At 49.0% G+C, this 71,092-nt stretch overlaps 1 protein-coding gene across 1 annotated transcript; it reads left to right on the top strand.

Moving 5' to 3' along the window:
- The first annotated feature begins 12,288 nt into the window (after positions 1–12,288).
- On the top strand, positions 12,289–43,912 carry LGI2 (leucine rich repeat LGI family member 2). Its single transcript, XM_043572860.1, has 8 exons — positions 12,289–12,491; positions 14,397–14,468; positions 16,002–16,073; positions 18,441–18,512; positions 23,397–23,468; positions 24,393–24,562; positions 31,017–31,181; positions 38,602–43,912. The coding sequence occupies exons 1-8, from the start codon at positions 12,289–12,291 to the stop codon at positions 39,417–39,419; spliced, it is 1,644 nt and encodes a 547-aa protein (XP_043428795.1). The 3' UTR covers positions 39,420–43,912.
- The last annotated feature ends 27,180 nt before the right edge of the window (positions 43,913–71,092 follow it).

The raw sequence follows: 71,092 nt of genomic DNA on the forward strand, positions 1-71,092 counted from the left end.
GAAGTGGGTCAGCAGCCAGGACAGAATGTGCCGCCCCGCCATGTGGGCAGCCCCTCCAGGCACGCACCACAGGGGCCACAACTTTGGTACACAGACACTTTCCCAACTGGACACATCTTATTAAAAAGGGAATCACGGGCACTTGATCTCCTAGGCTGGAGAACGGCCATCTGGACCAACTACTTACTCTCCCCGAAGGCGTCAGCCTTCATCAAACCAAAGGGGCAGCGCTCAGCCCATGACCTTCTCAGTCTCAGCACTGGACGCTGTCTCCTTTAACCTTCTTCAGCCCACCCCGTACATGCAGCTCTTTTCACTGCTTCTACCTTCCTGCTCAATCTTCCCGAAAGCCCACAGCATCATAAGGCGAACAGCTCTGGGGGCTTGGGGTCTTGGGACATGAGACCCAGAGGCGTCAGCTGATTTCCAATGCCCAGCAATTGGTTCAGGGCAGAGCCAGACCCCAGGCTCTTCTCTCTGTTTAGAGTCCCCTCCGTCTCCTCTCTATTCTGCCCTTGGCCGTCTCCTTCCTTCACTGGATTTGGTCTCAGTTATAGCTCCTTAAGGGGTGACTAAAGTTCCATCCGCAGCCCATTCTTGTTCAGACAGGGACTCCCTGTTCCATGGAGAGTTTGGTAAATTGGACTTGAATCTCCAGCCCCTGAGAGGCCAGAGAGCTGCCCATGATCACTGTAATTTCCCAGGGCTTGTGTTGTCAAGGTGCCTCTGCCTTGGGTCCCTGCTCTAAGCACAGAGTCTCTGTGTCACGCAGCACGGCCCTGATGTGAAAGCCTCTTTTGTTGGCTTTCACCAAAAAACCCCACACGCGTCACGAAGCTTGTGTGTTTGGGGTAGTTTTTTCCAAAGACCAGAGGGTCATGAGGAAGGGCTCCTAGCTAACAGGACCTTCCTCATCTCTCCGTCTCCATCCTTTCTCCTCTCTTCTGTTTCTCTAGCCCACTTTAACCCCCAGAAGAACGTATTCTGCTCCTCTCCCCCTACAAGCCATTTAGCCAACTTTTGGAGTCTCACGCTCATGCTATTTTTCCAAGCAGACCCATTGTTCTCCTTGGCAAACCCACCGGTGCCCACCTCCTAACTAACACAGCAGTGCTCTCTTCTATGTCTCCCTCCCCACCCGCTTCCTGACCTCACTGCCTTCTCAGCATTTCACGTGCAAATTTCCAGCTGGCTCCTGGACAAGTCCTCCAAGGTGTTCCGGCTCTAGACCCTTTGTTCTTCTCCCTCAGAACCCTCCTCCTTCCCTCCTCACCCTGCAGGGTGTTTTCCATGGCCAACAGTGCCTTTCGCCTCAAATTTGCCCATGCTGGTGTAGGATTGGGAATGGGCTTTCAAGTCAGATGACCCGGTTCTGAATCCTGAGTCTGCCGCCGCCTCTGCAACTTTAGGAAAATTACTTAAGCTCTCTGGGCCGCACACGCTCCTTCTGTGTATTGGAGACACGAACACCTCCTTGATGGAGATGTTTCAAGTCTTAAGTGAGGTAAACTTATATGAAGTGCTTGGTACGAATAAGCATTAGGAAAGTGCTAGCTATTATTCTTGCTGTTTGTGACCAATGGCTTTGCTCATTCTATTTTCACGGGCAGAACATCCCTCTCTTTGTATCTGTCTGTTCAGATCCTACCCTTTCGTCGCGGCCCAGCTCCAGGGATAGCGGCCCTGGAAGGCCCGTCCCGGGAGCCTTGCAAGTTAGAAGACATCACTCCCTCGTCTGTGCATTTATGGCCCTCTGTGTTATTAACTCCTGTTAAGCAGTGAAAGTCTAAGAAGAAATCACTGTGAGTAGCCTCTTGGGTCCAGAAAGATCTGAAGATCTCCTAGAGCAATTTATACGGAATTCTTCTGTTTTTGTTAACCGATCAAACCCAAGTGTCATATTTCAATAACAATCGTCATATGATTTCTTTCATTTCTTCAGTTACTTATCTGTTGCTTAAGGGCCAGCTCTTTGAGGGCAGGGCTTAAGTGTCAGCACACTTTGCAGCCTTAATCCTTCATCCAGACTTTGCCGTCTTTCCGCAGCTCAACAGAGATAGTTTGAAAAGTGCTCCATAGAGGTTTCCTGAATCAACCCGCAAAGTATGAAGAAATGGGATCCGCTAAGCAGGGATATCAGCTCCCGCCAGGTAGTACATTTCCAGGGAGAAATCACTGCTAATATTCTCTTGGGTCCAGAAAGGCTTAGAGATCTTTAACTGCTTTGTACCACATTCCCCTTAGTTCACGTCAACCGTCGAAGCCCAAATGTCTCTTTCGCTATTTTTAGCGGACCCGGAGAGTCACGGCTCAGATGTCTCTTCCAGCCGTCAGGTCCTTTGGGATCCTCTTCAGATTGCAAGGCAGGTCACTCTTCTCTCCGGAGACGCCTGGATTTGACTGAGCAAGACGGTGGCCCAAGGGTTTGACGCTTCAGCCTACGCGAGACTCCTGTAACAGGCCGGCTCTGTTTCGGAGCGTCCAGCAGGGCTGGCTGAAATTTGTGGGGTCTGCATCACTGTCTAATAGCTCTCCTGCCCCAGCCTATTCCTCATCTTTTCTCTTACAGGCCTTCCTCCCCACAAAAAGTCTTCGTACTTTCTTTCAACCCCAGCTCAATTTCCGCTTTGCCAAGATTCCGAATAGCACACCACTGCAGACCAGCGTCCCAAGAATGCTTGGAAGACTGACCTCATTTTCTAGGAGCCGTGAACATTTGTGGCACGTGAGGAAATACGGAATACTGAGCTGAGCTGATAGCACCAATCTCAGCCTTTGGAAGCCTTGTCCAGTGGCCCTGACCATATACTGGAAAGGACAGTGACAGTCCTTTGGTTTTTATGGGGAGAACCAGCTGTAATTACATTATCCAAAGCACTCCAGTAAAATCGATCGGAGAGCCTGCCGTTCTCGTGGAAAATTTTCTGACTTCCCAAATGAGTCCAAAAACAAGACATTATTGATGATGAATCCTATTCTTCCTCTCATAAATAGTGCTGTCTTGGAGTGGGAACCCCAGGGAACCCAAGGGAACTGCAGATCGGGGAAGGGCAGCCAGGGGCAGTGTTTCTGGCTGGCCGTGTTTTGGTCTGAAGGCTCCACCATGAGCCCTGCTCTCCAAGGGTGACTATGTCTGTTCCTCCCTCTGCCCCTGTCATCCTTCAGCAACTCTCTCAAGGATCCCGGGGATTCTTGCCTCCTTTGTAGCCAGGCCTCCTTTGTAGCAAGGGGACTTTTGCAGAGGACCTTCATTCTGCCAGTCGCCCTTTTGCACTCAGCTGGTTCTTCTGGGATTATTTGGAAAGATTCATCTTCAAGGTCACGTATGCCTAGGTGGGTAGACCCACTCTTGAAGGCTTGAGGAATGGTCATATTTAACACTGTTTTTGGACAATAGTCCAACATGAGAGATAAGCCTTCATCGATGGACACTTAGGTGTCTCCATATGTTGGCTATTGTGAATAATATTGCAGTGAATGTGGGCTTGCAGATATTTCTTTGAGATTCTGATTCCATTTCCTCTGAATATGTACCCACTCGTGGGACTCCTGGATCCTACGGTGGTTCTAAGTTTTTGAGGGAGCTCCATACTGTTTTCCATCATGGCTGTACCACTTTATATTTCCACCAACAGTGGATAAGGGAAAAGAAGGATCCGTTTTCAGATAACTTGGGCAAGATAGAGGAGAGGAATGACACAGCTTCTGCTTTCTAGAATCTTCTGGAAAGCATTGATATGTTGCTTTCCAACTCACCCCAAACCCTGGCCTCAACTGCCCCCAGCAGAATTGGGATGCAGTAGGACAATTCTGTCCACGGCAGTTTTTGACACGTGGACAGTGGCTGCCTTGTCGATGCCTCAGTTTCTCCCTCTGAAAATGTCTTCTGTTCCAGGGCTATCAGGCGGCTGCAATGGAGCTGATGGACGTGAAAAGACCTTGTTAACTGTGAAACCTCCATATAGACCTCAGGCTTCATCATTGCACCCTGCAGAGCCACTTTCCCTCTCTTGCTGGGGAGGGTGAATATCCCACAGGGATGCTTGAGATAGAAACCCTTCCAGGACTCTGTTTTAGGCGAGCCTTTGTTTGACATGAACCAAGATGGCCCACTGAGGACAAACTCAGGGTTTACAACTGCCCTCTTCCTGAAATAAGGGCTCTTGGGTGTGAGCATTCAGACCAGTAGGCACACCCCTTTCACTTCCTTAAGTGATGGATCACCCACTCTCCTATCGAATTAGCAGTCTTTAGGAGCCACATAAAGTCTAAGCTCTAACGTCTTCCATAGTGCTGGCTCTGGCCTTTTCCTGGTTTAAGGGGAGTACGAGGGGAGGGAAGAAGGCTTGGAGTTACCACCCTCTTGCCCCTGGCTAGGCTCCTGAGATTCTGCCCTGTCCCCTGGGCGGGGGGGGGGGGGGGGGGGGGGGGGGGGGGGCTGCTAATCCGCATGCACAAGATGTTGACCTCCATTTGCCGCATGCACAGGGCAGGCCAATGGGAGCAGTATCCACAGCTGGACCACAGCTGCCTGGTCTACCATTGTATTCCCAGAGTCTAGCATGGTGCCCCGCTCCATGGGAGCCACACAGTAAATATCCACCGACCAACTAGTCTTCCCAGCTTTCAGACAAATGCACGGATTCTGTTTCTTGGGGCTATGGAAAGAGAGTGTTGGGGAAGAACCAAGACACTTGGTTCTAGCAGGTTGTTTTTTTTTTTTTAGACATTTTATTTATTTAAAAAATTTGTTTTAACATTTATTTATTTATTAGAGACAGAGAGAGACAGAGCATGAGCAGGGGAGGGGCAGAGAGAGAGGCAGACACAGAATCCGAAGCAGGCTCCAGGCTCTGAGGCATCAGCACAAAGCCTGATGCGGGGCTCGAACTCACAAAGGGCGAGATCATGACCTGAGCTGAAGTCGGACGCTTAGCCGACTGAGCTACCCAGGCGCCCTGGTACTAGCAGGTTTTTGACATAGAAATGTCTTATTTTGGGGGGTACATTTTCAGCTTCTTGAGGAGAATATGTCAATACCCATAGCCATATCTGTAGCTACAGGAATTTGTGGTTCTCAGTGAACAGGTAGAGTCCAACTGGCTAACTGCTTAATTTACTGACTTGTATTACTTATAAGAGTTTTCACATTCATTATTTCACTATTCAAGCAACCCCAGGGTGATGTGCATTGTCCTCTCCCATTTACAGGGAGGAAATCAAAGCCCTTAGAAGATGGCCTCACAAAATCTCATTGGTGATAAATGGTGACGATGGGGTTCACATCAGCCTCTCCAACAACACTTGTATGATGCCTGCACTGCATCAGTGTTTCTTAGCACAACATTCTGAAGACTGCGGGCAAGGGAGGCATGGGGAGGGGGGCTCTGAAGGTAATTTCTGGACACTTTTCTTCAGAACAACTTTTCCAGGAAGACACAGGTGGTCTGTGAGGAGGAGACCCATAGCCAGGCCTGTAAGGTAGCAGGGGAAGCTTTAGTCCATTAAAAGCATTTTTTAACATTTTTATTTATTTTTGAGAGACGGAATCAGAGGGCAAGTCGGGGAGGGGCAGAGAGAGGGAGACACGGAATCCAAAGCAGGCTCCAGGCTCTGAGCTGTCAGCACGGAGCCCGACATGGGGCTCAAACCCATGAACCATGAGATCATGACCTGAGTCGAAGTCGGATGCTCATCTGACTGAGCCACCCAGGCACCCCTCCATTTTCTGATTTCTCCTGTCTCAAATTTCCCCTTTGATGTTTAGCTTATGCCCAAGAGCTGTGTTCAAACACAAAGGTCCCTGGGATTGGCAGTCCAATGAATAAACGGCCACTGGGATTGACTGTGGATGCATTTCAGATACTTCCTTCAGAACCCATTTTGATGTGGGCCAGGGTTGGTTGAGCAGAGAGGCATAAGACCACAGAATAACTGAGATGCTGTAGAGCGGAAAAATTATAAGCCCCAAATATCTTTAATTTTGCCTTGATTAAAATTAAGTCGAGATCAGAGGCCACAGGCTTCAACAGCAGGAGTCTTGAAAGGATGTATCTTCTGAGAATACAAAACATTGAGTTAACTATTGTTTATAGATAACAGTAGAGCTTAGAGGATATTTACAGACCCATTATTACGCATTTTGGTTAAGTCTGTACTCATTTGGTAGCTTGTTCTCTTAAAGTAGAATTTCTAAGTCTGTTTGGTAAGAAGAGCAAAGAGATTTCCCATAAAATTATCATATTGACTTATAAATTTGAGATTGCAAAAGTTTGTTATACAGAAAACTGTCCTTGTCTTAGGGGATTGACTTCATTCACGGACCCACTGTCTGTGACTCACAGATGTACTTCTAATCAGCTCAATCCAACTGAAAGATGGGCACAGGCTCCTGGAACTAGGAACATAACTCAAGGCAGTTTGTCTTGTAAACATAAATAAAGAGATGTATTAGTCAGCATTCTCCAGAGAAACAGAACCAATAAGATACATGTGAGAAGATTTATTATAGGAATGGGCTGACACAGGGTTGGAGGCTGGAGAGTCCCATGATCTGCTGTCTCGAAGCTGGAGACCTAGGAAAACTGTTAGTTTAATTCAGCATAGTCTGAAGGCCGGAGACTTGGGGGTGGGGAACCGGGGAGTGGGGAGGGGGGCATGGGCACACTGGTGTGAATCCCAGTTTGAGCCCACAAGCCTGAGACACAGAGGAGACAACGTCTGAATTCACCCTTCCCCCCCCTTTTTGTTTTATTCAGGCCCCCAACTGATTAGACAATGCCCACCTGCCTTGGCGAGGGTGATCTTTACCCAGTCAACCAGTCCTCATGCTAATTTCTTCCTGAAACACCTTCACAGAGACATACCCAGAAATAATAGTTCACCAATTATTTGAGCATCTCGTGGCCCATTCACGTTAGCACGTAAAGTTAGCCATCACGAGTGACTCTTGTAGAATAGAACGACTTGTGAGATAAAGTTACTTCAACTGATTACCTTTTTTAAGAAAGCACATTTCGCAATGAGAAAAAGAAAACAGATGATGAAGATAAAAGCATATAATAATGACGAAGAAAACAAAGATGGAGTAGTGAAAATTGACAAAGGCGTAATTTGGTTCCTTGAGAAAACTAATAAAATAGACAAAATTCTGCCAGTATCGATCAGGAAGAAAAAATGACCCCCAAAGTGCAGAAATTAAACATTTTCCTCGAAAAGGGAAAGAAAAGGGACACCGCAAAGTTTGGGAGTGAGGGAAAAGGGCCTTGAGGCCACACCTGGGGACCCTGAGTTTTACCTGCTTCACAGTTTCATCTAAGAGTGGGTGCGTGTTGCCCTACATCTGAATGGAGTAGTTAAGACTCATTTGATTGCAATAGAGCAAAACCCATACCTTGACTAGTTAGGCAGATAGGGGATTTATGGTCCCACGTCACTGAAGAGCTGAATGGGATGGCTTGATCCAAGGCCCAAACGATGCCCTCGAGATCTCTCTCCCAGGTGGACGCCTTTCTCAGGATATGCAGGTTCTCAGGCTCACATGACCACAACTCCTAGGCCAGTGGGAAAGCAAGACTACTTCTCAGGATTTCAAGCAAAAGCCCTGACTGCTCCAGCTGGGGGACGTGTTTATCGCTAAGCCAGTCACTGAGGTTGGGAGAATGGAATGCTAGGGAAAGCTCTAGTCTTGAGAGGTGCAAAGGGAAATGGAAGTATTCATCAAGGAAGCCACATGGGTTGAACGGTGAGGAGTCATTCCCTTCAATGCAAAACTGTGACCTGTTGTCATGAGAAGGGGCAAGCTGATGCTGGGTGAGCAATATCCCAGACGTGTCAGTACCCAGGTGGTGGAGAGGAGGTGGCGAGGGTCACCGGAAACCGCGGCCAGGGTCTTGAGGCCCTTCCAGCTGACTTAGGAAACAGCATGAGATACCCACAGGTAGCCCTTCGAGAACATGACTGAATTCAAGAGGCCAATCTGGGCGCAAATTTGGAATGAATTCCGGACTTGTAACACCCAATGAGTTTATGAAGAAGGGAAATGACAGAAGGCAGAAATGGCATGTGCGTTTTGACCAGCAGCCAACCACAAGATTGGCATATTGGGGTGATGTGGTCAAGGAGGGATTGGCAGACTCTTTGATTAAAAAAAAAAATAGACAAGCCTTTAAAAACATGTTTTTACTCCAGGGAATCTAATGTGTAACCACTCAAACCAAGTGCTTTTGAGGTTTGGATGAATGATTTCCTTCAGTTGTCACAGCAAGCCTCAGAGCCAGAAGTGTTTGACATCAGTGAAGCCTTCCTAAAGCTTACAGGTCTGGTAAGAAGACCAGCTGGGGTGGGGGTGAAGTTTGGTTGGAAATAGGGGAGGGGGATTAGAAGCGTGGTGAGGTCTCTGAGATTCCCGCAAGATTTACAGTTTGGCTTAGGATTTGAAGATTATCTGGGGTCTAAAAATAGATCCCCGAACTGCAATATTCTTAGATTCACGCTCTTCTGTAGGCTTTCCGGTGGTCCTTGCTGATCGTACCTGAGGGATATTTTCTCTTTAATGTCTGTATGTCCAAAATGTCACTCATTCACTCATTCATTCATTCAATCAGCTGACATTACACTGAGGGCTTACTGAGGTAGAATCGACGTTCGATCCCATCCACCGCCAGCCCCCCGCCCCCATCATTTCCGTGCCATCCCCACTGGTCACTGAGCTGCCAGCTCAGCCACATGTGAGTGCCTCCTGGACATTTCGGGGTCAACATCTCCAATACCAAGCTGCTGACATCACTCTCCTGGCCAAACTCTCTTCTCGGCTTTCTCACCTCAAGAAATGGTGCCTCCATCCACTACTGGCTTAGGCTAAAACCTAGGAAGCATTCTTGGCCTTTCTCCCACTTCATGCCTCACTCCAACCCAGCACCCAGTGGGCTCGCAATCGATATTGACCAAATGAACGGACAGGTGGTCAAATGAGAAGGGGAATGAATGAACAATGCTCTGAGCGGCCTACACTTGACATTCCAGCCGGCACCATTTCAGCCGCTGTAGGAATGCCTGCTCGCGTCGTGGAGACACGGATGGAGTGAGTGTCCACCTGAACAAAGGTTTTGACATTTTGAAAAACTCTTGCTATTTCCTGGAAACAGATTGTGCCTCTTCTGATTATCTATTAAGATTTTTATTTAACGGCTGAAGATCTTGGAACGAAACCAAAGTCATCTGCATTCCTTTTTTTATCTTAATTTATAAACTGCACCTTATAGTATACAGGCTCTCACTTGGTGTCTGTAACGGAGCTGAAACAAATTCCAATCCTGCCAGCTATGCTACCCGAATCTTCTCTCTGCACTCTTCCTACCAGGAACTTTCTAGTTTTCCAGGTGAGGGGAGAGGAAGGACAGTAATAATGATGATATGTCACATTCACTTAGGAAAGAGAGGGGAAGGTCTCACTGCCCCCATTTTATAGATGAAGAAATAGAGGCTGGAGACGGGAGCGACATGACCAAAAGGCTCGCTTACGAGTGGTGAAGCAGGCCTAGAATCTGTATTTCGGGACTTGCTCATGCCCAGAGTCTTTCCAGGACATTAGGGAAGGGTGTCTCCACCTTGGCACCAGCAGCAGTTTGGTCTGAATCATTCTTTGTTGTGCATTGCAGGATGTTTAGTAGTATCTCTGGCCTCCGCTCATTACATATCCACCCCACTGTGACAACCCAAAATGTCTCCAGACATTGCCAAGTGTCACCGCTGGTTGAGAACCCCTGTGCTAGACTGTGTTCACTAAAACAGAGGCACGAAAGTTAGGAAAATTCACCTCCTTTTACAGGCCCTCTTTGCTCCCATCTCTCCCCTCCAGTCCCAGGGTTTCGCTGAGATTTGCCCTGCCCACAGTATCACATTGACCTCTGAACAAACACCCAGGACCTTCTGTGTGGCATAGGGTGCTTCACATTCTTGATCACAATTAACTTCCCCAAGTGGATACAACCAGCTCCCAATTTACAGGTGAAGAAATCGAGGCTTAGAGAAAGTGTAAGTTGCCCACGGTTATACAGTTGGAGAGTGGCAGGCTGGGATGCTAACCCAAACCTGTCTAGTTCTGGGAACAGAGGGTTGACCTTCTCTACCCTTCCTCCTCCCTCCACTCCACACAGCTGAGAACCAAAGTTTCTTTCCTGGGGCAGCAGGAAGTCACTGCACTACAAAAGCCTCCCCACTCCTCTCCATAAAGCAGTAGTCCGTGCCTCCCAGGGCTGACGTCTTGCAGGTATGCAGGACACACGTCCATGGTTGTGGGTCCATGTGCCTGTTGCCTTCCCTAGAGGTCTGTGTCCTCAGCCCCTAGCACTGGGCCTTGCTGAGCAAAGCGTCTGTAATGCCTTCCAATATGGCAATGAGGGCCTGACGCAGCAGCCCTTTCTGGAGGAGGATCCTCCTGGCTGGGTCCTGTGTGACCTTGAACAAGAGAAGAACATCTCTGAACTCGGTTTTCCCATCTGTAAGTGGGAAAGACCCACTTCTCAGAGTAGATGTGGGAATTCAGTGATGATGAATGTAGACTGATTGACATGGATGCTGGTGCTGGATAGTGCCCTTCAATGGAATGTCCAGCTCCTTCCATGAAGTTATCTATAACAAACTTGCTTTCAATTCCTGAACCTCTTTTGGTGAGTCTGTAACCCCCGTGTTCCATGTGGAGTTACTTCTTTAGGGCTATCCACCCAGCATGACTTCAAGCTCCCTGAGGATCCCTACGGCCTGTCCTCTTGTCCCCTTCCACAGTGGCCAGCCCAGTTTGTGCTCAAAATGTTTGCTGAGGAATCAATAACTGACGATTCCAACAGTAATAACCTTTTGCATTGGGTGCTGCCTTTTCTGGATATATCTGAACATACGAAACTATGTTCCTTGGTTAGTAGCCTGGTGATGGTGCCCTTGATTCCCTACCCTGAGCAGTCTGGGCGATTATTTTGAACCATTATTTTGGTTCTGCTTTAGCCATTTTATCTCCCCAGGTCACATCACCTTGTGGTAAGATTCAAGCTCAGCGTATCAAACGTGCTGAGTAGAAGAGGGGCTCAGTAGAGCCTGGGTCCCAGTCCCCATCCTGGCTCTGAATCCCATCCCTGCCCAGCCATTTACTCCACCACCAGCCATTTACTGATGTTTCCCGGGTCTCAGTTTCCTCATCAGTGAATTGGGGATATGAATGGGACCAGCCTCAAACAGGGGATGAAATGCACAGTGCCTAGGATGTGTCAGGCCCCCAATCTCTACTCATCTCTGTCCTTTAATTGGGGTGGTTGCGGTGCCAGTGAGCAAGCACGCTGAGCGAGGGAAAACTTTGGGAGGCATGTATCTGTGCAGCAAGCAGGAGGCAGGCCGCCGAGCAGCAAGGGGCGTGCACTGCTGTAGCAGCTTTTCTGCTCTACGTGCCTTCCCCAGGGAAAGGTGGCGGGCTTCAGTCCCCCGCCCCCCCCCCCCCCCCCCCCCCCCCATGCTGCGGGAACGCGCACCCGACCCAGTGCCCCCGCCGCGAAAGACTAGCAAAATCATCCCGGCCGAACTCCATGGTAGCATTCACTTCATTTCTTCTCTTAAAAATTAATAAAGGCTGCTCAAAATTCTGTGCTCTTCAAAGCACCCAGCAATGAAACCAGTTCCCCAGGTCCTAGGGTTTTTTTTTTTTTTTTTTTTTTTTGGCCTCACACTTTGTCCCAGCTGAAAGAAGCCCAGTGCCTCCCCCAAATCATTTGGAGCCCTAGGAGGGACAGCAGCGGGGGGTGGGGGGGGATGTGAGCCCCCGCCGCTCAGTCGGGCCCCCGGGGGAGGAGAGGGGGGGCCGTCTCCGGCCAGGGCGGCCCCTCCCCCAAGGTCACCCAACTTTTCCCCGGGCCCGCGGCTCCCGGGGAGGGTCGGGAGGGTCCGGGCGGGGCGCGGCGGGGGCGGGCACCCGCCCCGCATTATTCATTGGCCAGAGCGGGCTGCGGGCGCGAGTGCTGATGTCAGGCGGGCGCGAGTGCGGCGGGCGCAGCGGCGGCGGCCGCCCAGCGAGCCCGGGCTCGGGTGGGGGGGCGCGAGTGGGGGTGGCGGCCAGCATGCTGCTCGGCTGCGGCTCGGCCTCCACACCCGCGGCGCCCTCGTCCTCGCCAGCAGCGGCGGCGGCGGAGCAGCGAGCGGCGCCCGCGTCTGCAGCGGCGCGGGGTCCGAGCGCGCGGCGCGGCGGCGGCGGCGGCGGCGGCGGCGGTGGGCGCCGGGGCGGGGAGCGGGCGGCGGGGACCCGGCATGGCGCTGCGGCGGGGCGGCGGCGGCGGCGGCGGGGCGCCGGGGCTGCTGCTGCTGCTGAGCGCCGCGTGCCTGATCCCGCCGGGCGCGCAGGTGAGGCGGCTGGCGCGCTGCCCCGCCACTTGCAGCTGTACCAAGGAGTCCATCATCTGCGTGGGCTCTTCCTGGGTGCCCAGGATCGTGCCGGGCGACATCAGCTCCCTGTGAGTGAGTGGGACCCCTCCAGTCCCCGCCCCACCCTGCGCCCGCCGCCGCCGGGGAGTTGCCTCCGGCGCTGGGACAGCGCGACCCCGACCCCGCTTCCCGGCCTCTTTCTCCGCGCTTGGGTGGGGGCGCGCTGTGGGACGTGGGTGGAGTCTCGGGCCCAGGGGAGGGTGGAGGGAGCCCGAGACCCGGAGCCTGGGAGTCCAGCCCAGCCCCCTGTGGCAGTGTTTCTTAAAGTGTGGCCCGCGGGCCAGCCGCATCAGACCCACCTGGGGGAGCTCGTGCCAATGCAGATTTCCGGGCCCGCGTTGAATGAAGCAGGGTCTCAGGAGTGGAGCCTTGGCTCCACTTGGAGTCTGCATGTGGCGTCCCAGGTGATTCTGGGGTGCGTTAAAGTTTGAGAGCATGTGGAGGGGGGAGGGGTGGTTGTGTAGGGGCAGGAATGTGCCCCCGAGCCTGACTGGAGTGAGTGTAAACAGGGGAGCGATGAGGCCTCACTGTCCCACTTCGCGCCTGGGGCGGTGGTTTACACCGTGGCCTCCTCCCGACCAGTCCACACCGCAGGTCCGGAGGGACCCGAGCAAAGGCATGCAGCCTCAGGAAGTGGGGGCCACCTCATGAGGCCTGGAAGAGGGGAGCACTGCGCTGGGCAGAGCCTAGGACGCCCAGGCCAGTGGCCAAGTGCCGGAAGATTTCTTGCCCTGAGTTCACAAGGGCTTCTTGCCCCCTCTCCCTAGCACACATTAACTTGGCCGCTTTTTCAGCGTTGGAGGAATTAACGGGAAGGGCCCCACCTTATTTCTTCACCTGCTAAGTGATGCCTCCAACCTGCCCTCACACAGCCCCACAAGCCCCGCAGCCAGGTCCCATTGACAGTGGAAGGGGCTGTTGGGCTGTATCTTTACTGCTGGGAAAGGTTTCCTGCGGAAAGAACTTCCTCCTTCCAGGCCAAGGTGCTGGGGTGATGCCCACCCAAACACAAAAGGCAGGGAGTCCCGGGGGGGAAGTTCTTCATGTCCTTCTTACTACACTCCCCTGCCTCCCACCCCAGGCAAGGTGCAGGGCCGGAGGGATTCCCATTTGCATTTACGGAAACTCCGGAGGGTCTGGCCAGCAGGAACCGAGAGCCTTTTTGATTCCTAATGTTGCTGAGTCGAGTGACAGGGAGGATTCCAGAAATTAGAATTCCCCTTGTTAAATGCTTTAGAACGGCAGCTGCTTAATTGCTCTGCATGTTAACTGAAGTAATGTTGAAATAATGTATTGAGGTCCTGCTGTGGCCAGAAAGGATAGGGGGACCTGGTGGCACAAACAGTCAAGCCGCTTGCCCCCGCCTTGACCATTATGTCTGGCAGATGGCATTGCCTCCTACCGCGCATTCCAGTTCAGGTGTCTCTTGGGTTTTTCCCCCAAGGCTTTCACAGTGCATTTAACCAGAGGTGCTCTGAGTGTCTTTCAGAGATGTGTTCCCAAGGGGAGTGCTTAAACCTTCCCCGGAGTTTCCCCGGCCAACATTAATGCTGTGTCTACACAAACAGAATCCTGGGCAGAGGTGAAGTAATTATCCATTTTCAGCCAGGGCCTCCTGTAGTTCAGAGAAGGAAGGGAGGGGATTGATTAAACTTGCTGAGATAATGTCTGTGGAAGGAGCTAGACTGATGGTAAAGGCTTCTATTATTCAGACTAGTTTTCATATTGATCCAGTTCGTTGGAAAATGGCTTGACTCTTCTCGTTTCTACCCCTGAGAAGCCCCCCCCCCCCCCGGTTGACGATTTTAAGCCTCATTTTTGAGTGGAGGAGTTTGAAATACAGGTGGAGAATATGGCCGGTTGCCCATCCTGCGATCACCTCTTTCACTTCTGAAAGAGACCTAGGCCTTGTTTTGCTTCTCTTTTGCCCGCAGGAGCCTGGTAAATGGAACGTTTTCCGAAATCAAGGACCGAATGTTTTCCCACCTGCCTTCCCTGCAGCTGCTGTGAGTATGGGATGTTCTCTCTGAAAAATGGGGCCCCCGGAGGTATAGACCTGGGAGGAACCATCCCTGCCCCTTTGGTATCAGTCCTTCCTTAAATACCCCCAATAAACTCTCAGTGTTAGCTTCCCCTGTGGTGTCCCACCTGACTGAATCTCAGGCTCTTTGCTCAGTGTCTCCTTTTGGCCCATGTTTTCCTCCAGGACTTATCATAGATCCCAACACCCGTGTTTGGCAACAGGAGACGTGATGACATTGAATGATGACCCAAATTTCACCTAAATGAAGCGTTTTCCAAACACCTCACTTTAAAAGAAAACCTGCCTTTTACACTCTCGCTGTTGGCTCTGGAAATAGAAGTATTTTTCATTGACTGAGGATATAAACTATCAGGCAGCATACTACCCATTTATATGGAAAATGTTATCTGATCATCTGATCAGCCCTACAAAGAGAGTATTTTTAGCTCCCCATTTGACAGACGAGGAAATTAAGGCTCAGAGGAGTTAAGTAACTTGTCCAAAATCCCAGCCGCTTTCTAACCCACACTCGTAACTGCTCTGTATCCAGCCACTCTTGGCGAGAGCTCATGTCATGCCTGGCATCCCAGTCCCGTTATTGTTTGCTGATGAAAAGAAATGTCCAAAAAGCAGTTTTCAAAAACAAGTCAGTGATAGGCAAAGTCATGAGCACATAGCTCGTTCTGTTTATTCTGTTTCTTAAATTTGAGAGGATGTTAAAATCAAGCAACGTATTCCAGAAAACATGTGAGGGATGGATCACTTCTCATCCTAAATGAAGTTAACGTGGATAGTTCTGTTCTTGAAATATTATGGACCTGCTTCTGACCTCGTACTTAACATTTTAAAAGCTGTCACTTCTTGGAAATTGTGGTTCCATTAAAATATACTTTCCATATGCGGGAGACACAATTTCAGGCATTTCACCAAATAGACTCAAGTGGTGACGATACAGATTCTATGAACTTTTACCAAAGAAGCTTATGTGGTGACTAATAGGAAACTATGTGCTGATAAAGAGACTTCTGAAGATTTCTTAAACTTTTTTTTTTATCATTTCTCATGGGAATGTATAATATGGTAGAAAGGAGTTTTAGTTTTTTCAGTTTTAATTTTTGTGGTCTCAGCTGTGTGACTTTGGTCAAGTCACTTCTCTGGGCACACATTTCTCCGAAAACAGAGTTGGGTTAGGTCCTTTTAGATCTCTGATTCCATGGTGGCTCGGCATGGCAAAGCATTGGCTGGCCGTTTAGTTGTGCTGAGCGTTGGCATGTTTTGAGAGAATTTACTGAGACCCACAGGGGAGGGGGGGGTGGAGCAGTGGGGTGACCCAAAAATCTAGCCAAAATTGCCTGCCGGCATCTGCGAGTCGGGCTGTGCACCTACGGAGCCAGGCTTGGGCTGCAAAGAGCCCGTTTTTGCCGTGGATCAGAATGTGGCGAAAGAAACAGAAAGGGGCTTCACTGTGTGGTTCCAGGTATAAATCTCTGCATTGAAATCTGTCCTGTGTTTTCAGATTGCTGAATTCTAACTCATTTACAGCCATCCGGGATGATGCTTTTGCTGGACTGTTTCATCTCGAATACCTGTAAGTGTTGAGCTTTGTCTGTTTGCTGAGCGTTGGGTATGCCCATCGAATCATTCTATTGCTGTCCAAGCAGGAACAGCATCTCTTAGAGAGCTTAGGGGCGGACAAAATGGAGGACACCCCACTCTCTTTTCAGCCCTGACCTTTATAGTTTACTTGTGTATAAACATGCTGGGACAGGAGGAGGTTGGAGACAAAGCGGGTGAAAGCAAACAAAGGAGGAAAGATATTCACTCATTCTCTGCTGACATTTAATTTGGCATGGACTAAGCACAATTGGAAATTGCGTTGGATATTTTTACCTCTCATAACTAGGCATGGATTTGCTGATCGGCCAGAAATAAAGCTGAAGGCTTCTGAGGGTTACTTATTTTTAAATAAAGTCTCCCTATATGGGGATGTAACTTCACGTTTTGAATTTGGCTATCCTATTTCCCTTTCGCAGTATCTCCCATGAGCTGCTGATGAGAGTCTAATTGTATTTTTTTCTTCTTTAAAAGAAGAGGTTTTGTTTTCTTTTTGGACGTGCAGGTTGTTCCCCCTAGCAGAGAGCTTTGCCCTTGTTGCGATTTTGTTTCCCGGTTTCTTTTCTGATTTGCCTTTCCCCCCTTTCATGTCTTTTCGCCTTTTAAATGCTTCCGTCCTTGCCTTTTGTAACTTTGTAATAATATTAGTCCTGCTATCAGATGGGATTTCCTTATTTAGCATTCAGAGGGATTCTTAAAGGCTGGTCTCCGCTTTCTTATCTGAGGTTAACAGGTAGATGTTTGAATTCTAAACGCATCGTGGGTCTGAGAAAACTCTGCTGATTTTATGTCCTTAGGAAAGGTGTCTCTGAAGGAATTCTTTCTCCAGAATACACATGATATGTAAACTTTCATAGCAGCCTGATCGTATACAGAATATGGAAAGCGGGTTATGACTGAAGTGCTAAGCCTAACTATGTTCTGTCAAAGCACTTGAACAGCTGATGGGGGTAGCACATGTAAAGCTATCAGTTTTCTCTTGTGAGCAGTTCATCTTACTGCCAAGGTTACTGAGGGGGAAGTCCGCTTATCAGCCTATACCGAATTCTCGTACTCAAGAGACCCCTGATTTAAAACAAATAAGACATCAAATAAAGGTCAGTATAAGAATCAAGAACTATTTTACCAACTAATGGCATCGTGTTGCAAAGCCTCTCCCTTGGACCATCTCATCAAAGACCCTCTTAGATTTGATGTAATGGGATGCCATAAACTGAAATTTAGTTCTCTGTGGTCCTAGGGAATAGTCACAGTGCATTCGCTTTATGTATTTCCCATGAAGACTTCAAAGCACAGTCAGGGTTATTATTGCAAGGGCCTGTGTGCAAGCCCTAAGCCATTTTCGCACAGAGCAAGAAGTTTGGCCCATCCTCAACTTCATTATGTTTCCTATTTCCTAGTGGCTTAGAGATCTTGAGAGAATTCCTGCCTTGCTACCCATTTGTTCAGAGATTAGGCTGTATGGGACATGCTGAACTCGAGTTTGCCGGAAGCCGAGCTTACTGGAATTCTCCCCCAGCAAAAATTTTAACGCAGAGACGTAAGACAATGGGCTCCCCTCAGGAGACAGCGATATTAACAAGAGTGTTAATAGCCAGGCGCTATGTAAACTCTAAGAGGGTTTGAGTGGGGAGAATGTCTGGACGCTTTCCAGCCTTGCAGAGATGGAAGAATTCCTCGCCTTTGTATTGGGCTTTTTTCTCGCCTTTCCCCCCAAGATGTCTCCCCCCACCCCCCCAGCCGTGTTGCCAGCTCTGAATGTGAGGACTTCCATGCTGCTTCTGGAACGAGCTCAGGACACACACTTGTGTGGACGCATTCTTGCACACAAACCTGGCTCCCACTTGGAATCTGGTGTAGCTGACCTAATCCTTCAGAGAAGGATTGCTTTATTTATTTATTTATCTATCTATCTATCTATCTATCTATCTATTTATTTATTTATAAAACATGAATGTTTTATTTACTTTTATTTATTTATTTGTGTTTTTCAGAGATGAATGTTTTAAATTCATGAGTGCTTTTAGAATTTGTTTTGGGGGCAGCTGGGTGGTGCAGTCAGTTAAGCATCCGACTTCGGCTCAGGTCACGCTCTCTTGGTTCACGAGTTCGAGCCCCACGTCCAGCTCTGTGCTGCTAGCCTGGAGCCTGCTTCAGATTCTGTGTCTCCCTCTCTCTCCGCCCCTCCCCCCTCCCCCCTCACACATTCTTTCTCACTCTAGAATAAATAAACATTAAAAAAGTAATAAAAGTGAGCATACTCCACTTAATTCATTTTGAATGTCGTTTAGAGATATTAAGTGGAGAAAATTTGGTGGAATGATACTGCTGTTCTCTTTAGGTTCATTGAAGGGAACAAGATAGAAACCATTTCAAGAAATGCCTTTCGTGGCCTTCGTGACCTGACTCACCTGTAAGTCCTATGAAACGTGTTGCGAGATGCTTGTTCTTTCTTGACTGTTTTGTCCGTATGGTAACATTCTCTCAAGGAAACTAAGTTCCAGGTTGCCCGAAGTGTTTTGTATTGTTGATCAGACAGCAGTCCGGTGTGGTTACTCATGCACTCAGCTTGATTATCTTTTCCGTTACCCCGAATTGCCGTTATGGGCCACATGACAGCATGTGAAACAAGGCACCGCGAGGGCCCTCTGTCCAGTGATGAAGAAGGTAGGAAGGGCACTATCACGTATAACACACCTGCTGTGTGCCTGCGTGCCTAGTGAGCCTTCTCTTCGTTACCTTTGTGAATCTCCATTTTACAGATTTGGGAACTGAGGCTTCAGTTAACTCATTGAAGAATGTTGAATGCAGGATCAAAATTTGGACGAAACGGAATAGAGACGATTTTGTGGTTCCTCTAATTTGAATGCAAATAGCTTTTTCTTTTATGTTGGGTTAATCTGCAGCTTAAGCTAAGCTCTCTGGCTTCTTTAATAGCTTTCTGGAGGAAAAAAAGTTAAACACAAATTGATTTGAATTGCCATATCAGAATGAGGCAAGTACACATACTGGGCATATTTAGAAAACTGGAAAAAAATTGCAGCTGTGTTCATGAAAATGTAAAAATAGTCATTTTCTTGGTAAGAACCATTTACTGGCCAGGAATCAGGTCCTGTGTGCATGATAGATACTTTGTGATTGAGTAAGATAACATGTCTCATCTCTGTGATAAAAAGAAAATTGGGAGAATAGGAAGATTCTGAATAGGGGTGTTGGGCAGGGGTGATAGTGCCTTCAGCAGGTGCAACCCTGACTGAAACACATCGAAAGAGATAATCATTTACATCAGGCCCTGATACAGGCAAAGGTGTCCGTCAGCAGGCTCGACGAGCACTTGATTCTGGAATCCTACCAAGCAGAAGCCCTGTCTGAGTTAAATAAAGCTCCTAAAGTAAGCAGATAAGGGAGGAGTACGGGAGGTCCAAACGTCTGGATCGGCACCACCGATCCTGGAGAGTGTCAGCCTCATGTTGTCACTATTGCCCCAGGTTTTCCTTCTTTCTGTAAAAGCCTCATTTTGTTGTTGTTGCTGTTGTTTTGTTTTGTTTTCAGATGGAACCCAGACACCAAATCCCCACATTCCTGTAGAGGTTCAGGTCATGGGTTTGGAGTCACATAGACTTGGGTCCAAATCTCAAGGCCACCATTTATTAACGTTGCCTAGCCTTTGTGGAGCACAGTTTCTTCATCCTGGAGGCGGGGTGATTATACTGACCCCACGGGATTGCTGCATAGAGTGGGTTAATGCTCGCTTGCAAAGCATCCAGCCCAGTAGCCGTAGTAAACGTGCAAAGTATGCTTGGAGCTGCCGTCATTATCATGGTCAACAGCAACAGCACGGCCCCCCTCCACTCATTAAGAAGTCTCCATTTTCTCCATGGACTGCTGAGTACCCTTGGCAGTTTGAGTGGCCAGACAGGGTCTGCTAAGAAGACAGCTGTGGGTGTCTGGAGAGGAACAGCCGTGACCACATTGATCTGGTTCCCAGAAGTCAGGAATGAGAGGCTTTGCTTTCGAGCAGAAGCTCTGGCCAGATCATGAACGTAAGCCAAAAGCCACGTGACTGAGTTAGCCCAGGTGTCAGCTTTCCTTTGACCCATTGACTACGGGTCGTTGGTCTGAAAACAGGCGTGACCATGCAGCAATGTGCACGTGTATTTGCAGATCTTGGCACAGGTTTGCTCAGAGATGCACGGACTTCTGTGCGGGTAGATGGGTGTACATGCTGCATGTGCACGTAACTGTGCACACGCACTGGTTATTTGTGCACGCAACCACATGTGTATATAATGTGTGCATGTGTGTTGAGAGGCACCTTCTATTCTGTGTGACGAAGAGCCCTTTGCTTGGGTCCGGCATACTTCTGTTGCATTCAGGTGCCCGTCCCAGTGCATGCTCCCATTCTACAGTCAAGCGTATGGAGCCTGGCACTCCCCAGCTCTCCAACCTCATGTCCTTAAATGTCCTCAGAACACTGATCTCTCCGTGGACCCCGGCGTACACCCAGCCCGTCCCATTCCTGGGCTTTTGCTCACATCCTGTCCATTGCCTAGGATGTTGTATTTTCTACCTTAGACCTCCTGTAATCTGCTCTTCCTTCAGAGTCCAGATTAAGTTCTCTCTCCCCCATGGAGCCGTTCTTGATCTCCCCTCTGTAACCTCCCTCTTGGTTGCACCCACCCAACCCTGTAAGTAGCCTTGGCCGTACTGGTTGGTACTGTTTCGTGATGTCAGTTTTATCTCCCCAGCTGCATCGAAAGCTCCCTGAGGACAGGGCCCACGCAGATCTTTCCTTAGCCCTGCTCTTCCCCCAGCGTCTAGCACAGGGCTGAAAGCTAGCAGCACATCCCGTGTGATTCCCTGGTTGATCAATGGGTTCCTTACCGAGCTGGATTTTCCACGTATACTCTGCTTCTGGGCAAGTCAGGTGACTTCTGAAGCTGACTCCGTAGGTTGGAGACGTAGATAGGAGTTAAAGCATTTAATACATTATTGAAAGAATGGACCAGTCCTCCCACCTGCCCCCAGTTTTTGTCAACTTCCAAGCAAGGAGGTTTGCACACCGCTTCTCCAAAGCTCACTCCTATGCTCAAGGAAGTCACTAGATGGAATTTGCTTAGGTATCTGGTTTGTATCTTTTTATGAGTTTTTCCAGCACCTACAGACTCACATTCTTGTTCTCAAGAAACATAGATCAGGTTTCAAAGCATTGAAGAAGCAGTATCAATCTGTAACTAAGATCTAGGACATTTATTTTCCAGCAGTCCTGCAAAGCCCAGGGGACAGGTTGCTGTTAAGTAGTTTCAGAGATGAAGTAAGTGCCATAAATTTGTAGGCAAAATGAAATGGAAAGGGAGATGGTATGCACTTAGTGTGAGTGGAGTGGATAGTCCATCTAAATAATTTGGCTTTCTGAAATGGAATGCTTGGAAAGGTTGCTAAACATTCTACATTTTTGGGCTTCGAACTTGCCATATATTCTTATCACTTGGGTACAGTACATTTCAATTAGCTAAAAATGTCTAGCTAAATAATTCACCTTTAATTAGCTAAAAGAATTTTTGGGGCTTTCCAGAAAAAGTGACCATCAGCCAGTAAAAAAGCAAAACAAGCACCTTTTTTTTTTTTAATTTCAGAAAGCTACTGCCCGACAATGTTCAGCCTGATTACCTATTCAGCCTATTTTCCAACATCTTTAGAAATGTACCCCTAAATCATGTAGGAAAGAAAGGTAAAATAATACATGAAATTGCATTTTAATCCATTTGTGGTTACGTAGGCAGGAAGGGACATAATTGTGAAATGTTCAGGTTTCCCCATATTCTCTTGGTATATTGCAGCAAGAATGTTTGGGTTACACATGGGCTCGAAGCTTTCTCTGCGAGCCGCTGGGTCACTGTGATGCACACAAGGCTAATTTCATATATATGTTTTAAAGGGGTTGGTGCTGAATCGCGGACGTGTTTATCATGTATATGTCTTGCTGTTTGCACTCACGTGAATAAAAGAAAACAAAAGTAGGCATCAGTCTCTTGGCTGACTCACGTTAGAGCACGATGCCCTGGGGAGAAGCGCAGGCTCGATGTACATCTTTTCAACACCCAGCATCTTTCTACGTCAACAGCCCAGCACCACAGACATTCATCTTCAGCAGGATGATGACAGGGCACTGCATGATCCTGAATCATCAGAAAAAGCGTTGATGGTAGTCGTTCTTCCTGGAGATGAGGAACAGACTAGGACATTTTAGATCTTCAAAACTAAGAGCAATGCAAAATGCTTGCTGGTCACCCTTCGCTAATGAGAAAAGAAACCGATCACAGTCGGTTGCTCCCTAAACACTGTGGTCCATTGAAATTTTATATTATCATGGGGTTAGAGCTGAGAGTCTTTGTGCAAAAGAGTATTTACTGAATCCTTTCTTAGACTCACAAGTAATAGAATTTGCGTAGATGGACTGCAAGGAAACTTCTTGGACAAGACTGTACATCTTTTCTTTGATCATTCTCACCTCAGTGCTTCGTTCATTCATTCACTCACTCACTCAGTAAAGGCTTCCTGAGTACCCACTATGTGCCAGGCACTGCTTGGATGCCGTGATACAGATGTGGACAAACACAATCTCTGCCCTCGTGTTGCTTATGTCTGGGGAGGATACACAGCCAATAAACAGAGAATTAAAATACGTGGTATGCGAAGCGACAGTCGTGCGGTGAAGGTCAACCAAGCAGGGAAGGGAGCTGGTAGAGGTCAGGGAAGTGGTGATCAGTGAGGACAGACCTAAAAGAGATGATGGCGTGATCTGTGTGGGTACCCACAGGAAGATCGTTCAGGCAGATGAATCACAAGTTCAGGGGCCTCGGGGTGGGAGAGTGTCTTATCCATTTGAATAGCAAAGGGGCCAGCGTGGGTGTTCGAGTAGTCAGAGATCCAGTCTCATAGTTAAGTGGGAGTGGGGGTAACTATAGACAATAGTCTTGCATGACATCAAAGGGACTTTGGCTTTTATTCTGAGAAATATAAGATGCCATCCAACGTTTGACAAATGTATATAAAGAGCTTCTTTTAAAAACAAAGCAAAAAGTACATTGTACTCCAGCATCTATCATGCTGTCTTTGTCTCACAAAACTTATTTCTTTATCTCAGTATCAATGAGCAAAGCCAGAAATTGAGCCATGTTGTGCTGAAGAGGTTTAGCGAGAGCTCTGTTTTAAAGCATTAGCTTTGTTTAAGGGGCTTTGGAGTGACAGGGCCTGAGGATAATAACCACATTAACATATGATTTTCTTATTCTAGTTCTCTGGCCAATAACCACATAAAAGCACTCCCAAGGGATGTCTTCAGTGATTTAGACTCTCTGATTGAACTGTAAGTAAGGAAAATGCTTGTGTCCAAGTTAATCACGTGTCATTGTGTCCAAGTTAATCATGTCTTTAATGCCCCCTCTCCCCCTCACTGAATTTCTTTTATGTTGCAGTCAGAAATTCATGACAGGGGCGCCCATTTGACTCTTCATAGAGGCTCACGTCCTGCATGTGGTCATGAGCTCAAGCCCCTGAAAGGAGCGTGGAGTCCGTTTGGGATTCTCTCTTCCTCTGTCTCTCTGTCCCTCCCCCATGCATTTTCCCTCTGTCTCTGTCTCTCTCTCTCTCTCTCTCAAAATAAATAAACATTTAAAAAAAAGAAATCAGTGACAAAGAGTGCATGGTGGGAAACAATATATAGTTGGTATTGTGTTAGGGCTTGCCATGTTGGAATACACTTAGTAGCGTTAGGTCATTGGCAAATTAAGCTCACCGGGTGTGAGGTTTCCTTTTTCAAGGTAGTGTATCCCTCTGCTGTATCTTCTAGTGTTTGGCACTTCTTACCAGACATTGTTCCACAAGATCTTAATGTTTCAATTGTGTTCGTGAACGCTACCTTCCTGTAATGTCCTGGCTTTGTGAGAGTCTGCATCTGTGGGGGGAGGGGGGAACGTTCTTCTGTCTACCCTCCCCCATTTCCAGCCTAGCATGATGACCGTTTCAGGAGAGTTTGGAGAAATAGTGGTATGTCAGCTCCGAGAGCTCTCTGTAAGCTACAGTTAAAATCATGGGCACTGAAGATCATTAAGTAAAGTCAGTGATGCGCACAAGAAATAGGATGCATTAAATACAACATTCTTTTAATTTCTCTTTTTTTGGGGGGGGGGTATGAAATAGATCAGGATGTTAAATCATCGTATTCCTGCTGAAGCATTTCAGGCATGTCCATTTCTCCAGGTATGTGTTTGTGTTTTGTTTTGGTTTTTAGAGACTTAAGGGGCAATAAATTTGAATGTGACTGCAAAGCCAAGTGGTTGTATCTGTGGTTGAAGATGACGAATTCCACGGTGTCTGACGTCCTGTGCATCGGTCCCCCCGAATATCAGGAAAAAACGCTAAATGATGTGCCGAGCTTCGACTACGAATGCACAACCACAGGTATTCAGAACCGCTCTCGTGAAAGACTCTTACTGAGAGGAATCCCTTTGTGTTTCGTTTCTATCATCCACAGGAACCAGAGAAAAGCGGGTGTAAACGTTTTCTATCCAAATTATTTTAGGTGACATTTAAGCGTTCTAAAGGAAATGAACTGATGGGGTCAGGAAAACATCTCAACAGTTCAGGAGGATTTTTTGTTAAGTGCCCTGGCTTGAATTGTGATTCTTTACAAAATTCAAATTTCTCTGAAGGTTTGTTTTTTTTTTTTTTTTTTTTTTTAAGGGCCAAAGTATGAACTGGCAAGTTGGGCCTAAGAACGTTTGCAAATGAGGTTTCACGGAAAGTCCGTGCAGAGAGGGCCACGTTCCTGCTGTCTTGATTGACTGTTTTCACTGTTCCCTTGATTGAATAATAGGAAGTTTACTGAACGTGCAGCTAATAAATATGAGACTTTACAGTCCATACATTGCTTTTGTAGTTCCCTGCGAAAAAGAGGTAACTGGCTGAGTTATAACCAATGGCAAAATGGAAATAGACGTGAACAAGTAGTTATCTAAAGAAAAAACTCACATTGAGGAAAAATGTAAAGGAAGTTTGATTTTGCATTTTTCCAGGACCTGCCTCAGGGTTTCCATTTATCCATTTTACAGGTTATGAGATAAAATTAAAAGACTAACTGCCTCCAGTGTCACACCTTGTAGAGAGCAGGTGAGTGCCTCCGTATGAAAGGCTTAGGTGGAGTTTTCTCCAGCTTCTGAAGCCCGATTATAAAGGAAAACAGATCAATCCACAGTATGAAACCTGCTTACCAAACTTATAAAAATAAACATTTAGGCTGAGAGTTGATATCTACAAAGCCTCGAGGCATGTCAGTGGGAACAGCAGGAATGAGAACTCAGAAAATAGTTACAGAAACTCAGAGGCAAAAAAAAAAAAACCCTCCAAGAACAAAATGTGACATTTAGGCCAGCCCTACTGCTGCCCTCCAAACAAATAAACAAACAAGAACTCCTAAAGTAAAAACTGTTTCCAGATATCTCTGTAAATAAGGAACTTTACAAGTTCACGTGTTTTTGAAAGAAAACCGCCAAGTCTTGTGGGATGCCCTTGTCTTCCGTCATTGAACAGGAGCCTATTCAGCTGTGTAATTGGCAGGTGCCCTTTGCCAGCTGAGGCCACTAGCAGGTTATTTATTATATCGTAGAGCAGTGCAATAAATCAGAGGTCATAGTCAATGACATTTGCACCAAAAGGTGGCATTCAAGGCCATTTGGTGTGAAATGCCAAACTGCAGCTCACCGGGGCTCCTTTTCGCCTCTTCTCCAGTTTTTCTGGCGAGTTCTCTGAACGCCCAGGTGAAGTGAGCAGCTTTCCCATTGTTCTCTTCACACCTGCCTGAAAACTCTGCCAGTCTCTGGGAGGAATGACATGGGTATCGAGGATCTGGGGACAGGGAATAATTTATATGAGAGAACATCATTTCTGACCTTAGAGCCTTGGGGACGGTTATGGAAATGATCTGGGCTCTGAGAATTGTCATAGGAATAGACGGGGCTTGGAACCAAGGTATCCAGGTCTGGGAACTGGTCCTAAACCCAGAACCCATGATGCAGCATGAGCCCCCTAACACATTTTAGGGCATCCTCTCTCATAATATATATTTGCCTTTGCTAAGAAGCTTCCTACTAAGATTTAGATAGTCGGCAGTCCTCCCTGGTAACAGGGAAGTGATGATTCTATCTTTGCTACTGTCTTATCCCTTTGAGACTCATGAACAAATTAGCTTTTGCTCATAGTTTTCTCCATCAAGAAAAAATGGCGGAACCAAGTTGTGGCCACCCCCAGGGATAGTCCCTGCCTTGCGCCTTGTAAGAACTAAGTCAATACATTCTGAGGTGTTTTGTTTTGTTTTGTTTGGGGTTTCTTTGGTTCCTATCTCCTGCTCATATCAAGGCTCATTCTTTGGTGCTTTATTCAAGGCTGGAAGGGAAATGTGCAAGGATGATGGCAGATGGAAAGCCAAATCTGAGAGTCCTGGTACTATTATGGCATCCTCACTGCATTTTAGGGAAGAAGCACATCGTCTGAGGGCATTGCTTTTTCTCTTAGCTCAGATTTTCAGGAAAGGAGTAAATTCTTCAGGGGAGGAAGGAGAGGAAGATACTGTTACCATTGTGTTCTGGCACCTGGGTGTAATGAACATGGCAGAACCACCGCCGGGCTGTTTCAGCTTCTAGATTAATCACGGTCTTTCCATAACCCTCTGCTTCAAGTCTATTTTTAACCGCCTCAAAAATCCCTGTTACCTATTCATGATTCCCCATGTTAGGAGGATAATTCACTAAATTCCTTGGAGTGAATTTTGCATCCTAATTGTCCTGTTAGCTTCCCTATTTCTGGGCTGATGAAAAGCAAAGAGAAATAATGCATTAATGTGCAGTTTCTCTCCCAATAGGATCAGCATCATGTATAATTTATTTTCTGCAAGGGCTATAAATAGCTATGTAAAAATCTGTTGATTCCAGTGGGAGCAAGGCCTAAATTGTGAGAATCCCACTGACATCATGAACTCAATCCAATGTGAATGGGAGTGGCAGCACGTTTTGCGGAGAATGCCATTAAGACTTTACCACCGGCAAATTGATGTCATGTCAGTATGTGTATTGTTGGAGAGCTTTGCATAACGAATGTGCTTTTGCCGTTCATGAAAGACGAATTAAAATGGGGATGGGAGAAGATCTTAAAATTCCTCGAGCCCGCCCTCCACCCCTACACATAGTCATCAATCATTTTCTTTCAGACATTTCTTCCTTTTCCTTCCTCCTCCTCTTCTGCCTCCTCCTCCTTTTTTTGGGGGGGGGGGTGTTGCGTAGGTAAGGGGGAGAAGGGCTCTCCTATTAAGAATTAGATTTATAATTGCAATGATTTAACAGTCTGCGTGGTGCCAGATAGTCGGCATATAGAAAATATTATGAAACCAATGTTTTGGGAAAACAAGTGAAAATAGAACCGTTAAAAAGCTAGATTTGTAAAATGCTGTCTAATTTTGGCGGCTCTCTTTCTCTCTGGGATTTTTTTAATGAAAAACGGAAGCTTTTGGGTCTGCCCTTTGAACAGCCTGCGTTTTTCAGCGAATGCTGGTGTTTCTGAGCCTCGGGGGTGCAGGTGGGGGACGCGGGTTACGGGCAGGGCAGGAGTGTTTGGAGCCTTCGGGGCTTACGTTAGCAGAAGGCGGCCGAGAAGCTGGATGTGTCTGCCTCGTAATGGAGAGCATGGCACGGTATTCTTGGAGCCCTTTTCTGGAGCAGATGGTAACTGCTGCCACTTCCCATTTTCCAGTCATCTACAGGTTGAGTTTTGTGTGCCTTTCCTGTTTGCTGCAGCGATGCTGCTATCTGGGGCGGGGGTGGCGGGTGGGGGGGTGGGGGGGTGGGGTTGACAAAGGGGTGGGGCTAGCAGCCATTGTCATTCTTCCTGCGGGTTCCAGGGTCACTGTTACACAGTATGTGAGGCGCCCCACAGCTACTATGTAAAACTCCCCAGGGCTCACTCTGTAGGAGGCTCCGTGCTCACACTTAGGCTCTCTTAGTCTCTACAGCAACTTCATGAAATAGGTGTTACCTCCTTTTACTGATGCGGACCCTGAGGCTCGGGTTTCTTGCTCCAGGTCACAGAGCTACAAAGACAGGCAAGAACCTAAAGCCTCAGTTCGTCCGGATGCTCCACTCCGGATGAGGGCATCCACTGCTGACACTTGTCCCCGCTCTCCGTCGGCCGCTTCTTGCCGTCAGGGTGCAAAGGCGGCCTCCTTTCTGATTCTGCCCCTTCTCCCTGCACCTGTGTGCATCACACGATGACCCCCGACTTCTTCCCCACACAGTTTTCAGAACAGGCCATGGGGCGGGCAAGGCCAGCCCTCCCACACTTCTAAGCCAGGGAAGCATTTATTATGCACCTCCCTTCACTCAGAATGGGGATAGGGACACCTCCAAAAGTTAATAGGTATTGCGCACTCACTTTGTGGTACGCAGAACTCTAAGTGAGTATGAATGATAACATACAATGAGGAGGTTAAATAACTTCCCCAAGGTCACTCAGCAAGGCCGTGGAGTCACAGCTCTGCCATGTTATCTTAGACGCCATTAAAATGGACACTTCCTCAAGATACAGCCCAGTGGGGGCTAGGACAGAGGAGGTAGACTGTCCTTTCCCAGACCTCGATTCCGTGTTGACGAAGCACCTACTATGTGCCGAGCCCTGAGATGGGCCTTTCTACCGACACTATCAGTGTGTCCCTGCCATCAAGCTTGGCAGGTAAGAATCCCTGCCCCCGTATTGCACATAAGGAAACTGAGGCCTTGTAGGGGCAAGCACACAGCCCAGAGTCTCAAATGCGGGAAGTGGATTCAGGGGGTCTGACTCCAAGCCCTCGTCCCTGTGCCTCCTGCTGCCCTCGCTGCCTCAGCCCTGCCCCCGTCTCCCCCGCCCCTGTTACCTGCTCTTCTCAGCCCTGCTCCACTCTTCCCACCTCAACACTCGCTCAGCTCAGCGTCTCTCCCTTCCTCTCCTGCCTCTGCCTCGTCTGCACTTCCTGCCTTTGCTCACTGTTGAGTGGCCTACCCCCTTACAGCCTTTCTCATTTGACCTCTTTCAAGAGGCTTCCGAGTCAGAGTTATTTCTGAAGTGGCTGCCGTAGGCTTGTGCCGTGGGAGGTTCCCGGGAGGGTCGGTCCCAGGCCTGACCTCACAAAGCCCTTGGCTCAGGAGGCACAGGACACTGGCTGTGTGGCCACGGCCAGGCGCCTGCCCTCTCTGAGCTTCAGCGCCTGGCCTTGTAAAATGGCCCGGGGCTGTAAGATCTTCCCCATTTCTCCAAATCCAACGCCGAAGTCGCTATGCTGGAGATTCAGTCATCGTGGAGAATAAGATTTAAACGGCAGTGCCTAATATGAATCCAGTGAGTTAGGAAAGAGTCCTGGGTATTGGCGCCGGGAAGGCTTTGCAGAAGAGTTGGGGCTTGTGCAGGCGGGGCTAAGGATGGGTGGGGAGGAGATGGTCAACGCACGCCAGGGTTTTCTCATAGGAAAGACTTCCCTTAGCCAGACGTCCACCATCTTTTTACCAGGGTGCATTTAGCCTGCCAGGAAGCAGCGCACATTGAAACATCTCTAGCAGAAGAAATCACTTACCTTAAACTTTATTAGTGTTTTGGTGTTTGTTTTTAAATTTCTTCTTCGTTTCTTCTCTGGCTTCCCCACACGCTCACTGTCCTTGTGTCCTGGGGCAAACTCACCCCGTTCCTTGGGAAACTTGTACATCCTTACCAAGATAACACAATGAGTCAGTGGTAGCTCAGGGGAGCAGAAGGGATGAGGAGTGTTAGCGCTAAATGTAAGAATAGAACACGTGGTCAAAGAGGACAGTTCCGTGTGGCTTGAAAATCTAACAGATCTGTAGTAATTGCTCGTTGAGCTGCAGAACACTGTCCGGATCTCAGGCATGGCCACTTCTTACGGCGCCGAGTCCAGTAACTGGTGAACACACTGCTTAACTTCCCTGCACTGTGGGCTTTGTAAATTTCTGACACTGTATCAGAGCCTTTGGTGTGGTTTCCGAAACTGCAGTGTGCCCTTCGGGCAGTTTACTTTAAAAAAAATTTTTTTAATGTTTATTTTATTTTTGAGAGAGAGCAACAGAGCATGAGCAGGGGAGGGGCATAGAGAGAGGGAGACACAGAATCTGAAGCAGGCTCCAGGCTCTGAGCTGTCAGCACAACCCACTGCGGGGCTCGAACTCATGAACCATGAGATCATGACTGAGCAGAAGTCAGACACTTAACCGACTGAGCCGCCCAGGAGGCCCTGGGGAGTTTACTTTTGGTTTTGAACCTGGAGTGGGGGTGTTTCCCCCCAGGAGTAAGGCAGAGCGTGGGAATATAACAGGGTTATACACAATCGCCTTGGCAGGTAAGCTTGAAAAACTCCACACAAACAAAATGAAACCGGTTTTTTGCTACCAGGCCGGTCCAAGAAGGCTTAGAAAGACAGCATTTCCCAAACCGGTGTGACCACTGCAGCTCTCTTCCCGGAGTAATTTGCATGATCATTTCTGGAATGTTGCTATGGGGGGGGGGGGGGTCTTTTGTGGTTTTGAAAGCCAGGTCTCACCGAAATTTGTGTAAAACTTTGAGATCCTGTAGCCAAACGGTGAGCTATTTGTCTCAGAGAAGAGAATGTAGAAGCTGTGCATTCGTCATCCTGTACAAGGCAGAGAAGCCTTCTGGAATCTCCCAGAATGAAGCACGCTGTGATGTGTGTGTTGCTTCTCTGTGCTCCTCCCTCCTTCCTGGTCCTCTTCACGTCCAATGATGGAAAAGGGTAGAAGGGTGATGGTGGATGATAATTCCCACAAGGGATCTCATAGAGACTTTTTTTTTTTTAACTACCCATTCCCAGATTTTGTCGTTCATCAGACTTTGCCTTACCAGTCGGTTTCAGTGGATACATTCAACTCCAAGAACGACGTGTACGTGGCCATCGCTCAGCCCAGCATGGAGAACTGCATGGTGCTGGAGTGGGACCATATCGAAATGAACTTCCGGAGCTATGACAATATCACAGGTATGTTGTGGCTTTGGTCAATGTATCGCCCTCGTTTCGTTGTGGCTGGTGGGCGAAGAAGCATTCTGTCCTCCCCAGGAAGGAAAAGCTGGGCTCTCTGACTTGGTGAGAGTCGGGGAACACATTCCAGCCCGCCCTCGTCTCTCTGATTCTTTCTCGACTTGGTCAGTTATTGGTGAGAACAGAAACTTAGGGTGGTGGTCTTATTTATTGTTGCTGATTCTTTCCAAAGGGAGAGGTGATGGGTCGCGTGTTGCGGGAGGGATTTTCCGGTCGTGGTGAGAAGTCACCAGAGAATCCCTTAATCCTGATCACTTGTGGCAGCCTAAGACTTCAACAGCTTTTCAGCAGCCCAGTGATACCTTTGACTTTGGTTAAGCTGATCGTTAACGAATATGCTAACACGCACGTTCTCACGTGTACACGTGCACATCCGTGCATGCACACGCATGCCCACACTTGCCAGATCCTGGTGGCCACTGCTTCCTTCTCACAAATACAAACACAGTAAGAATAAATGGCTGTCTAAATTCGTGCCTTTGGGTTGAGACCTAGTTAATGCCTCTTTCAACGCTGTCAGGAACCCATTGTCTTAGCGCTGCTAAAAACGGGCTACTTGCTTTGTAAATAGTGGGTAAAGTCAAAATCATCTTTTAGAGACGTCTTGTTTATCAAGTGCAATCTGATAATAACACTGACTTTATAAACAGCACCACGGTGGCCTGTTACCCTGTGAGAGGCTTGCCCTTAGTGGTTCCCGATTTGGAGTTAGAGCAGTGTTTTGCTGCTGCAGCCAGAGAAGCGTATCAGGTAGAAATTCCAGATTAGGAGACTCCTAGGAATCTCTCGGGTGCAGCGCGGTTTTGCAGCAGGTGCAGGGCGTGTAGGGAGGCGGAGAGAGTGCCGTTTCCCCCCTCCAAGAACAGAGACGCTAATGAGCCTAATTTCTGCAGCACTGAGAGGTCTGTGAGACACGCGAGCACCTCCGTAAGCTCACAAGATGCCACGTCAGATGAGCCTCTGCTGTTGGGCCACCTGGCTTCCTAGTGCTGAGTTCACAATCCCGAGAACAGCCCCTCTGGCTTCAAGTGCACACTCAGCACAGAGCACTGCAGGTGAACCGAGGAACCCAGAGTCCATGTTCGAGGCAAAAAGGAGGTGGAGGGGTGGGGGCTGCTATCCACATGCTTTTTGCTTCCCTCTTTTTGCAGACTTGGAGGATAGGTGAGGGATGAGAGCTGGCCCCCGTGCTTTGTGCAGGGGGTTCCACACCAGGGCTTGTTGCCAAGACTGGTCGCGGGCCCGTGAGGTGCCAGGCGCTGGTGTATCTCATTGGAAGCTGGCTGCAGCCCCTTGAGGTATTAGTGCGGGTTGCCTGCCCGCAGGGGGAGGACCGAAGCCCCTTTCAATAGAGAGGCGGTGGACAGATGATAAAGAGCTCAGGTTTTGAAAACGGATGCACGTGGCTTGTACTCCTGACCCCGCCAGGTACTAAGAAGTGGCTGTGGCTTCTGAGGCTCAGTTTCCTCATCTGTAAAACGGGCAACACAGATACTTTACACGGATGTTTGTGCGGATTCAAAGAGTGCCAGGCACAGAGCAAGCAGCTCTCAGTGCCGGCTTCCTTCTCACACCTTTGCAGACAAAGAGAGCAGGGCTCAGGCATGTTGAATCACGTTGGGGGCAGAGCTCAGGGCCTGTCACTGATGCATCTCACCCCTTTCCTCTCTCAGGTTGACCTGGGTAGGAAGGGACAGCACGGCCCTCCACTTGCCCTGCTGACGGTCTGCAGCTGGTTGCATCCCGACAATCGTCAAGTTATTCGTTCATTCATTCATTCATTCATTTGTCCGCAATGATTTCTTGAGCACTTACTCTGAGCTGGACATGATGTAGGTGCTGGGGCCACAGCAGTGAACAGGCCAGATTTATACCTCCACCCCCAACGGGTTTGTACTGTAATGGGAGCGAGAGATAAAAAGAAAGGCAAATAATTATGATGCAGATAACACAGCAGATGGCAACACACTGAGAAGGGAAAGGAAGGTGGGGATGGAAGTTTTGAAGAACCGGCCATGGGAGGGTTGACGTTTTAGACTGGTAAAAGCCTCGTGGAGAAGATGGGTGGGACATGAGGGGTTGGTCCATGTGGACAGTGTGGGGAGGAAGCATTCCAGAGGCCACAGCAAGTGCAAAGGTCCGGAGGCAGGAGGGTACCTTTCCTGCTGGGGTCATCCGGGGGGCCATTCTGGCCTGAACAAAATGATCCAGAGGGAAAGCTGCCGCAGACAAGGACAGGTCAGAGGAACCTAACAGGTCAGAGGAAGGACTTGGGTTTTTAATCTGAGTGCACAGCTTCGTGCAGAGGTCGGCAGGGCTGTCCAGGATGAGGCAGGTGCCCGGCACAGGGGGCTGGGCTGTGAGTAGCCTGTGGCAGGGACAGGGGACCAAGGTAGAAGCAGAGAGACTGGGTGAGAAGCTGTTGCAGGAATCCGAGCAGGTGCTGATGGCCTGGGTCGGGGCGTGGGTTGGGGCAGCGGTGGGTGGGACGCATTCAGTGAGGTCGGAGTGGGTGTGGCCAAGGTGAGAGCCATGGTGGGGCCTTTTTAGTTTCTGGGGACTCCTCAGCCCCTCGCTCTCCATCTAATGAGCGGTGGGCAGCCCCACACAAAGCCCACCTACAGCCTCTTCACAGCCAAGCCTGAGAAACGGGTTACAACAGTGAGGTAGTTAAACTTGTGAGCTCCAACATCAGGCAGGTTTTCGGAGGAACTGGCTCCAGATCTTTCCAGCTAGTGACCTTGGCAAAGTTAGTTTCGTTCCAAGAGCCCCTTTCATCGTCGGATTGGACCCGCGAGAATTGACTGGGGCCCGGGGCAGACGGGCACGTAGTAGGTCCTCAGCGAATATTGGTTTTGTCACCTGGGGATAAAAAAAGGGGCAGCCCTCCTCCCCCCTTCCAGAGCCTAATTCTTTCACTTCAGCTGAAACTCCTCCATAACTTTTATCAGCATAGGAAAGGAGGGGCCAGCGTAGAATGACCGAGGGAGCAGGGGAAGAGGGTGATTCCAGAAACAGCCTGGATCCCTCGGTGCAGGAAGGAGTGTGGTTCCCTGAGCACGGCCTGGCGTGAAGGAGAGCCCTAAGTGCTCATGCGCCGGGCACATGACAAATATACTTGCTGTGGCCTCTGGAATGCTTCCTCCCACCACCCTGCAGCCGCTTGCCTTGAACGAGACCGAGGGAAACACAGGCTCGTTTTCCCCTCACGGGCCATGCGTGTCATTTGTCATCTTGTTTGATCACGGAGTGATCCCAGAGTCTGCGAGGGCTGGGCACAGTCTCCTCAATCCATGCCTGGCCAGATGGGGGCCCTGAGGACTGGGAGGGGCACCTGCATCCCCCTGTGCAGATCGTGATGAGCATGCGCGGGAGGGACGGCTTCAGCCATGGATCTGCTGCTGCTGGGAGGAAAAGGAAACCCACTGTAACACTCACCCCAAGATTTCACACTTTACGTCTCCTTTTTTTCTCTACATCTCTTCTTGGCTCTCCTGTCTTTGGTTTATTTTGTTTGCCTTTTGATTTCTAGGCTCTACTCTCTCCCCTACGCTAACACACACACACACACACACACACACACACACACACACACACACGCACGGTGATTTCTGCCTCTACTCACAATTCTATAGGCTAAAAGTGTTCGCCTGGACAGAGGTGTTCTGGAACGTCTCCAAGAAAGGAATTCTTTCTGTCTCTCTCACAGCGCCCCGCAGCTGAGACAGACTGGCAGGCCTGTGGGACACTTCTGGGTCGCAGGGACCTCCATAGGTAGGCCTCTCAGGAAGGGGAGCAGGAGTACGCACTCTGTTGGTGTTGTCAGGGTGGAGTCAGGCGGCTTCCGAAGAGCAGTTCAGTAGTTTAAATCCAGAAGCCTTGAAAGCGTGCCCAACGTTGGGGCGCCTGGGTGGCTCAGTCGGTGTCCGACTTCAGCCAGGTCACGATCTCGCGGTCCGGGAGTTCGAGCCTCGCGTCGGGCTCTGGGCTGATGGCTCAGAGCCTGGAGCCTGTTTCCGATTCTGTGTCTCCCTGTCTCTCTGCCCCTCCCCTGTTCATGCTCTGTCTCTCTCTGTCCCCAAAATAAATAAACGTTGAAAAAAAAAATTAAAAAAAAAAAAAGCGTGCCCAACGTTTAGCACGGCAATGCCTGCGTTTAAGAATACCGCCAGATGGGGGCGCCTGGGTGGTGCAGTCGGTTAAGCGTCCGACTTCAGCCAGGTCACGATCTCGCGGTGTGTGAGTTCGAGCCCCGCGTCCGGCTCTGAGCTGATGGCTCGGAGCCTGGAGCCTGTTTCCGATTCTGTGTCTCCCTCTCTCTCTGCCCCTCCCCTGTTCATGCTCTGTCTCTCTCTGTCTCAAAAATAAATAAACGTTAAAAAAAAAAAATTAAAGATGGCTAAAAAAAAAAAAAAAAAAAAAAGAATACCGCCAGATGGTTTTCAAAAAAGACTACAAGGAAGCATGTTACGTACAGTAATGAAAAATTAGAAATAACTGCAATGTCCAACAATAGGGGATTTGTTAAAAATAGGATACACCCATGCGATGCAATACCATATAATATTAAAGCTTCAAGTTCTAGAAGGTGCAATAACAGGGGAAAACGTTTACATCATAGCGGTCGAGTGGAAAAAAAGTAGACTATAAAAAGCCCACGTATCCTATAAGCCCAAATTTATTTTTAGTTTTAATTAAAAAAAAAATGTTTGAACCCACATTTATGTTTTTAAGTTTATTTATTTATTTTGAGTGAGAGAGAGAGGGAGTGTGAGTTGGGGAGGGGCAGAGCGAGAGGGAGAGAGAGAGAATCCAAGCAGGTTCTGCCCTGTAAGTGCAGAGCCTGATGCGGGGCTCAAACCCATCAACTGTGAGGTCATGACCTGAGCTGAGATCAAGAGTCAGTTGCTCAACCGACTGAGCCACCCAGGTGCCCCGGAGCCGAAATTTATTTTTAAATTTTGAATTTGGGTATGTGCATAGATTAACGATTAAAGAAATTTATCAAGATACGAAGTGTTATTTCAGCATTTGCAGTACGAGTGATGTTGGTTTTCCTCTTTGTGCTTTTTGGTATGTTGGTAGTTGAGTGTAGACTCGAGCCAGACTACCTGGATTTAGGTCCCCGGCTCTATCACATACTCGCTGTGTGGCCTTGTATAAGTTACTTAACTTCTCTGTGCCTCACTTTTCCCCTTATAAAATGGGGATGATGATGATGATAATACTGGTCTCATAAGGTTGTCGTAAGCATGAAATGAATAAATACATGTAAAGTACTTAGTATAGTGCCTGCTCAATAGTACACACTTTTTAATGGTTACCTGTTATTTTCAAAATTTGCTTTGATGAACATTGAAAACTTTTATACTCAGGGGGAAAAAGGAATAATTAGTTTGAAACGGAGGAAAGGGACCAGGAAAAGTAAATATCCCTCAAAAATCCACCCACCGTCTGCCCCCAAAGTGGATACTAAGGACAGAAATTGGATAATTATCCTTGTAATTTACAGACCAAATTCACTTTGGCCCAAATTGCCTAGAAAATTAGGAGAAAGAAATGACTTTTAATCAGATGACCTAGATGGATGTGAGTGGTCCTATTGCTTGCTGGCTGGAGGGAGGAGCTTGGGAGAAGGCTCGGGGGTCTGGGTGGGGGAGAAAATGGTAGGAGGTGGTCCGGACAGGAGAGGTCCCCTTTTGCAGCAGAGTTCTGGCTTTGTGCTGCCTGAGCTAGATCATTCAGGTCAGTGATCATTCTACAGGTGTTTTTGCAGTGCCTGCTACGGGCGACTTTAAAGGGGTTACATCTTTTGATTATCGAGACCCTGTATTCAATAATCCAGTAACGATAGCTACTAATCACTGGCCACTTCCTGTTTATGGGTGCTCTGTTCTAACAACACCAACCATGAATTTCTCATTTAGTCTTTACTAACCCTGTCGGGTCAGGGATAATAGCATCCTCATTTTCCAGACGAGGAGCCTGAGCACAGAGAGTCAACGGGCACAAGGTCAGAAAGCTTACACGTGCTGCATTTCACATCCTGGGCCACCTGCTTAGAGCCACCGGGTTTAACACTGTTCCGCCAGCATTCAGCTTCCTTTGGCTCTAGAAATCAGAAGAGGCCAGGTGTCTTCAAAGAGCCCTCGTGACAGTGCTTTCCTCGTGTCTCTGAGACCTGACTCCTACCTTTTTATCCTCCCTCCCCAACTCCCCATTTGTTTCATCCTGCTCTATGGAGTTGGGGAGTACGTTTTTTGAATAGCACGAAGACAGTTCATTTGGTGTTTGTGGTTTTCCTGAATCGAACTCCTGCCTCGAAAGACACCAGGTGATCAGCACTTATTTCTGTGGAGACACATATATATTTTTTTAAGTCTAAAAAATTTTTTTAACTGGAAGCGCCTGGGTGGCTCAGTCGGTTAAGCGTCTGACTTTGGCTCAGGTCATGATTTTGCGGTCGTGAGTTCGAGCCCCGCGTCGGGCTCTGTGCTGACAGCTCAGAGCCTGGAGCCTGTTTCAGATCTGTGTCTCCCTCTCTCTCTGACCCTCCCCCGTTCATGCTCTGTCTCTCTCTCTGTCTCAAAAATAAATAAACGTTAAAAAATTTTTTTTTTAATTTTTTTAACTGTGGGAAAATATGCATTAACGTAAAACTGACCATCTTAACCACTTTTACGTGTATCGTTCAGTAGCATTAAGTGCCGCTCACCATGCTGGTTAGACAATCTCTGGAACTCTTTCCATCTTGAAAAAACTAAAACTCTGTGTCCATTAAACACTAACCCCCCTCTCTCCCCTCTTTCTCAGCCCCTGGCCGCCACCGTCCTATTTTCTGTCTCTAGGAGTCTGACTACTTTAGGGATCTCATATAAGTAGAATCATAGGTTATTTATCTTTTTGTGACTGTCTTTATTTCACTTAGGATAATGCCCTCAACGGTCATCCATATTGTCATGTGTCGTGTGTCAGAATTTCCTTCCTTTTTAAGGTGGAACAGTGTTCTATTGTGTGTACGTACTACAATTTGGTTATCCATTCATCCATCAGTGGACGCTTGGGTTGCTTCTGGCTTTTGGCTGTTGTGAATAACGCGGCTATGAACACGGTTGTGCAAATCTCTTAGGGACCTCGCTCTGGACCCAGAAGTGAAATTGCTGGGTCCCATGGTAATTCTGTGTTCAGTGTTTTGAGAAACCGCCACACCGTTCTCCACGTCGGCTGTCCGGTTTTCCGTTCCTTCCATTTCTTTACATCTCTCCCCCCATTTTGCAGTTCACAAGGGCCCCATTTTCGCTGCGGAGGAGCGTTTTTAACCGCGCTGCCCTAATCCCCTCTCGTTTCTCTCGGGGCACAGGTCAGTCCATTGTGGGCTGCAAGGCCATCCTCATTGACGACCAGGTTTTCGTGGTGGTGGCCCAGCTCTTCGGCGGCTCCCACATTTACAAATACGACGAGAGCTGGACCAAGTTTGTCAAATTCCAAGACATCGAAGTCTCCCGCATTTCCAAGCCCAACGACATCGAGTTGTTTCAGATCGAGGACGAGACGTTCTTCGTCATCGCAGACAGCTCGAAAGCTGGGCTGTCCACAGTGTATAAATGGAACAGCAAAGGATTCTACTCCTACCAGTCTCTGCACGAGTGGTTCAGGGACACGGATGCGGAGTTTGTGGACATAGACGGGAAATCGCATCTGATTCTGTCCAGCCGCTCCCAGGTCCCCATCATCCTCCAGTGGAATAAAAGCTCTAAGAAGTTTGTCCCCCACAGTGATATCCCCAACATGGAGGACGTACTGGCCGTGAAAAGCTTTAGAATGCAGAATGCCCTCTACCTTTCCCTCACCCGCTTCATCGGGGACTCCAGGGTCATGAAGTGGAATAGTAAGCGGTTTGTGGAGATCCAGGCTCTTCCATCCCGGGGGGCCATGACCCTGCAGCCCTTTTCTTTTAAAGATAACCACTACCTGGCCCTGGGGAGTGACTATACGTTCTCCCAGATATACCAGTGGGATAAGGAAAAGCAGCTATTCACAAAATTTAAGGAGATTTATGTGCAAGCGCCTCGTTCCTTCACGGCTGTCTCCACCGACAGGAGAGATTTCTTTTTTGCATCCAGTTTCAAAGGGAAAACAAAGATTTTTGAACATATAGTCGTTGACTTAAGTTTGTGAAGGTGTGATTGGCGAATTTAAAAGACACGTAGCCCTGGCTCTCACAGGAGAGCGACCAAGAAGCAGATACAAAAAGAAGCCAAGTTCAGAGCTCTGAAATTAAAACCACACTGGGGGAATAGTTAGAAGTTTTCAAAATTTTAGAACTCACATTTTAATCAGGGATTGCGTTTATTGGCTAATTGCATGACGTGTCCGTTCTCCCATTTAAAAAGACATCTTAAAGCCTGTTGTCACTGAGAAAACAGTACAGCATTAGCTCTTAACCATCTAGGACAGTAATGTGCTTTTTTTTTTTTTTTTTTTTTTTTTAATGAGGAAGGATTAATGGATAAGATGGGATAGCTCTTATAATGAAATAAACAAACAAACAAACAAAGACCAAACTATGGGCCCTTCTCATTCCATTTTAGCAATCCTTTTGGTAAGAACTCTTAAAGGCAAAGTCAGCTGAAAAGATTTGCTGATGATTCGTTTAAAAATCTGGTAACACTCAGCAATGCTATTTTGAGCCATTTCAGTTTCCTGAATCCCCCTTAATAGCAGAACGTTGGCTATTTCATTGGCTCACGTAGACGCACATCATGGGTGTGTTAACAAAATAATGTTGGACGTTGCTTCCTTTACCACAAAGAGAATACTCTGCTGATGCATATCTAGGCCCAGCGCGGGCTGTAGGCCCATGAGTGAGACAAAGGCATTTCCCCTCTTCCTTGTGGTTCAAAGCCGGCCCCCGGGGCGGCCAGAGCAATACCGCTTGTTAGATGCTCTCCGTGACCCAGCTGCTTCCCTGAACCCATTCTTTTGAGTTTGTGGGTAACCAGCAGACAGGCCAAAGACTGAATGGTGCTTTTCATCCCATCCTTCAAAGCAATAGAACAGGTATTTCCGCCTGATGAGCATTTGGTAGAATTTCTGAAGCAAGATTTTATGGAATCAAAAGAGGACTTTTCACAAGTCTCGATGGACTTTGAAAACCTAGAGGTGGCCCTTTGATCTGTGCATGGCTTTGCCCTCTGGGCAACTTACTCTTAGAAATCACTGAGTACCAACCTGCCAGCTGCCCACCTCCCTACTCATACGATGTCCCGCTTTGTTGATTTGCTAATGTTGCTGCTGCAAGTACAGCCCTCCCAGAGAGGCTGAGGCACCAGATGGCAGCACCCAGGGTGCTCATGACGCTAATGCCCCTTCCTGTCCCGGGAGCGTAGCACAGGAAAGCCCCCTGGGGCTCAGACGCTGACATGGGGCCATGTACTGGCAGGGGCTCATCCCCAGTAGGCTGAGGGTCTCAGGCCGATCAGCAGGGACCGGCTTTGCAGCCAGACACACGGAGCCCCACACACCAGGTCTGCACCCAGGGGGCCGGAGCACCTATGTCAAAATGGGCTTCTCTGGTGTGGATTACTGGGAAGCCCATGGGCCCTGGTTTTGTGGAAGGTTCCCAGAGCATGCGCTGCCCGATTAGCTTGGTTCTCTTCAGAGGATGTGAAGTGGATTTGGGGAGTGGCTCTGAAAGAGCAACTCGACCACGTCTCTTGTCGCCCTGAAGTCAGCACAATCATACTGTACTGCAGTGTTATTTTTTCACGATTGTTTGCCAAGTCACGAGTAGGTAGATGTTTTGCTACAAATGTGAATGCGTTGTTGTTTCTGGTGTTTAAGCAATGCAGATGAAGGCAATAAATAGCATCGGTGTTGCAACAGCACTCCTGGGTCCATTCTGGGACTGCAGGCTGAGGGCTTTCAGCCTAGGACACCGGGGGTTTTAATGAAGGAGGTCAGCCGCACACGGCAGATTGCTGCTTGAAACTTTCCTACTAAGCACCAACCCCACAGGAGAAAAGTGGTTTGTTTTCATTTTTTTTAAGTGCCAAGTCACTCTTCCGCATGCGTTCTTTTGCCTTCCTGGTTTACTCGAATTGACTACAGATGCCCCGATCCCCACATCGGAGGCCGAAAGTGGGGCAGCTCTGGCATTTCTCCGGCGGTGAGGAGGGGCAAACAATTCTTTCTGGCACATGGAACCTTCCGACAAGCCCAGGCGGAAACACAGGCACTTGGCAAACAACGTAGGGGACATTCAGACGGTCCCCGCGTTTGTGCCAGGTCGAGATGACGCTCCCGATTGCCGCCGCTTGTGGAGAAGGCAGTCGGGACACCTCTTCCCAGGGCTGCCTCTCCCGAGCAAGGCACCAGCTTCCCAGCTACGGGGCGGGGAGAGGGGCTCTTGCTGAGTCCAGGTGAGACGCTGGCGGGTCGAAGGCAGGTTGAGGGAACTGGGGGCTGGGTGAAGGCGAGAGGGTGGGCAATCCCCGCAGCCACAACCAGCTTCTCTTCTCTTTTCCTTCTGACAAAATGAGACCAGATCAGAGTCTGCAGCCTACAAGAGTCTCCGTGCTGAGGGAGCAGCTATTTGTTCTGGCCGACTTGCTGAAGGAGCATAGATGTTCTTGGCGCAAGTCGGTGGAAGCTTTGCTTCATTAATCCCACTGCTCCCTCCCAGGCATCCCTTGAGTTTTAAACAATTTCTGCAAGAAGCTTTTTTTTCCCCCAGTAATAACGTAAGACGAGAAAAACAAACCAACAACACCAGAAACCCAAAGCAGAGAGATACGTGGGACCGTCCCCTGTGAAGATCGTTCTAGGCGGGGCTGTTCTTGTCCATGCCTTCCCATCCCCCATTGGTTCCCATCTTGTCAGCTTGTTTCTTCTTTACAGTCTCTGTGGCTAGGCTGAGTCCCTCCAGGTGGCCAAGTGGCCACGCCACACAGCCTTAAAGCATGGGATCAGGAACAGATCTCTCATGAAGACTAAAAACAAGCCTTAGGTGCGAATGGCTCTGTGTCCTCGGGCAGAGGATAATAAGACCGCCCTGCATTTCAGCAAAGCTTTATATGTTTTCAGTGTGCATCTGTGTCCAGCTCATTTGTTTAATAAATAGTTCTTCAGCTCATTGGCGGGCAGGATGCTCATTTCAGAGGGAGGGAAGTAGGTGCAAAAATCGAAGTCAGTTGCCTGCTCAAGGTTATCCAGTAGTGAGTGGCCGAGGCGGAGGTTCCCCCCTCAACAGCAGGCTTTGTGTTTTCTTTGTGACAGTCTGACATGCCTTCCAAATAAAGACTTTTTATCGTGATTCAGAATATAGCAGCACCTTGAGATAACATTTTAAAAATATAGCAAAATATGCACAGCCAGAAGGAGAATAATGCTGAATAGACACCATTTAATCAACTGGTCCATTTAACAATTCAACGCTACGGAACTGCTATTACATGCAAGGCCCCACTCTTGAAAGTCTTCCAGAAGTTTCCGATAATTGTCCCTTCTCAAGAGGGTTTCTAGCTGGCACGGCTGCTTCTCTACCCTCTCTTCCCCTCCCTCCACGGCTCCGGTGGGGATGTTGAGGTCGAGACACATTTGGTTCTTGTCACAATGTCCACAAGATACACAAGAAGAATTCTATGAGGGAAAAACTAAAAACTCAAAGGCACGAGTGATGATGAATTGCTCCGGGTCATAATCAGCCTTCGGGGAGCATGCTGGAAATGCCGGTGTTGCATTTTTCTTCCCCGTGGAGTGAGAGGCTGTGTATTTTTAGGAAAGAAATCAGCGTGGGATGCTGGAGGTTTGGTTGCCAGGAACACTCACGATGGAAATTTCTCTGACCGGGGGTAGAATGAAAGAGAGATGAAGGTCTGCAGGAGGGGAGTCTATTTGCATATGCCTTTAGCAGGCTTCCTGATTCTTCTACAGAGGTATCAGCCTCTCACTCGTAGTTTTGGAAGAGAGTTCTTTCATTAGGCACTGGCCAAAGATTCCGTTAAAGAGAGAGCCCTGGAGTGGAGTGCGGAAGTCTAATTGTTGACGCAGTGAGTAAGGTGGTCCGGACTTGGGACAATCTAAAGGGAATGGGCAGAAAAGCAGGGCAGATGTCTGTGGAGGAAACTCTTTGGGGAAAGTAGAAATAAGATGGAAGGAAAAAGGTCATCACGATTTTCTTTGCCTCAGCCAGGCGAGTAGAGGGTGGGACTACCAGGCAAAGTAACAGCCAATTTTTAATGAAGAGAGCCAGTTGTAATGCTAATCGAAATAAGAATTGAATTGCAAAGCTACTGAGATCTAAACCTAGCGAGGCACTCTTATCCTTACATTATTCCATTACTTGTTTCAGAATCTACCTTTTTTTCCGGTAGGAGACTATGCATTCCCAATCAATCCCTTTGACTATCAGGAATGTATAAGAACTGTTGATAAAATAAGCCAATATGCCATTCGGTACCATTTTTATGTATCTTAGATGCATAACTTAGGTAAAATAAGAATAGTTTATATGTATATGAAAGCATATTTTGCAGTATGCAAGCTACAATGGATGCATTTTAAGGCTAAATATATATTTAACTCTTTTTGGTAAATACAGTTAACAAACAACATGCCTCCTAAGTCGATATATTCTGTAAGTCTATGAATAAAAAGTAGCTCATGCCTAATATGGCTTTGATCTCTGGTCTGCTTGAATATGGATATGCCCACTTGAGTCACAGATTTGAGGGCATGATGGGCTATTGTGGAAGGGCGGAGTATGCCCATTTATCTTTGTGGCTTACTCCCTGTTTAAATGGAAGATGGGTACTGCAGGGGGACTTTTGCTTCTACTTGCAAACTAAAAAGTCACTACAAAGTCACTGAAGGACTTCACAGCTACACCTCGACCTGATCTGCACGATCATAATCTGGACGGATTGACAGAGCACTCTGGGGATCTTTGGGCATCCTCTGATTCTGCATGGTGACAAGATGGGATCCCGTTGATTGGGTGGAACCATGAACAAATTGAGGGCAAGACTTTTGTCTTGTTCTCTGCATGTCTGGGCTCTAACCCGGTACACAGCAAGTGAGCAGTGAAAGTTTGCCTCATGTGTCTGTGTCTTTAGACCCATTTGGTTTCATTGGACAAATGAAGGGTCAAAACCTCGAATCACGTATGACTGTGTACTTATTGTGGGTCAATTACTTTGATACACTGTGGGGCTTTTTAAAAAGTACAAGGGCAGAGTTCTTGCCCTCAGGGAGCTTAAAGCTAGTTAAGAGGAAAAGTGATCATCATGGGAAGCTATAGTGACAACACCGGGGCTAGTGTTTCTGCATCACAAAGCAGTGTGTGGCTAATTGTGCAATGAAAGAAACAGTTAGTAGTGATTACCAATTATTTAACTACTGGTATGGCATGTGGGTTGCATTAATTTTCTATTGCTATGCAACAAATGACCACAAATATAGTGGCTTAAAACAGAACATGGTCATTAGCTTACAGTCCCCATGGGTCAGGAGTCCTGGCACAGCTGAACTCGATGCCCTGCTCAGGTCTCGGGAGGCTGCCCTCAAGGTGTCAGCCAGACTGTGGTCTCATCTGGAGGCTCAACCGGGGAAGCATCTCGTTTCAGGCTCATTCGGGTCTCTGGACCCCATATTTTTTCAGGCTCTCGACTTGGGGACCTCTTTCAACTCCTAGGGAGTCACACACAGCTCCATGCCAGTGGTCTTCCCCATAGATCCTCTCATGACATAACTGTGAGCTTCTGTAAGGTCATCAGGAGCAATAGGTGTGAGATCCCATCACCTTTGCCCTATTCTATTAGTTGGAAGCAGTTCATAGGTCCTGCAGTCACTCCTCAAAGGAAGGAGATTATAAAGGACTCATGGGGTTGGGAGTCACCTTAGAGTGTGTCCATCACAAGCACCAACCAAAGAAAATGGATACCCAGGTGATCAGGTATCTACCTGATAGGTATCTAACCATAAAAAGCCATTGACCTAGGCCCAGTGCATTCCAGTGAAATATGTACTGTGAATACAGATAATAAATTCATAGGAGGAAGGGCTGCTTCAGGCCGGAGCAAGTACCCCTGACCAGGATAGAGAGGAGAATGGCCTTTTCACTATTGCTTGACCACTGAATCATTGTTTTGTGTTTGTGGAGAAGTACAGAAAAGAACTGAATTTTTCCAAACCTGCAAGTCAGAAGCTCATTAATCCCAATATTTCAGTGCATTTAATCTTGGAACTAAAATGCTGTGTAAATTGCTCAGTCCTGACCATGCAGTCATTAGCAAGGCAAGTACACTCACTTTCTCTATTTCTCAGAGAGCTAATTGAGGACTAACTGTCTAAGAAGAATTGGAGGCGTGAGCAATGTGTCACTTTCATTGATCACCTGTTCTTACAATTGGCTTCTCTACCTGCCTCCCAGACAGGACAACCCCTTACTAACCAGGGCCTAATTGGCACAAATGACTTTTTCCAGCAAATTGGGTAGCAGAGGCGAGACTAAGGGCCTTAGGTGAGCCCCACCTCTTGGCCTCTGCTCCAGGCGGCCTTTTGCTAAATCTCAGCTTCTGCCTTCAGCCAGACGACAAGCCAAGGCAACACAGGAAGAGGCGTACAGTAATTTAAGTGCTACCCCGAAATTCCCAGCACTTTCGGAAATCTGTAGGTGAGCCCTGAAGAGCATTCTCCTGTGTATGTCCCCAAATGTCTACTAGAAACCAAGAGAAAAAAATACAGCCAGGTTCTTTCATCTTGCAAGAAGCCTGCCCGGTTCTCCATGCCCCACCCCAGCCCATGCATCATCCCCAGAACTGACCCAGAGCCCCGATTGGCATCGCCAATGGTCGCCAGTTCGTGTCGCCAACCCAGTTAGTTCTATCATCTCCCTGTTTGCTTTCAAGGGTGCTGTGTGCCGAAGGGCATGTGAAAGGAAGGTTAGAGAAAATTGGAGTCCTGACACTTATGTGAACAGTGCTGTGCTAGGTCCCGAGAATACAAACGTCTTAAGAAAGATGCAGAAGCACTTAAGCAGCTCTAAACATCGTGCTTCCTCACCCTTTTACAGTAGCGGTGGAAATGCTCGGGGAATGTGAATGTAGCTTGAGAAAGTAAGAAGACCCAGGTGGTCCAGTCTCACCGCAATGTAGAATTTAATGAAGCAACCCCCAAACCAGGGAATAATTATTACAAGTAGTTCTGGTCTCTCCTCGTTTCCCTGAACGAAGAGGAAAGCCTGGTCATCACCCTCCCCATGCTGCTGCTTCAGGCCGGTCTCCCCCAGTGGAGATGTTTTCTAGCAGCTCACATTCCACGGCGGCCCCTCCTGATTCTCCAGTCTTCCAAAACCCCTCCCATATGCCACCACTCCATCCGCTGCCTGGCCTCCGTCCCATCTCTCCACATGGGTTTTCCCAGGAAGAGGGTGGAGGGAAAAAAGGTCTAAATGCTCAAACATTAATATATTTTATTCCGGCCATAGTGCATCCAATAGATTTTAAGATTCTTCTGCCTTTGCTTCTCTTTTTCTTTTTTTTTTTTTTTTTTTTTTAATTTTTTTTTTTCAACGATCATTTATTTTTGGGACAGAGAGAGACAGAGCATGAACGGGGGAGGGGCAGAGAGAGAGGGAGACACAGAATCAGAAACAGGCTCCAGGCTCCGAGCCATCAGCCCAGAGCCTGACGTGGGGCTCGAACTCACGGACCGCGAGATCGTGACCTGGCTGAAGTCGGACGCTTAACCGACTGCGCCACCCAGGCGCCCCTGCTTCTCTTTTTCTGCACCGTGTTACCCAGGTTCACAAATTCTTTGGTGCCCCCCCCCCCTTTGGGAGGTGGAGACTGACTTCCCTCCCGTGAACGCACGCCGTACTTCCGGACTTGTTTCCAAGGAATAGAATGTGGCAGAAGTGTTGGTGTGTAACTTCCAAGAATAGGTCTTAGAAGGCAGTGAAGCTTCCTTCTCGCTCTCTCTTAGCTCCCCATGGGAGGCCAGCATCATGTTGTGAGGACGTTCAAGAAGCCTGTTAAGAGGCCTACACGGAAGGACCTGAGGCCCCTTGCCAGCAGCCAGCACCACATGAGCAAACCACCGTGGAGGTAGATACGTCAACCCCAGTCAGGCCTTCAGATGACTGCAGACCCGGCCACCGTCCTGACTACATCTTCATGAGAAACCCTGTGCCGCTAAGGCCCTCACGGATTCCCGACCCGTAGAGGCTGAGATCACGAGTGTTTGTTGCTTTAAGCTGCTTAGTTTGGGAATAATTTGTTGGGTGGTTGATGACCCGTACCCCATTTTTAATGGCTTGTAGCCCCACGATTGCTGATGAGCCCTTGATCTGAGAACGTTTAGGAACCAACATACACAAATACCACCGCCCCCCATGACTCACATCATAAGCACAAGCTACACATACACGTATACACACACCACACACACCCCCCCGTACCCCCACACACAACGCACCCCCCAATGCACCCCTTGCTATAAACACATACCCCACACTACACCATACCCCAGTGCACTCTCTTCCCCCCCCCACACCTCCCCACACACATCCCCACCATAGCCCCCTACCACACACACACAACACCATTTCTCCCCCTTCACACACTGTTTAAGGGGCAGGTGCCATTTCTACGGCCTTCTAGGTGGAAGGCATCTGAGCAGAGTCTTGACTAGGAATGGAATACGGAAGAGGAATGTAATTGTCTTCACCTCCTTAACCACTCCCAGGAAGTTTTCTTCGTGACAGTGAGGCTTTGGCCTGTGTTTTGTGGGTCGTGGCCGACCTAGAGAAGGATGTTGATGACTGAAGACCATTCACGATACCTCAGAGATAGCTTTGTGAACTCCCAGGATCGGACATGACTCTGTCCCTAGCTGCTGTGGGCTGAATGTTTGTTTCTCCCAGAATTCCTATGTTGCAGCCTAATCCCCAGCGTGGGGGTATCTGGAGGTGGAGCGTTTGGGAGGTGATTAGGTTATGAGGCTGAAGCCCTCATGAATGAGATTAGGAGCCCCTGTAAAAGAGGGGGAGACATAGGGCCTCCTTCTTGGTTCTCAGCCATGTGAGAACGTAGGAGTAGGTGCCCACCTGCGAGCTAGGACGAAGGTCCCACCAGACACCGAACCTGCCAGCACCTTGATCTTGGACTCCCAGCCTCCAGAACCGTGAGCAATAAATACTGTTAAGCCACCCAGTCTCTGGTATTCTGTTACATCAGCTCGAATAGACCTCTTCTCTGTCTGGAAACTGTCCCCATTGAAAAATCATAAAATGCCAGAATAGCGCCTTTACTGTCGATGAGGTTTACGTCGGAGACTGGGACTCGTTCTGTGCACGCAGGTGGATTTGCTAACACTGAACCCTGCAACAGACACACATACCTGGCCACAGGTGCATGGAATGGAGGAGCAAGGGACACGTTTGCTCTTTGCAGGCTGAGCAGGAGGGAGAGGATGAGGTTCACTTCAGCACGCGCGTCTCTCCTTCTGGCTCACCAGTCCCATTAGGACATCCCGCCTGGTCTCGGGCGGAGAGAAGGAAACGTGCGAGTTGGTGCCAGAATGATTGTGTTCCTGGGGCTCCCTCTCCGTGGCAGGAAACATCCGGAGTAGGAAAGAAGTCTTCTCCCTGCTAACATCGACAGCTCGGGACGTGGCGATGTGTCTGTATTCATGAGCCGAGCTGGGCAACAAGGGCTCCCTGTTTTCTTACTCTCTTTGTAAGTCGTCCATAGAGACCAGGGGAATGTATTTCCAGCCACTTGGAAAAGATCTTTCTGGTATGAGATAGACCAGTAGAGAAGGGAAACTTGTCAGCCCCAAGAGAGGATCCCGTCTGCGGGTGCTGGAAGTTGAGGGAGTTCAGCAAAGCTCTGTTCTCCCCTACGATCCCCTTCTAGGGTGTGATTTGCCACTCCGTCGGCCTTTTTGCCATCAGCCTGTTTTGCACCAAATACAGCGAAACGTAATGTCATTCTGGGGTCCCGAAAGAAGAAGCAGGTCAACCTGAAGTGTCTTTCAGTAACGTAGGCAGTCAGGAGAATTTTCTGGCATTTCATATCTTCAGCAAAGTGGAGTATCTGCTCTACTTACTAAAAATGCCACTGTCTCCCCACCGTTTCCATCTGCATTTACGTTCTGCCTGTACTGCTGAGGTGGCTTTTTTCCCCTTATGTTTACTGCCAACCCATTTGCATTTTCTGTCACAATAAATAACCCAGTAAAACCCTCCAACGAGCAGGTTCTAGCCCTGGCTCTTTCTAAGCATGGAATCACAAGACAATGATTTATAGTCGTGATGGCCCAGGGGAATGGAAAAGTGGACATTTGCAAGGGAATCACAAGTGAATTCAAACCAACGCTTGGTGGCTGTTAGGAAATTAAAGATAGGAAAATTTTTTTTTTTAGATTTTTTTTGAATGTTTATTTATTTTTGAGAGAGACAGAGAGAGAGCATGAGAGGCAGAGGAGCAGAGAGAGAAGGAGACACAGAATCCGAAGCGGGCTCCAGGCTCCGAGCTGTCAGCACAGAGCCCGATGTAGGGCTCGACCTCACGGAGTGCGAGATCACGACGTGAGCCGAAGTCAGCGGCTTAACCGACTGAGCCACCCAGGCGCCCCAAGATAGGAAATTTCTATAACCATTAAAGTCGTGGAGGCCATGGCAGGAGAAAGCCTTCAATTTAGAGACTGGGTCTGTGCGGGTCACCACTATTTCCCCAACACCCAGCGTGTCGCGTACCCTAAAAGAGTTCTCAATTCGTTTTCACTGAAATAATACTGATGGCGCGATGGCCAGCATCTGTTGCATGCTGGGCAGTGTCATATGGCTTAACTCCCTCCTCTCGTTATTCTTCTATGAGGCAGGCACATTCATCTCCCAATTTTACAGATGAAAAAATGGAGGCACAGAGAGGCTGAGGGCTTCCCTGGGAGGCACAGCTAAAGACCGGCAAAGTCAGGAAACTATGGTCGAGAGCGGGTAGGGCACTTGCTCAACTTTATACAGCAAATAAGACTTGGGATAGAAACACAATGAAGTTTGCCTTCAGAATGGGGTTCCAAATGCAGGCTGCCCAGTTAAATTAGAATTTCAGATAAACAACAAGCATTTTTTTTAAGTATAAGAATGTTGCAAATATTGGGGCGCCTGGGTGGCTCGGTCGGTTAAGCGTCCGACTTCAGCTCAGGTCATGATCTCACGGTCCGTGAGTTCGAGCCCCGCGTCGGGCTCTGTGCGGACAGCTCAGAGCCTGGAGCCTGTTTCCGATTCTGTGTCTCCCTCTCTCTCTGCTCCTCCCCTGTTCATGCTCTGTCTCTCTCTATCTCAAAAATAAATAAACGTTAAAAAAAATTTTTTAAAAAAGAAGAATGTTTCAAATATTGCGTGGAACATATGCTAAAAAAACTTACCCTTTGTTTTCCTGAAATTCAAATTTAACAGAGCATCCTGTATTTTTATTGGCCAAATCTGGCCACCCCAACCCAGAACCCACACTTTTAACCACTGAACTGTACTGTCCGCACAAAGTGCGGTTGGGGAGAATGACCCCCATTGTCACTTTAGTTTCTATGCCTGCATAGGTTACATCACTTATGCATTGTTACATCTTACCCTCATGACCAATGGGCAGGGCCAATGTTATCATCCTCTTACAGATGAAGAAGCTGGGACTCAGCTCACGTGACTTGGCCAAGGTTACACCGAAAATACTAATCATATCTAACCTTCAGGCAGCACTTGCTGAGTGCCGGGTACTTTCTGAGGGTTTTATGCCTATTTGGTTCGTTTTCATCTTATCCTCTCCGATTCTGCGAGGTAGGTCCGATCATTATCCCTCTTTCACAGATGAAGCAACAGAGGCACAGAGAGGTTAAGGAACTCATCTGGAGTCACACAGCCAGTAGGTGGAAGAGCCTGGCTTCAAACCTGGGACAGTCTCGCACTGGAGAGTGTATGCTCACCCGCTGCGCTGCTCTCCCTCTCTAATTCACAAACGCAAAAACAAAACAACACAACACAACACAACACAGCTTTGTAGGTGCCAGGTGCTGATCCAGACGTGTTTGACTCCCAAGCCCATGTTTTTTCCGTAAGACCATTCAAGGTGAAGCATATGTATGTAGTACAGGCGTGCAAACACAAGAGGGGCGAGGCCGTCTGTTTTGCTGGGCAGGTACTATGAGAGGCTGGACAGGTTCTCCGTGATTCACTGCAGTGAGGGCTCCCCAGACCTGGTGGGTTTTTTGGCCTCCATGTTCTCTATGTTGCTTATCCATCAGTAGCCGCCGATCGGGACCCTTTGTCCCCCACCACCAGCCAGCTACTCACTTTCTGTCCAGGACACATGAGACCAGGCCTGGGTCCAGACACATGGTGCCTGTGGGCCCGAAATCCTTTAGAGGCCTCTTCTAACATCACTGTGTTTTAGGTGGGAAGCCACGTTCCAGAAATGGCATATGTATTAGCCATGGTTCTCCAGAGAAACGGAAGCAATTGGAAAAAGAGAGAGAGAGAGAGAGAGAGATGATAGATTTATTATAGGAAATTGGTTCATGCAATTATGGAGGCTGAGGACTCCCCAGGTCTGTAATCCAAAGATCTGGGGAGAATCAGGAAAGCCAGTGGTCCAAATTCTAGTCTGAGTCTTTTGGATAAGCTGAATAAACAAATGAATCTTCCCAGAGGGGAAAAAAGAAGCACATTTCCATTTAAAAAATATGTTCAGAGGGCGCCTAGGTGGCTCAGTCGGTTAAGCGTCCGACTTCGGCTCAGGTCATGATCTCACCCTTCGTGAGTTGGAGCCCCACGTTGGACTCTGTGCTGACAGCTCAGAGGCTGGAGCCTGCTTCAATTCTGTGTCTCCCCCTCTCTCTGCCCCTGCCCTGCTTGCACTCTCTCTCTCTCTCTCTTAAAAAAAAAATAAACATGAAAAAAAATATGTTCAGAATGTAACCATTCCTTGTCACCGTTGTCTCTTGCCTCAATAATTCAAAGACCTCACTGGTCTCCTACTGCCTCCTTGACTACCCCCAGTCTGTTCTCCACAAAGTGCTGAAGGGATCCTGTTAAAATGTAGCTCAGATCAGGTGGCTCCAGGAAAAGTCCGGGATGCCATCATCACGCCCAGTAGCAGCCTACAAGACCCTAAGCTACTCTCGCCGCCCCGTCTGTCTGTGTCTCTCTCTCACACACCTACACACACAACCTCTCCGACTTCGTCGCCTACCCTATTCCCCTCGCTTGCTCAGCTCCAGCCCCTCCAGCCTTGTCCTTGCCACTCCTGAAATATTCCTTAGGTATGGGAGGAGCAAAGGATGGAAAGCACCCGGATCCCGAAGGTGGCTCACCTCCAGACGGCTAACAGAGGTGAGAAAAAAGCTTTTGTCCCAACGAAGACACTGTATTTGGGGATCTGCTTGCTATCGTGCAGCCTATACTCTAACCCAGGGGTCAGTACACCAAGCCTCTTGGGTCAAATCTGGCACTCTGTTTTTGTAAATACAGTTTTATTGGAACACAGCCATGCTTACCCACTTATGTATTGTCTGTGGCTGCTTTTGTGCGTTAGGAGCAGAAGTGAATAGTTGCCATAGACATTCTATGACCTGCAAAGTCATTCTCTGGCCTCTTAATAGAAAATGTTTCCTGGTCTTTGCTTTAAACCATATATGTTTGTGGTCATCATTTTACATGTGAAGACGAAGCCCTAGAGGGTTAGGTTGTTCAGAGTCAAACAGCAAGTGAGTAGCTCAGCTGGAATTTAAACCCAGGACTTTCTGACCCTTAAGTTTGGACTAAATAGGTCCTTAGATATAATCCAGGCTAAGAAATGAATTCAAGTCATACATTCACTTGCATTCCACTCAAACATGCAAAACATTAAGCTTCTGCAGTTTGTCTCTAATTGACCTAATATTTTTTTATGGACCGCACCCCACTGGGTGGGTAATGAGTGAACTAAATGTAGGCCAATCCCGTAACTTCAGTGTAATCCAACAATTCAAATAGTCTCGTTAGATCACTCAGGCTGTGGCAAGTAAAATGCAGTGTTCCAGATTTCTTCCCTCTTGGCTTCCCCTTCAGGAAAACTTTTAGGGTCTTTGTGACAGTGGGAGTTGGGTTCAGGAAGGGTCCTCACATGCATGCAGAATTTTCTAGATACTCCCCAGCCTCTGCCCTGCCCTGGTTTGCTCCCTGGCCTTGGGACTACTAAGTTCTGACCGAGTCTATCTAATCTTGCTGAGTGGTTTCCTCATCGGCAAAATTCAGATCACAACAGTACCTACCTCACGAGACGAATTCAAAGATTAAATGAGATAACAAACAGAAAGGGCTCAGAGTAAAGCCTCACATTCACTGAGCGGTCGGTATACATCAGATGGTGTTGGCCAGGCCCGTCACTGGGCCTTGGCCATTTGCCCCAGTCGCGGGTGCCTACCTGCAGTGGCCTCTTCCCCCCACCCCACCCCACCCCCCGCAGGCCACTCTGCCAGCCCTCTCAGCGTCCCCTGGTGTCCTCACTAGGGCACATAAACACTGAGATCTCCTGGGGCTGGGAGTACTGCTCTGTCAGACTCACTGTCTGGCACCTGGCGCCATTTTGGAAGAGGCCACTGGGTGGGCTTCTCCTGGATCCTGTCAGCCTCTGCTTGGATGCATGGGGCAATGTATCATGGCTCTGCGGAGTCCCTGGCCCTCCCTTTGACCTCCGCAGCACACCCCAGCCCCCAGGACCTTGGCCAGCTCCTCCACTTCCCCTGCCTCTCTCCTCTTCCTCCCATAATCTCCCAAAGTACAAGGAATGGATTTCTCATCGCCCGGGACTCAGACCATGGCTTCTTTCTCCTCTGTCTGTAGATGACACTCTAAGATCTAGTCAGCCAAACTCTAACATCATAATGACACCGGAGGAACTTAGAGAATCCTTTTCTTCTGACCGCGTCTGGCTGTCCAGGCTATTGTCTTGCTAAAGAGGTCAAGGAAAGCAGCTTAGAGACTCAAGCTGATGAATGGCCTCTTTCTTGGGGCTAGAACCTGCCCTTTCCTTCCCTGGGGCAACTGGAAGTTATTATTATCCCCACTGGAGAAGCACCCTGGCAGGTCCACTAGGTGGGGATGTTGTAGAAGGGAACTGAGCCCCAGATGTCTGGTTGGCCTGAATGTCCTCCAAGGCCCTTTCTCACCGGGAGCACCTGAGACGGGGGGCTAGCTCATGGAAAGCCTACTCTGGAGACCACCGCACTCGGTGCCGGGGCGCACCCTTCCAGTCTGCTCGCTCTGCTCGAGCTTTCCCGGGCTGTGCCAATGGATCCAGCCGCTAGGAGCAGCCAAGGTGGAGTGAAGGAAAATCTACACAGATGAGAAACTGCTTCTATCTATCAAGCATCACGAGAAAATGTCATCAAGTCATCAAGCGCGGGCAGCGTGTTTGGAAAAGCCCGTTGTACGATATACACAGGTATTCCGATACCAGTTGGTGTCGTGTCTCCTTGATGGGACAGACAGACATCATTCAGCGGGGTTCAAGCAGCCTCAGTAGAAGCCCCTGTGAGGACCCACTGGAGAAGACGTGTAGTGTAAAGTAAGATGGCAGAGATGCAGAAAGCAAGCTACGGTTTCAACGCATGAACCATGAATTAAAATTCAATTACGCAGGTGCCACAGGGTGTATTTTCCAAACTTGGCCACAGCAAGCCATACCCCCAGTCCCAGTATTTGAACCCGGGTGGGCTTATGGCTCCCTGGCACCCAACTAAAAGACAACAGAGAGTGTGCTGTGACTTTCAAGGCTGGATCATAAAAGGTGGGTTTGGATTCCATGTTGCCTAATGGATGACCACAGACTTAGTGGCTTCCCACAACACTTATTACTACCTCACAGGTTTTGTGGATCAGAAGTCCGGGCGCACGGCCCGGCAGAATTCTCGGCTCAGGGTCTCTCCGGAATGGAATCAGGGTGACGGCTGGGTGGCGGTCTCATCCGGAGGCTCAGCTAGGGAAGGAGGCACTTCCACGCCTCCTCAGGTTCTTGGCAGAATTCATTTCCTTGCGCCGGTAGCGTTTACGGCAGCCGGCTTCTCCAAGGCAAGTATTTGCATCTGCTAAGGCTGCCGTAACAAAACACCACACACCAGGTAGCGTATCCGACAGAAATGCATTTTCCCACAGTCTTAAAAGCTGGGAAGCTGAGATCGAGGTGTTGATAGCTTTGGTTTCTTCTGAGGTTTGGCCATTCTCTTTCCCTTGCCGTGTGTCCCCCGACGGTCCTCTCGCCGCACAGGTGCTCCTGGCGTCTCGCTGGGTGTCCTTATTTCCTCTTTTTATAAGACCAACGGTTAAATAGATTTAGGGACCACTCTGATGGTCTCCTTTTGTCATAAATCGTCTCTTTAAAGGCCCTGTCTCCAAACAGTGACATTCTGAGGTATTAGGGGTTAGGACTCCAACACGTGAATTTGTATCAGTAGGGGACACAGCTCAGCCCGTAACGGCAAGCAATGGACAGAGCGTCTCTGTGTCTCAGGGTCTCTCACATCAGGGAAGGTCTAGGCCTTCTCTTAAGTGATTCACATGGTTTGGTCAGGGCCGTTCAGGATCACCTCCCTTTGGATTAACTCAAAGGCAACTGGTTAAGGACCTTCACCGCATCTGAAAATGTCCTACACTCTGCCGTACAGTGTTAACATAATCATGGGAATGACGGCCCCTTGTCTTGTCATATTCTGTTGGTTGGAATCCGATCACAGCTCTTGCCAACCTCGAGTCGGGGGTTGGGGCGGGGGGATTCCTCAGGGTGTAAACGTTAGGAGACAAGAATTGTGGGGCCTCCCTAGGGAAGGAGCATCACAAAAGGTGTCTCCATGGGGAGCCTGGGCGGCTCAGTCGGTTAAACTTCCGACTTCGGCTCAGGTCGTGATCTCACGGTTCCTGAGTTCTGGCCCCACGTCCGGCTCTGTGCTGACAGCTCGGAGCCTGGAGCCTGCTTCGGATTCTGGGTCTCCCTCTCTCTCTGTTCCTCCCCCACTCGCTCTCTGTCTCTGTCTGTCTCTCAAAAATAAATAAAGATTAAAAACAAAACAAAAGGTGTCTCCACTTCGGTCTGGTTTGCTTGGGGACACTCACCTGCAGCTCGGTGTCTGTGTGTTAGCGGTCTGACCGCACTGAGGCCTCTGTGCCGTGAGGGATCTCAGAGTCTCCCACGGACAGAAACCCCCCGGAGAAGCCCTGAGCCTACAGTCGAGAGAGAGGCCCCGCGGCCCCGAGCCGCCCCAGCCTCCAACTCCTGCGGTTCCAGACCCTGTCTGGCTGTACTGCTGGAGAGATGCCAAGTTAAAACCACCTGGCGGAGCCCTTCCCCAAACTCCTGGCCGGCAGAAACAATGCAGGATGATAAAATAACTGTTTCCTGCCACGAGCCCTTGAGCAACCGAAGCAGCAGGCATTCCAAGCGGGAGCCAGTTCAGAAAGCGCTGCCCTTTATAGATGGCGCTACCCGATGCAGGTCAGAAGGGATGTGTTTATTTAGCAACCCTCCCCAGCTTCCTACCACCCATATTTCTCAACCCCGTGCCTGTTCCACACCTCTCCATTGCTCTTACTGGTCTGGCACACGCTACGTTCAGTTGTCTCCTTGCTGTCTCTTCCCCTCCCCCACCTCCTCCCCGGATGCGCACTCCATAATGACAAGACCTTGTCCTTTCCGTCAGTGCCTGGCAGGCACGGATGCTCAATGCCAAGTTTACTATTTCAGCTGCCGATGGCCGGTCTAACAGCTGGGAAGGGGAGGGGGGGGCGGCCAGAACAAGAAGACAAGTGTCCAGAAAAGGTCAGATCAGAAAACCGTAGAGAAATAGAGCAGGACGGGTCCTTAGTGAGCCTACAGTTCAATGACACATTTTATCCTTGAGACAACAGCCGCCCAGAGAAAAGGACCCGAGTGACACGGGAGGTTAATGGCAGGGCTGACTCAGAGAGCCAAGTCCCCTGACCCTGCTTATACGGGTTTTCAGTGCCAGGTCCCAGTCATGGTGAATCTACATAAAGGTGCCGTATCTACACTGCCCCCTGGGTCTTCTGGTAAGACTTTGCCTGAACGTATACAAAGTGAAAGATACTTAATTTTTTATATGGATCACTTCCTTTAATTTCGCCGTTAAAATACAATTAGGGCAGGGGCGCCTGGGTGGCACGGCTGGTCAAGCGTCCGACTTCGTCTCAGGTCGTGATCTCATGGTTGGTGGGTTCGAGCCCCGCGTCGGGCTCTGTGCTGACAGCTCAGAGCCTGGAGCCTGCTTTGGATTCTGTGTCTCCCTCTCTCTCTCTGCCCCTCCCCTGCTCATGCTCTCTCTCTGTCTCTGTCTCTCTCAAAATGAATAAACATTAAAAAAAATTTTTTTAATACAGTTAGAGCATTAGATTGCTCTCACTACATGTAGAGGTAGGTTGTTATGAATAAAAGAATTTCAGGAGGGGCAGGGGGTACTGTCTCAGTCTGGGCTCCCCTGGCTTCCCAGGGCCTCAGACAAAACCTTCCTTGCATGGGGTTGCTATCAGGGGGCAGGAGTGAGGAACAGGGGGAGGAAACAAGTTTGCTGATGCGCGGGGGGCTGTGCCCCGTCCCACTAGGTCCTTCCAAGTGGCCCCATGAAGTGTATTTCAGAGCCGCCCGTCAAGGGGATGAAAGGCAAGCATTTATGCTTTGACTCTCATGCCTCATTAGCCAAGGGTGGCCTTGCAGGCATTCACTGCTGCCCACGTCTGGGTTGCATAGCCTCTGGGGGGCATCCTGTAGGATGGCATCAGGATGTCTGCCCCCCCGGCCCCAACACAGGAGGACGGAGGTGCGGGGCGAATCCCATACAAAGTGCCCGGTCGCACACGTGTGAAGCTGTTCAGGGTCTGCAAGGAAGCAGCTGGGCTAAGAGGTGAGTGAGGCCCTGGGGCCCTTAAGGGGCGTTCAGGAGAGCTCTGTCTGATCTCCAAACCTCAGTGTTGTCCGGTGCAGGCAGGTGTCAGTCACTCAGCAGGGGCAGGCAGCCCAGGGCTTCTGTGAGCCCGTGGTATTTCTGGCTGATCACATGGCCTGGATTCGTCACCATCAAGTCCTCTAGGAAATTCCGTCTGCAGCGTCAAAGTCATAGAGAAGTTCAATGTGCCTTTATATTTGGAAAGAGTGGAAACAAAATCCCACTTCTGGGAGTCCTTGGTGCCTAAGATTTCCAACCACCTCGATGCCGCAGTGGGTGTCAGATTTGTCCCCACACGGGCTCCGAAGGTGTGGAGGTGAGTGAGGCAGAGGAAGCTTAGCCTGCCGGGGAAGACGCGCCAGAGAATGCACCTGCACTGAGAGATAACAGCTGTCATTTGCTGGGAACATACTATTTCCAGACACTGGGCTAAGCTCGTAAGAGCCGTTTTCTCAGTTAATTCTCGCCACAAACCCCTGGGGTAAATATTAGTCCCATTTTATAGAGGAGCGGGACTGGCTACATAAAGTGCGAGGCCCGGGGCAGAGTGAGTTTTCAAGGGGCACGTGCAGGGCCCCTTGGTCAAAAGTTGAGAATTTCCAAATGGCAACAGCAAAGCATGAAACTAAGTCCCAGGACCCTCTAAGTCAGGGGGGATCCTATGTGACCACACCGGTCTCATGAGCACGAAGCCAGCCCTGAGGAGGAAACCAAAGGCCTCAGAGGTTAGGTGACCTGCCTAAGCGAGGAAGTGTTGGGACAGTGATTTGAATCCGGGCTCTCTGACTCTACGTACATGGCCTCAGGCTGAGCTGGAAAGCATACTTCGTCTGAGTCGGGAAACTCACATTTGAGCAACCCCTCACTCGTTATGTTTCCCTGCAGAGGTCTGGTCTCTGTCTACTTTCCTCATCGGTAATTTCAACCCCCAAAGCCCAGCCCCGGGGTGGCCTCTGAAAATGAGATGGGTGGAGAGCACAGGGGCTCTCTTGCATTTTGCCCGGGTCACGGGGGCTTAATGTAAGGATGTGCCTAATCTCAGATGGGCCCCTCCTGCTGAGGAGCTACGGGCCCAGGGTCTTTCCTTGGGGACTGGAATTTAACAGGAGACAGTGGAGTCACGGGACGGTCACCAAGTCGCAGGCTCACGCTTCAGTCCTCTGGGTCACAGGCCACGGACACCGCCGACGTGGGCTGGCCAACGAGACGAGGTGCGCATTAAAAGGCTGTTGGGGGGCGCCTGGGTGGCGCAGTCGGTTAAGCGTCTGACTTCAGCCAGGTCACGATCTCGCGGTCCGTGAGTTTGAGCCCCGCGTCGGGCTCTGGGCTGATGGCTCAGAGCCTGGAGCCTGTTTCCGATTCTGTGTCTCCCTCTCTCTCTCTGCCCCTCCCCCGTTCATGCACTGTCTCTCTCTGTCCCAAAAATAAATAAACGTTGAAAAAAAAAATTAAAAAAAAAAAAAGGCTGTTGGGTGCCCCACATGATCCCCTTCTCGGGTTTCTCCGAAGTGAACTCTCCCTTCCGTCAGTCGGATCGGCAGAGCCTCGTGCTGGGAGGGCCCCGGCATTGGTGTTTTCTGAGTTTTGCGCTGGGGAGGCCCAACTCTCACTGTTGGCATTTCCCCCAACACAGCAAGGATGCTCCCGTGTCTGGGACAGACTGAAAGGGCACTAAATATCCACTGCACCGACTCCAAAATGTAATGATGATGACCAGTCGGGCCCATATTCAACTCGCGTAACAGAAACCCAACCGCGGGGACCTGAGCCCAAAGGGGTGTTCCTTCTGCTCACTCCTGGGGAGTCGGCGGGTGGGCAGGGCAGGCTGGTGACACTGCTCGAGCAACAGTCTCTTTCCTCCACCCAGCCATCCGGAGAGCGTGGCTGTAAGCCCTTCCGGTCCCAAGGAGGTTGCTCTATCTCCAGACATTGTGTCTGCATTCCAGGTACAAAAAGTGGGGGAAGAGCCACGGCCAATAGGCACATGCCAGCCAAGTCCCCATTTTTTCTCACATTAACGATGGCTTTCCCAGAGGGCCCATCCAGTAGACTCCCACGTGTACCCTTTTGGCAAGAACTGGCTTCCGTGGGAAGCCAAGGAAAAGGCGTGCTGACACAAGGCCGTTCAAAACACAAGTCAGGGTTTTGTTAGTATGGAAGGAACAGACACAGGTATCAGCGGGGCGGGTCTAGCTGTGTTGGCCACAGCAGCTCCAACACCAGTAGGCTTCAAACTCTCCGACAATACCCCACTGTCCACCAGCACCGTCCAGAGAGGAATATAACAGAAACCACAGATGCAAGCTTCAGGTGGACTTTGACATTTTCCCATAGCCACGTTACAGAAAGTAAAAAGTGGGGCGCCTGGTGTGGCTCAGTCAGTTAAGCATCCGACTCTTGATTTCGCCTCAGGTCGTGATCTCGCGGTGGCGAGATGGACCCCTGCATCGAGCTCTGCGCTGGAGGTGGAGCCTGCTTGGGATTCTCTCTCTCTCTGTCTCTCCACCCCCCCCCCCCACTCGTGCATGCTCTCTCTCAAAAAAAAAAAAAAAGAAACAGGTGAAATGAATTTAAAGATCTTCGTTAACACAATGTATTCAAGGTGTCATCACTTCATCGTGTAATCAATACTTAAAAACGTTCATGAGATGCTTCAGGGTTTTCTTTCATGCCGAGGCTTCAGGGTCCGGTGGGTGTTGTTATGAAACCTATGGCACGTCTCAGTTTGGACGAGCTTCGTTCCAAGCACTCCACGGCCACAATGTGGCCAGCTTCTGTCCACACCACCCACCTGGTTCCCAGCTGGGCGTTTTTTTGTTTTTTTTTTTTTAATTTTTTTTTTCAACGTTTATTTATTTTTGGGACAGAGAGAGAGACAGAGCATGAACGGGGGAGGGGCAGAGAGAGAGGGAGACACAGAATCAGAAACAGGCTCCAGGCTCTGAGCCATCAGCCCAGAGCCCGACGCGGGGCTCGAACTCACGGACCGCAAGATCGTGACCTGGCTGAAGTCGGACGCTTAACCGACTGCGCCACCCAGGCGCCCCTGGGCGTTTTTAAAAGTGCAGGAGAGTCCAAAGTCCTAAGTGAGGGTGCACTGGCTGTGCTCCGTGAGTAGAGATGCTGGGGGCCCTGCAAGTCCCTTGATGATCATTCGAGGTCGGGACAGTCCCAAAGAGGGTGAAGAGCTGTTCTGCCGAATGCTGGTAGGGCCACTATGGACCGTCACTGCTTTAACACCCACAACGTGCTCAGAACAGTGCCTGGCCCATAGTGAGCACTGGATGCAAGTTTATTGTTATTTAGTAACGGTCAAGTCCAGGTGTTATCTCCTGGCTTATAAGAAACTATACACACACATAAGCTACTGTATTACACATGTGTATGTATATATAGATGTGTGTATACATATGTGTGTCAATATACATGTATGTGTATATGTGTAACTATCTCCAGGCTCTTCATATTTCATTTCATTGGTCCTCAACTCTGCCTTGGGAATAGGTAAGCATTATTAGTCCCATTGTACAGATGAGAAAACTGAGGCCAGAGAAGTTAAGCTGGTTGCTTAAGTTTGCACAGCCAGTGAGTGTGACTTCAGCCTTCTTCGTTCAAGGTTGTCCGTTAGCCTGGGAGTCGTACCGATGCCAAGACTCCAGGCATGTGGCCAGGGCCAGTGCGTTTTCCATTTCCAGAGATCTGCCCGGCCCTACCCTGGGCGAGGCACTGACACCCCGGGCAGAACAATTCTCCCCACCTTGGGCCTCGGGCTCACTCCTGTCCTAGAAATGAGCGTGGAGCAGGCGACAAAGAGAAATATCCCAGCGCAACTGCAGCCTCCACAATGACAACTGATGAGGCACAATAGCAGGATGTGGCCTGTAATCAGCCTGGAGCTATACTCAGCTATTTAGGCGTCCATTCTGCCGGCTCCAGAGAGAGTGCCGGGAGAGGCACCCACCCCTCAACTTGGGCTCCTCGCTCATCATCACGGCGCACCACGCGGAAAAAGGACCCCTTTGTGACAGCAACGCAAATTACAGCCGAGGCAATCTGGAGTCTCAGCTCGAGCGGATTCTTCTCTCCTCCTAAAAGAAAAATCTGTTTTAAGCTTAATTATACTCTGTCATTACCCGCAATCTTGTAATGATCCAAAGTCCCTGGCAAAATGGTAATAATAAAAAAGAGAGAGAGAACGAGGGAAAGAGAGAGAATCAATTCAGATAGGAGTTGAAAAGACGCAGACGAGTGTGGGGAAGGGAGGTGATAGTGGCATTCTTCAGAAACAATTGTGAAGTGAAGATCCGAGCTTTAGAATGGTAAATAGTTATTCTGGCTCGATTGTCAATTTACCAGGCCCAAGGGCTCCGTGTTAACCTTACCCACTTTCTGAATCTTTAATATTGTTGCTCCAAAATTCACCTTGTAAAATGTAGGAGCAGCTCCCAAGATAAAAGGATGCCCGAAATCAAATGACCTAGATTTAATAGGACAGTGCCGCTCAGATCCCAGGAGGATGCATAGAACAGACTGAAAGTGTTCGGTGATTGTTCTTGGCATGTTAGCAAGAAAATGCTGAGGTTTATCACAAGACACCTTTTAAATCAAGTTTTCTTTGTCAGTTTCCATGGCCTGGACTACAGTTCCTTTTCAGGTACAGCCAACCACTGGGAGCTCCCTCTTGTGGCCATGTCAGGTATGGAAGTGTACGTATCTCTGCCCGCCTCCCCTCTCACCCCCAAATGCAAAACAGAGCCGTCCCAAATGACCCAAGCTGGTGGGTCTGAAAGTGGATACTAGAGAGGCAGGCTTTGGGGGTGTGTCAGATATTACACTGAATCTACCTGGAGCCTGGGTGTCCTCCCGAATCCATGAAGCTTTGTGAAATGATGTGAATGTCAGGAGAAATTTCTTCCTTTCTTTTCTCCTTGGTTGTTTTTCATAAATTATTTGTGGAAATAATTATCTTATACTGCATAGAAAAATAACTTCCTTATTTTTTATTTATTGCTCTGTAAGTATCTGTGGCGTGTCAAAGAAAAATGTAAACCTTTGTGTTTGCACGGGAAGATTTTTGGTACGAATTTAGTTTTCTGGAATAAACATCAATGCATTGGACATAGAACGTGGTTTGGAACAGGGGCTGTGTTTAGAGAGAGCTGGACGTGTTCCCTTGTAAGATCCCCTTCACTGGAATGGCCACTGGATCGCAAAAAGAACTTGGCCACCAACTCATGTAGCTCTCATTCTCTTAGCATTGCATTCTTGTTTCAGGAAGGACGAGATAGCGTGACTTACCCGTCAGCACTGTTTCTTGGTTTTGAAGCCACAGGCAGTATTCCCAGTTATAGGAACAAAGCCAGGAAAGAAATGAGTTAGGAATAATTATGTTATAAATAACAGAAAACTCAAACCAGATTAAACGGTATGTGAAATTTCTAGGTACAGGTAAATAAGAAGTCTAGAGATAGGCTTCAGGTAAGTCTTGATCCAGCAGATCAGAAATATCACCTAAGACCTCCCTTCCTTCCATCTCTCATCTCTGTCTTCTTTGTCGCACCCACCTTCTGCGCTCTGCCCATTTTGCTCGTTTCAGCCTTTCCTGAAGGTCACAGGCAGACGTTTCCTGTATACTCTCCTTAAGTTTCCTTGTAGCTTTCTGCCTGAGGACATTCTCCGTCCTCAGTAGTGTAATCAACAAGCTGGACATACCAGAGAGTTAGTTTCTCAAGACTGATCCTCATCTTCAAGAAATAAAAGTTAATGACTAAATATCCCGGCTCACTCACCCCCAGTGGGACTATTGAGATGTGCTCCACACCCTTTCTCCAAGTGTCCCCCAAGGGACTGAGCCCTGTTGCCTACAGTGGTCTTATCAATCTATCCTTTAGGGGCACCCATCTTTTCTTTATCTCCTCCCCTACTCCCACACGGTGCTTTTTGGCATCCCTTTTCCCCAAAATCACCTGCACCCAAATCCTTGTCTCAGGATCTTTTTTGGGGGGGGTAACCCAGGCTAAGGACAAAACTCACGATTTTCGGAAGGAGGAGCATGGATGTTGGGCCAGGAGACCACAAAAGTCACCCTATCGAGAAATCCTGAAGACATGCCTACGTCGGAGAAGCCAGGGGACCTCCCTTCAGGATGTGGGGCATTTCGGGGAAGGAAACAGTGAGAACAGAACCTTACAGAAAGATTGCCAGTATTTCCATGGTGAACAGCGCATAGAAGGCTGAACCCGTTTAGCCAGTGGAGGGCAGTGGGTGGAGAGTGGGGGGCATGCGTGATGGGAAACGGGGAGACGGTCCATTTTATTCACAGGGCAAATTCGAGGCAACCAAAAAAGGTCATTTCGAAATGGCATCCCACCCCCAACCCAATCGCCTGATGTGAGGTTTGTCTGATTTTCCTGACTGCTCTAGACCTCACTGACCTCCCACACCAACATGCCAACCCTCACAGTGTAGACTAGTGGTGCCCAATGAATGTATGGCATGAGCCCAAATTCGAGTCGTATGTGCGATTCAAATTTTTCTGGTATCTACTTGAAATAAGGGGAAAATAATAGGTAAAATTAATTTTGGTAATGTATTATATTTAACCCAATATATCACAAATATCATCCTTTCAGCAGGAAATCATTACAGAAATTGCTGATGTGAGAGCCACGTTATTTAAAAAAATACTGAGCCTTCGAAAGCTGGTGTGCATTTTACACTTATGGCACATTTCAATCTAAACTCGCCCTCTTTTGAGCGCGTGATAGCTTCATGTGGCTAGTGGCTACTGTGTTGGACAGAACCGATTTAGAACATAATTTGTTGCTGTGTTTGCATTGGGCTTTAGCATTCCAAAAGGCTTTCGAATGCATATTACCATTTGGTCAATATTGCTGAGCGGCAGACCCTCCCTAAGAGTCCTCCCCAGGTCGATGATACCTTAGGGACAGGTATTATCAGGAGTGGTTCAGCTATTTTCTACCCCTTGGGGATGATGAGACTGGCACATGAGCCACACTCCAGTGTTGTGTGCCCTTTCAACACACACAAGTATTTCATCTGGGTTCATATCATCTTTTTTTATCTTCTTCAATATCAAGTAGTCGCTACAGATGTTTTTTGACTAATGGATGATACCGTTCAGAATTTATTTGGCCACAAATGGCAGAAACTCAATGCAAATGGGCTTAAATGCAGAGAGAGAGAGAGAGAGTGGGGGAGGGGAGAGAGTTTCGGTTTATGAAATGAACGCGTGTGGTTTCAGGAATGGTTGGATCAGAGTGTAAAAACTGATGTTTTCCGTCTCATCACTCTGCTTTCGTCTACGCTCGGTATCATTCGCAGGCAGAATCTCCCCACAAGATGGCAAAGAGGATCACTGTCCTGCCAGCTGGACCTTCTCGGTGGAAGAAGGTCTACCTCTTTCCTGGTAGTTATGGCAAAAGTCTTGTGCAGAGGGATGGCCTCAGTCTGGTGTGGGCCGATGCACATCGTTGACCCGGTATCTACGTTCAGGTGCTAAGTCACGTGTCTACCCCTGGCGTCATGAGAGCAAGACAGGAGCACAGGAGTTCCCCCAAAGACCAAGGAAATAATGAATGCTCTGCAGGCAGAAGGCACAGATATCTGTCCCGTGGATCTTGCGTGCCTGTCTTGAGGTTTCTGTGATCAAGAATGAGATTTTTCTGGTCAGGGTCCTCAGTCAACTGAAGCCTGCAGAGCAGTCACCGGAAGCGCAGGGCCTCTGCTCGGGGGTGATCCGAAGATATTTCTTCGGAGGCCAGATGTCCCCACAATGAGGCATCACTTCCCAATCCCCCCGCGGCCCAGCGCCCAGGGGAATCGCGTAGCACAGTTGGCGATGCTTCTGGTGACATCCTTTTGGGCGGGACACAGGACCAGCGTGGGCCAGATGATGGCACAGTTTGGGTAACTGTGTCCTGATGACCCCCCTCCCCCAGCCTTCCCCTCCCCCTTCTTAGACTCACACCTTCCACACGCAGGTCTCTCCACACAGGCCCAGCAGACCGCCCCAGCCAGGCAACCGCACCCCACTCCCCGTGTTGCTTTGATGGCTCAGTGAGCCCTGGCCTGACCCCGAGGGGCCCAGACATGTCCGTCAGGATCCCTTCACGTACCAGGTACTGTTGCAAAACCCGAAAATGACTTTAGGGAAAAGGTAATTGATTGCTCGTATAACTGAAAAGCCCAAGGGAAGCCCCGGCTGAACAGAGAGGGCTCGGGGGATTGTCACTGGATCTCTTCCCTCCCCTCGTAAAACGGACAAGCATTTGTGTTTGGGAGAGAGGGACAGGCAAGAAGGGCACAACAGGAAGGGCGCCCGGGTGGCCCACGGTTAAGGGTGCGACTTTGGCTCAGGTCATGATCTCACGGTTCCTGTGTTGGAGCCCCGCATCGGGCTCTGTGCTGATGGCTCGGAGCCTGGAGCCTGCCTCGGATTCTGTGTCTCCCTCTCTCTCTGCCCCTCCCCCACTCACGCTCTGTCTCTCTCTGTCTCTCTCAAAAATAAACATTAAAAAAAGAAGAAGTACACAAAAGGGAACAAGATAATTTCAGAGGGTGGCATATTTAATGAGGTCAGAGATGGAGGGAGGGTCCCCCTTGGGCAGTGGGCACCAGGGAGGCCTCTCTGAGGAGGCGGTAGCTGAGCTGAGCCCTGAGTGAGAGCAGGAGCCAGCTTCACACAAAGCCAGCGGCAGAACATTCTAGACTGAGGAAAGAGCAGGAGACAGAACTGTATCTGAGACACGCTGAGGCAGGCAGCGCTGAAGGCGGTGGCATTTGCGAGATGAGGTCCGGTCACAAGGGCTCTGAAGATCCTGCTGAGGAGTCTGAAGTTTCTTCTAAGTGCCAGGGAAAGCTACTGGAAGGTTCCAAGCAGGGGAGTGCTGTGATCAGAGTACACCTACCTCCCGAGGTATCCCCGATGTCTCTGTTTTGAGGTATCAGCTCTGACCCCAAGGAGGCCTCGGTGCAGGGAACACAAATGGAGGTCCCCATAGACTCAGAGAAGCTTCGCGGCAGCTTTGGGGGGAACCGCTGACGTAGACACCCTCAGGATCAGGGAGGCCCTGAGCCCCACAGAACTGCACCGCTGGAGGCCATGCGGCCGATACGAGAAGATGTGATTCAGTCATACACTCATTCAGCACGCATTTATTGAGCACTTGCTGTGTGCAGGCATCGGTGTGGTGGCCTACAACGAGCTGGACATGATCCCCCCTCACACACACAAGAGACGCTCAGAATCTAGTGAGGAGGAAAGGGAAAGTCACAGTGCTCGAGCGCGTCCCAAGTCCTGGGGAATTACGGCACTGAGTCCTTAGGATGAGTCAGCCAGGAAGAGGTAGAGACGCCACTCATCTCCCGGTGTAGCCAAGGAGCGGGGAGGTCTTCTCGGGTCTGCCTGGCTCCAAAGTGGTCGCTCGGCCCTCTGGACCCCACACATCTGCCACTTAAAAACACATGACACCTGCTGGAATTGCTGACAGAGCAAAGCAGCGTGGGGACCCTTGGTGGAATTCAAGGGATTTTCATCCCCCTGGGTTCTGGGGTGGCTGGGAGTACACCCCCCGCCATGGACGGCGTCCCAGGCCTCTCCCAGGTCCGAGTCGCAAACCACAGATGGCTGACTGGTGGGCCAAGGAGCCGGCACCTGGGGGTCACCTTCGGGAACAGACTGTCAGAAGTAGTTGTGCCTGAGGCTGACCTAGTTTGGCAGTGGGCTGCACACAGTCGCTGTCCTCTTCAGGATTTGTTCCAGGCGTTTGTTTATTTGCAAACCACTCTATTTGTCGCTAAAAATACTCCTCCGGAGCAGAGGCACAACTGACCGTGACTCTCCGTGAAACAGCCCAGCGAACAGGCATGGAAGCCTCTCCCGGGGCCTCTGGGTTCAGGGACCGCAGGAGGACGGGTGAGGCCTTCCAGCCTTAAGACAGGCAGCACCGGTCACTCCCAAACCCCAGACAAATCCCTCCTAAGATGTGTGTCCATTAGGAAGGGCCTCTCTGGCTGACTGTGGACCGTTTTGTGCAGACTCGTCAGTTGCAACAGAGTAAATTCAGCTCAGACTGAGTTAGTCTCACACACACACACACACACGTGCACACACACACACGTACTGTCTCAATGAACAAAGATTCCAGGGGTAGCTTCAGGTGCAGCTGGATCCAGGTGCTCAACAGATCACCGGAATCCATCTTTCTCTGGTCTTCTTTGAGTTCTACTCTCTTCGGGGTTGGCTTCACTCTCAAGCAAGATTTCCCCTCGGGCTGCCAGTAGGCTCAGGCTTACATATTCACAGCCCCAAGCTCAACCAAAAGAGGGCTTTTTTTCTCTGATAATTTTTTCAACAGTCTTGTTGAGGCATAGTTCATGTGCATAAACCGCAAATATTTACAGTGCACAATTTGATAAATTTCCACAGGTATGCACACCCATGAAACCAAGCACCACAATCAAGGTAGCAAGTAGATCTACGGCCCCCAAAAGTTTCCTTGTGCCCCTTCACGATTTCCCCTTCGTCTTCCTTTTTCCCCACCCCCAAGTCACTACTGATGTGCTTTTTGTCACTTCAGATGAGTTTGCCTATTCTAGAGTTTTCTATAAATGGAATCACACAGTATGTATCCCTTGGGGGAAGGAGGAGTCCTGGGTTACTCCGAGTTTAATCGGCTCCTGCTTCTCAAGTTCCCTAAGGTAGAAATTGATACCGTTGATCTGAGCCCTGTCTTCTGTCTGACGTCTGTGCTTAGTGCTAGGAATCTCTTCCCGAGAGCTGCTTCAGTCACACGTCACAAATCCTGTGTTGTGTTTTCAGTTCCCTTCCCTTCGGAATCTTCTCTGACGTAATTGTTAACTTCTTCTCTGACCCATGCTATTTAGAAGTGTGTAATTTCGTTTCAAACGTTTGGGAATTTTCCAGAGATACTTCTGCTGTTGATTTCAAATTGTCTCCACTGTGGTCAGAGCACGTACTTGATTCGACTTGAATCTTCTTATAGGATTTTTTTAAGGGGCTGTTGAAGGTATTACAATATCCCTAGAAGTCCGACCAAGGACAGAGTTTGGCAGTCTGATGGCTGAGCCATTGGTCCCCGGGGCTGTTTAATGTCCACCGTACATTTAAGGAACTGTTCAAAGATACTGCACTTTATGTCCGCTCTCCGGGCTACATTCACATGCTTCTTCCCCAGACCCTCCTGTTCCCTGCCTTCCAATCCTGCTCCTTCCAATGCTCTTCTCAACTGCCTAAGTCGGGAGTCAGCCGACCTTTTCTCTAAAGGGCCAGAGAGTATGTATTTTAGACTTTGCAGGCCATACATATGGTCTCTGTCGCACTCAACTCTACCCTTGTAGTACGGAGGTGCTAACAAACAATATGAAAATGAATGGGTGTGGCCGTGTTCCAATAAAACTTTGTTATAAAACAGGCACGGGGCTGGGTTTGGTCCCCCCCCCCCCCCGCCAACCCGTGCCAGAGTTGGCCAGCCGTGATCTAAGGCACTCACCATTGCCCATGAAAGGATGCATTCCCTTGACTCCCTCTTTGGGGCGCCTGGGTGGCTCAGTCATTTGAGCGTCCGACTTCGGCTCAGGTCATGATCTTGTGGTTCGTGAGTTCCAGCCCCGCGTCGGGCTCTGGGCTGACAGCTCGGAGCCTGGAGCCCCTCCAGATTCTGTGTCTCCCTCTCTCTCTGCCCCTCCCCCTGCTCATGCTCTGTCTCTCTCTGTCTCAGAAATACACATAAAAAAAATTAAAAAAAAAAAGAAAAGAAAAGATGCATTCCCTGGACTCCCTCTCTTAACTGTTCCGTGCAAAAGTGGATGAGTGGCTACGTTGCCCGAAGGAAGATTTCCTCTCGCCATTTTCAGGGCCACTGCCAAGTGGACCTGTCTTGCAGCAGGGGTCTGTTTTAGGCCCGCGTGTACATATCAAGTCAGAGAAGCAGTGGCCTGGGCTTGGGCTAATTCCTCCTCTTTCAGAGAGCTGTAGGTAACTTCCCACGAGGTTCGAGCTGGGCGCTGCGGGAGAAGAATCGATGAAACACTGGTAGGTGAGTTGAGATCTGGGCTACTCGTTTGTGAAGCGTGTACCCTCTGACCTCACTTGTGTCTGACCCCCAAGGTCCGTTGCTGTCTTGCCATGGGTGGTCACTAGGTCTGCTCATTTTATCACTTGGTTGACACCTCCCAGTTAGGACAGGCAGTTCCAGTCATATAGTCCCTTGATGTCCCGTGGTCACAACTCAGTTTCCACCAAAGCCCAGTTATATGCCAGCGGCTGTGTTTTGAATGGCCTATAGTTCTCTGTGGTTGCCTTCATGGCCTCCTTCCTAAACTCTAGGGGTTTGTGTCGTGTCCCTACTATCAGGACGGGCGATTCCACAAAGATCTTTCTCTTGCACAAGTACCTCTAGTGACATGGGACTTCTTGGTCACACAGCATGAACAACAAGGATGCTTAGGCTACGGCGTAGTCCTTCTTCAGAACCCTTCCGTCCTCTGGGCCCCGCTCAAAGCTAGAAGCTTTCCAGCGCACCTGATGAATTGGATCGCATCACTTTTCTCAAGTGTGAAACGCGCTGCCTCCGGGACCCAAACGCCTAACAAGTTTGCGTTTCCTTCTTAGCGGTAGGAGGTCCCCATCCTGCCTCGAACCACTGAACGTCTGTAAAGTTCGCCAATGTGACAGACCCCAGATCCTTTATGGGTCTTATCTCCCATTCCCGGTAGCATTCTTCTTGTTCATTGGGCCCAATTTGTATGATATCACTGATGCAGCAAACCAATGGGTTGTTCTTGAGGTCGTCCTCATAGCCCAGGTCCCTTCGGACTAT

This window comes from Prionailurus bengalensis, chromosome B1 (assembly GCF_016509475.1).
Source record: "Prionailurus bengalensis isolate Pbe53 chromosome B1, Fcat_Pben_1.1_paternal_pri, whole genome shotgun sequence".
Taxonomy (NCBI): Eukaryota; Metazoa; Chordata; class Mammalia; order Carnivora; family Felidae; genus Prionailurus; species Prionailurus bengalensis.

Excerpts from the sequence above, each read along its gene's own strand:
- LGI2 (XM_043572860.1), top strand. The coding sequence starts at position 12,289 with ATGGCGCTGCGGCGGGGCGGCGGCGGCGGCGGCGGGGCGCCGGGGCTG. Across the intron at positions 18,513-23,396 it reads CTTCGTGACCTGACTCACCT|TTCTCTGGCCAATAACCACA; the intron begins GTAAGTCCTATG and ends TTCTTATTCTAG. Across the intron at positions 23,469-24,392 it reads TTAGACTCTCTGATTGAACT|AGACTTAAGGGGCAATAAAT; the intron begins GTAAGTAAGGAA and ends TTTGGTTTTTAG.